The sequence below is a fragment of the Notamacropus eugenii genome, chromosome 1 (assembly GCF_028372415.1).
Source record: "Notamacropus eugenii isolate mMacEug1 chromosome 1, mMacEug1.pri_v2, whole genome shotgun sequence".
NCBI lineage: Eukaryota > Metazoa > Chordata > Mammalia > Diprotodontia > Macropodidae > Notamacropus > Notamacropus eugenii.
The window spans coordinates 754,977,955-755,050,043 of record NC_092872.1 but is presented as its reverse complement, the minus strand read 5'-3'; positions in this window follow the sequence as shown (position 1 = coordinate 755,050,043).

Sequence of the window (72,089 nt, the reverse complement as noted above, 5' to 3'; positions counted from 1 at the left end):
CCCCAGCTCCGGTGATCATGGGGGGCTGGGAGGGGCTAGGACGGCGCCCAGATCCAGCGATCGTTTGGGGGGGCTAGGACGGCGCCCAGATCCGGCGATCATTTAAGGGGGGCTGGGACGGCCCCCAGATCCGGCGATCTTTTGGGGGGGCTAGGACGGCCCCAGATCCGGCGATCATTTGGGGGGGCTAGGACGGCCCCCAGATCCGGTGATCATGGGGGGGGCGGCCGGAGGGAGGAGGGGGCCGGGGTGAATCGATCAATCACTGCGGGGCCAGGAGGGGCCTCCGTCCCGGGGCTTTCCTCGGTGCAAGGCGACCCCTGGCGGGGATGCGGGGGCTGCCGCCGCCGAAGGAGGGGCCAGGACCCGAATTGTTCCTTCTCTCCTTCCCCGCCCCCTCCCTGCCCTGCCCTCCTGGGCGGCCCCCGGTGCCCTCGCCGGGTCCTTCCCGCTGACCCGAGCGCCGGACGCAGCGCCGGGGGTCGCGGGGGAGGGGCCTTCTCTGGGTGCCCTGGTGCCAGGCTGCCCCACCCCCGGGCCTCTGTTTATTTACCCCAGGAGGCGGGAGGGGAGCTGACCCAGCTCGGGGCCTCCCCATTTATCTACCTCTATTTTTTCAAAGAATGAGTAATGGAGCCTTGCCCCGAGTGGGCCACCGCGCCCCTCCTTTCCTCGCCCTTCTCCCCCCCCACCCACGTGGGACCACTTCATCTAACACTAGCATTCATCGGGGTGGCCCTGTTGACCCACGGGTGGGGAAGGCGGTCACCCGAGGCTGCAGACCTTGCGAGGGGCGGGGAGGTCGGTAGCAGGGGAGCCCTCTGGGGGCATCAAGCCCACTGAGGCAGCCTGGGGCCTCTGACTCCGAAGGCGTGGTTTCCAAACTTCTGATGGGGCGAGGAGGGGAGTGAATAAACCTCAGTTTACCCCCCAGTCAAAGGGGAATCTTACTGCTTGTAGCACTGGCTTAACCCGGGCTATTAGGAGGAACCTTTCCTAATCTAATTCCCCTGGAGATCAGCTTGGAAGAGCCACCTTGGGTCGGCCCAGGGTCACCTAGATTTAAAGAGAAGAACCGAGGACGAATCCGGGCCCTCCACCCGGGATGTGTCCCGCAGTAGATGAGAGAGATAGTTCGGGATCCGCCTATTCCGGTGGCTGGGTTCACCTGGGTTCTCAATTGCCTTCCTCGAACCTTTAAGGGCGGGCTGCTGTCTGCCCCATCCTCGAGACAGAAGGGCCCAGGTAGGCCCCCTCCCAGTCACCCTCCTTCCCCGAAGTGTTTGGGAGCCATTCTGGCCCGAGAGCTGCCCAGAGAAGTGGATCAGCCCCCGGGGAAGATTTGGGGCCCGACTTCCCTCATTCTAGGCCCCTATTGTATCTCCCGACCCCAGCTTTTTTGTCATTGTTAATCCGCACGAATTACTTGCTTTACGGTACACCGGGATACTAAGGCCCCTGCCCTCAGGGATCTTCCATTCTAATGCTATGACTTCTCAGGGATGCACTTTACCTGGGGCTCCAAAGAGGAAACTGTAGTCTTGCTCCCCCCTCCTGAAAGGCCCCCAAAGTTTTGAAAGGCTTAAACGGGACAGCAAAGGGCCTAAGAAGCCCCCGGAGTTCTTGCTGCGGGTCTCTACTTTGTCTGGAAATGGAGAATTTTACAGGAGGCTTTCATGAAAGCCCCAGAAAAACCCTCCTTCCCAGAGATGGAGGCTGGTTTCTGGGGAGTCCTGCTCCATTCCCTTCCACTGTCACCAGGCACGCATCAGTCTGGAGAAATGCCACCCTCCAGCACCTGCCTTCCAAGGAATGGAAAGTCCTATGTTCCAAAGTCCCTGATAGCTCTCCTAACTGTACACCCTGGGCTCTACGCTCCAAGGTACTGCCCAGCTCCCATCTTCTGTGCTACTTTAGTGTCTCCCAGTCATGGGCTTCTGGGATGTGCTTAAGCCGCTCCCAGCTTTGACATTCCATGTTTTCCATCCTACTCCTATGTTCTCTGACTCAATGACAAGAGTGGGGCACAGAACACTGTGCTTGGAGTTGGGAAGGCCTGAGTGCAGATGCTGCCTGAGACAAAACTAATGGGCTATTCAACCCCTGGACAAGTCACATACCCCTTAACTGGTTCCATTTCCTGCCCTATAAAATGGGGGGAGAGGGAGCCGTAATAGCAGCTCCCTCCCAGCCTGGAGTGAGACTACGGTATTTTAAGGTTTGAAAAGCACTTTACACGAGTTCCACACCATTTCAAAAGAGAGAACAATTGTAAAGTGGTCTAGGAGAGTCTCCACTGCCTCCAGGCCAGCCAGGCCAAGACTCCTCACCTTCAGCCTCCCAGGAGCAGCCGGGCCCAGCAGGGCGGCCAGGCCTTATACACAGTGGCTCATTCCAGAATAAAACATGGAGAGTTCAATAAGCATCTTTGTCAATGGGACGATTTAAAATTCTCCAGGGGGAGCAGGCTGGGGGAAGGAAGCCTTTTGTGAAGCAAAGGTCCCTTTTGTGAAGCAAATCCTTACCCTGCCTTGACTTCTGGGTTGATGTGGCTTTCTCCATATTGGATTTTCCTAGTAAATCTGGGGATGGGGGGTAGCCATTACCGAGACCAGGGGCAGGGGAAGACCAGGGGGGATGGGAGGAAGCAGACCCTGGCTTGGGGAGGAAGGGGACCAAGAAGTGTCCCAGGATCTGGCAGAAACAGACCAGAGAGTGAGCCAAAGGATGAAAGCCAGGGCAAGTCAGGGGATGGTTAGGCTCGGGAGGAAAGACTGATCACTTCTTAACTTTCTCTCCCTGGCCCAGGCCCTAACCTGTGCCAAGCCTGCCCCACCCAGAAACCCCTGAACTGGCCTAGGTGCAATCTGTGAGGAGGTGGATGGGGGTACGGTGAGGGATGGAATAAAACGATCTCCCTCTTCCTCTGACCTTAGCGCTAACTTATCTGCCCTGTGCTCCCCATTGAAGCTCTAAGACCTCTCCTTTTTCTGCCCCCGTGGTATAGCTGGGAGTGTTAGATTAGGAGCTGAGACACCCTGATTCAAGCCTGTGGGATTGATGGCCGTAGCCAAGTGCCTTCATTTCCCCAAGCCTCAGTCCCTTCTTTGCTCAAATGGGGATGACAGCACCCCGGTCCTCAGGCTGTAAGCTTTATGGCTGTATAAATAGGCTGCCCTCCCTCCCAGCTCTGGAACTTACACTAGGTGCTTGAAGGTTCTAGGCCTTCCACCCTGTGTGACCTTCTGCAGGTCCCTACCCCCTTTGGGGATGCCTCAGTTTCCATTTCTGTCAAAGGGGGGCCTGACCTCAGGGACCTCAGTTGTCCATAACTGGTGAGTCTGACAAGTTTCCTTGTTTTCCTCAGGACCAAATGGTCCTCCCCTCCCACCTCTAGAGAGGGCCTGCCCTGGACACTTCCTGCCCTCTGGGATTTTTCAATGGCCCAGATAATGATCCCACCTTACATTTGTAAATCAAAGATTATGGAGCTCTTCACCTTTAGCTCTCCTGCTGACTGGATCTTGGCTGCCCAGTCGGGGGAGGCCTGACAGGCACCAGACCCCTCCTGGGCTCCCCCTGGATTTTAGAATCACTGAAGGGCCTCTAGGAGAGGGGGAAATAGGCCCCAAGCATCCCAGCACCTTACCCTAGCCTAGCTTCCACTCCCTGGCCCAGGCTGGGCCACACACACCCCAGACCTTTTTTTCAGTTTTGAAGCATTGTAGTCATTTTGGGGGTTTGCTGTATCCCTGTGGGTCTGGGACCCTGGCTCACTGGTCCCTCTGCACTTTTAAGGGCATTTTGAACAGTCAACAAGTAAACTTTAATTGAGTCAAGGTCTCCTTCCTCTCAGGCCAAGGGAAAACTTTTCTGGCAAAACCTTTCTGCCTCACTTCATGGGCACAGCCACCACATTCAATTCCACACCAGAAGTGCCCATCAGGTAGGGACGGGCTGAACAAACTGTGACAGAGGAATGACAAAAGGGTGACTGCAGAGAATGGGGGGGAAGATAAACCCAGACAAACCAAGATAATGGCCACAAGGACAATGCGGGTAAACCACTTTTTAAAAGCTTATGTTTCATGAGTTTTCTTAAAAGTACTGTGCTGTCAGTTATAGATGAACAAACTGGGGTCCAAAAACTTGCCCCAGGTCACAGCTGGTCTGAGAACCCAGAAAGGAAAATCCCTCTGAAAGACTCCAGACTCTTGAGCAGGACAGTGATGGCCATGGCCCTCTCCAGAGGCCAATTGGGAAGCCTGAGGGGCAGGAGGGATTCCAGGTGCCAAGCAGCAGGGTTTCTTTTTTTCTCGACTGCGGCAGGGTTCTTCTTTTCTTTCAGCTCTGAACTGGAGAAAAAGGGGTAGGATTGGTAGATGGTGACAGTGATGCCACCACAAACACATCTTCCCAGAAGGAAGGACCAACAGAAAGCTGGGGATCTCTGCAAGGAATGGGGAGAATTTCAGACCTTTTTTTTTTAAAGCAAGCAGTATGAAATGGAAATTCAGCTTCACTTGTGATCTGTTATGTTTAGAAATGTTCTTTTTTTGGCTTTCAAGTTACAGAATAAGAATTTTTTTTATGTTCCAGATACTCTATATGTGCTTGCACATACACACACACACATACACACACACACACACACACACACAGAGGTGAGTCTAAACAGTCTCCCACATGCATCTACACAAAGATATCCATCTCACTGCTATGTTTTTACCCAAGCTGTGCCCCCTGCCAGAGAGCCTTCCCTCTTCCCTCTCACAAAATCACAGAATTTGAAAGTGGGGAGAGACTCAGGGGGCATGTAGTCCATCCCATACCCAGAAGGAAATCCCTCTATGCTGCATCCCACAAGTGGTCATGGGGGCTCTGAGACCACGCCAATCCTTAGGACATTTTTACATTGCTGCCACATCAAGCTTGATCTTGCCTTTTGGCCACCACCAACCCCACGGGCTCTGCTTTCTGGGGTCACCCTTGACCACAGCTCTCACATCTCCCCTACCAGTTCTTCCAAGTGATCACGGTCTCTGTGACCTTGGACAAGTCTCTAGCAAATGAGAAAATGGACAAGGTGACCTCTAAGGCCCCTTCCTCTAACTTTCCCCAACTGATCTGATCAAGTGACTCTGTGCTTAGGACCCCTCCTTGCCCTGTTGCCCGCAGAGGGGCAGCTCCACCCTGGGATGCCCAGGCTTGGTGTCAAGCCTGGCAAACAGTAGGATTTATGGTTTTTTCTTTTATTTTTTCCTCCCCCCCTCTGGCAATCAGGGTTAAATGACTTGCCCAGGGTAATACAGACCCTGTCTTTTTGTCAAAGCGTCTGAGGATGGATTTGAACTCAGGCCTTCCTGACTCCAGGGCCGGTGCTCTATCCACTAGCTGCCCCAACAGTAGGAATTTAATAAATGCTTACAAATGCTGGCTCTTCACCCTCCAAAGGTGCTGCCTGGCACTCCCATTGCCTGAAAGGGGCCTCTCACACATACCCCCCCAATGCCGCCTCCCTGACAGCCCCTCCCCCAAGACACCACAAAGCATTCTGATATATTCACTGGTAACATTTTTTCTTTTATGACTCTGTGGGTGTTTTTTAGATAGCCTGAATTTCCCTGCTGTCCTTTCCCCTCCCCCAACCCCAGCAGCCACATCTCTTTATAACAAAGACTTTTCTCATGAGCAAAATGATGTTTTAATCACTGAATCTGAAGTCAGAGGGGTTGAGTTCAAATCCCAACTGCAGCACTCACTGTGACCTTGGGCAAGTCACTCTTCCCTTTCCTGGGCTATAAAAGGAGGAGGTTGGAGTAAATGACCTCTAAGGGTCCTGGAAGGCCAAAAATCTGCAATTCTAGATCTTTATCCGAGGTTGTGGCAATTAGGAATCATCCCCAAGACCATGGCTTTAGCACAGGGCTCCGGCTTAGAAGAAATGTTCATTTCCCCAAACTAGGAGCCCAGCAGTCCACAACACTGAGGACACTTATGTGAGTGAGAGAATGAAAGGATGTTAGAATTGGAAAAGGCCTCGGAGGGCATTTTACAGAAGTGGAAAGAACCTGCCCAAAGTTAAACAGAGCAGAGCAGAGCAGAAAGGGGAGGTCCCCAGTGGAGTGCCCCAAGGCTCAGAGCTGGGGCCTGGCTATTCCACATGTTTATCAATGACTTGCATTTGAAAAGTAGAAGGGGTAAATGAATACCTGGTAGGGAGTCTCAGTCCCTTCCTCTGGCCTTGACTGTTGAGCCCAGATACCTGGTTCTGCGGGATCAGTCGTAGGGGATCTGCTGTTACCCTGAGGGTAGAGAGCAAGGAAAAGAAGGGGTCAGAAGAACAAATAATCCTCTGCTTATAATCAATTCAATTCAATCCAATAAACCTGTATTGCTCGTTGCATACTGTGCCAAGCATTGGGAATACCCTCTCCCTCAAAGAGCATACGGGATCATACAGACTATTCTGGTACATAATCAGGTCTCAAAGGCAAAAACCAGGGGGAGGTGGGGATCCTTCCTAATTCTTTCTAAAAGGCAAATGGAGTCTTGGTATGATTCTGAGGCTTCCCAGCCTCTCCTGTGCAGTCAGGAAGACCTGAGTTCAAGTCTGACCCCAGACACATCTGCCCAGGTTACTTACACTCTCCCCACCCCTCTGATAACACTTGTCTGGACTCTACCACCATCCTCCCTGACCCATGGTTAGCCGGGAGAAGAACATTAGGAGAAACATTACAGTCACATGAAGAAGGATTAGATTTACTTTATTCAACTGCACAGGACAGAAAGAGGGCAAGTGATGGAAGTTAAAGGAAACAACTTTTGACTCAAAATAAAAAATTTCCAAACCACTCAAAAACTCAGAACTAATAATGCATGAGCTGGGAAGTTGGGGTTGGATGATTTCCAAAGACCTTCCCAACTCTGGAGTGCTCTGATTCTGTGGAACCCACAACCTTGAAAGGATAAGGCAGAAAAAGAAAACGAGGGATCAGTATTATTAGTGACTCGTTCAACACTGGCAAGATCTGTGGTATGGTGCTGAGGCAATGTGGAATTTAACTGCTCTCTAACTTGGCCTGAAGTGTGGAGGGTCACCAAAGCTGTCCTGGCCTTGGGGCAATCTGATTAGGAGATCATCCAGGAGTACCGAGGTGTATGTTAGAAATAAAATAGGAGAAAAAGGACCACAGTAATTTTAAATTAATTGTTCATGATGATCAAGTAGAAGTTACAGCAAGGAAGGGACATGATTAGGAAAACAATGAGTATGATTATATCAGTATAGAATATAGTATCTGATGAATATAGCAACTGATACCAAGAAAAAAATGTCACAAAATAGTCCCCTTTCAAGCTGGGCAGGAGGAACACTGAAATGTTGAGAATGAAAGGTTTATTTTTGTCTTGGTTTTCCTTCAGGCGTAGGGGATAGAGATAGCTGCTCTGAGGAGGGACCTGGGTTCAGGTTCTGCCTTTGACACATTCTGGCTGTGTGACCCTAGACAAGGTACCTCATTCTATCGCTAAGGTACAGTGCTGAACCTATTGTAAGGGATGCTGTTTAGTCATTTTTGAGTTCTGACCAACTCTCCATGATCCTATTTGGGGTTTTCTTGGCAAAGACACTGCCGCGGTTTGCCATTTCCTTCTACAGTCTGTTTAACAGTTGAGGAAACTAAGGTAAACAGGGTTAAGTAACTTTTCAAGGGTCACACAGCTGGTAAGTATGTGAGGCCGGTCTGAGGAGTCGTCTTGACTCTAGGTCCGGCATTTTATGCGCTATGGCACCTATCAGCCCTGTTTTGAGTGTGGTTTTCCTCAAAAGCAACATCGTGTAGTCAGTGGGGTCTCTTCTGTGAGATGTACAAGCTGGACCAATCCTGGGAAACTCTCTAACAAAGCATTCTTAACCTAGGTCATTCATCTTATTTTTCTTTAATATTCTGATAACATAATTGAGCATAATTGACTTCCCTTGTAGTGCTATGCATTTTATCTTAAGCGTTTAAAAGCATTATTTGGATGTCAGAGGGCCCTGTCTACCTTATTGAGGCTCTCCAGCATCTCCAAGTAGGGGATAGCCAATAGGGATTCTCTGCACATGCCGCAAGGCCCCTTACTCAGAGGAGAGGTCCATGGGCTTCACCAGTCAGCCAAAGAGGCCTGTGACACAAACAACATGAAGAACCCCTGCAGACTCTACCAATAAGATACTTCAAGATTACATAAAGGGATAATGAAATTATATGGACAGAGAGAAAATGGAAAAAATACCAAATAGAATTCTGACAGAGTGAAGAAGGGGGCTGGCACTGTCAGATCTTGGATTAGACTGTAAATTAATAATTATAAAAATTAGTGCTGGATTTTTTTTAAAGAAAAAAGATTAATGGAACAGAATGTATGATCTCAAACTGAAAGTGAAGGCATGCAATAGGCTGTTTGATAAATCCCAATAATTTTTTTTAAAAAACTAGAAAAAAATGTATAGAGAAAATCAGATTACCTTCATGACTCTCATTATATACCCCACACTAAATTTAAACTGGATTAATATTTCAAATCACAGACCCCCAGAACTAGAAGGGACCTTAGCAGTCATTAAGTCTAGCCTATGACCAAGATTTTCCTCTAAAATAGACTCAACCATATTTTTAAAGGGCACAATAACATCAATAAAAAATTGGATCATAGTATGTAGCTATCACAGTTGTGGAAAAGGAAACATTCTTGGCTATTCCACAAACAGAAGAAATTACAAAAGGCAAAATAATGGCTTTAAACTTTTAGTGTTGTAAGGACCCTTGGAGGTCCATCTGAGGTCATCCCTTATTTCAGAGATGCAGAAAGGGAGGATGGAGAGGGTTGTGGCTTTTTTACCTGGTGATCTCATCAACGCCCCTGGATTTGATGACCATCTCTGTGCTGATGATTCTTTAATCCGTCTTGCCTGCCCCAAACTCTCTGCTGCCCTCCAATCTGGCATCTATGAAAACCTGGATGTTCAGTAAACACCTTAACCATAGTGTCCAAATGGAACTCCTTATCTCTTCTCCAAACCCTTCCCTATGACAGTCTGGGAAACCACCCCAGTGCCTCAGGCTGCCAAGCCAGGAGTCATCCTGAACTCATCATCCACACTGTTGCCAAGACTTGTCAATTTGTCTCTTTGTCTGTCTTGTCTGTCTCTTGTCCATTTCCCCTCTGCAACATCTCTTGTCCATTTCACCTCTGCAACATCTCTTGTCCATTTCACTTCTGCAACATCTCTTGTCTATTTTACCTCTCCAGCATCTCTAAGTAATGTCACCTTTTCAGCATCTTTGGATAGATGTCACCTTCTCAGTGTCTCTCCACTTTGCCCCGTTATTTTCTCTGGCCCTGCCCCCACCCTGATACAGAGCCTCATCACCTTATGCCTGGACTATTGTAGTAACTGCTAGTGGTAGGCCTGCCTTCAGTCTCTCCTTGCTCCAGTCCATCCTCCATTTAACTCTCTGCTGATTATTTTCTATGTAACCTGTCTGTTGGTACATAATTGTTGGCATGTTGTTATCCTTGTTTGATGTGAGCTCCTCCAGGGCAGGTACTGTTTTCTGCCTTTCTTTGTATCCCCAGCACTTTGCTCAGTGCCTCAGGGCACACAGTAGGTGCTTAAGAATTGCTTATTGACCAACTGATATTAAGTGATAGAGGTAGTGATCATAAAATGATTGGGCAAAGAACTTGATCAGCCCTCAGAGGCAATCTAGTCTAATCCCCTTATTTTGGAGATTAAGCATTAATTGGGCCTTTGCTGTGTGCCAAGCTCTATGCAAAGTACTTCAGATATAATGAAAGATAAAAGCAGGGCTCCTCACTTGAAGAAGTCCCCAGACTAACTGAGGAGATGAAATACCAACAACCATGCCCATGCACAAACATAAAACACACAGTGGCCAAAGGCCTGTGGTCCTTCACCATGACCCTCAGGCCCTTCCCCATCCTGGTTGACTTTATGTTTCTAAATACTTTCCAGCCTATCAGTGCCCTTCCAAGACCCCGGTGCCCAGAACAAAACCCTGCCCTTCAGAAGAGGGCACCTTGTACAATGGGATTTTTCCCTCCTTTATTCTTAGGAATTTTAGATCCAATCAGCCTTTTTGGCTTCCAGTCACTCAGCTGACTCACATTGAGCTTGTGGTCCACTAACTTCTCTACATCTTTTTCCCCCCAGACAAACCGTTGACTTTTTTTTGTACGTAAGCATATGAATCCTTTTTGTTTTTCATCCTTTTAGATTCAGACCAATGTGCTAGCCTGTCAAGAGCCTTTTGGATGCTGAATCTGTCTGTCTTAGCTCTCCCTCTCAGTTTTATCCGGTCTGCAGATTCAATGAGCCTGTTGCCAACTAGGCATTTATCCAAATCAATCACCAAAATAACCAAGAGCACAACACCAAACTCAGCTCCCTGGGGTGCTCTCCTGAGAGCCCTGTCAGTGACTGACGTTGAACCATCAGCAGTTACTCTGAGTCCATCCAACCAATTCTAAACGTACCTAATTCTATTTGAGGGTGTGTGTGTGGTTGTGTTGTGTATTTGTGTGTGGTGTTGGGTTGAGTGGATGCTGTTCAAGTTGATCCACATGGTCTTAGATGTGGCTCAAAGGGACTCATGAATAGATAGATCCCTAAAATTTCCTTTGCCCATCCACCTCTAAGGAAAACTTGATTCTTGACAGGAGGGGTGCAGGAATTTGGGAACATGGAGCTAGCCACTCGGCTTTCCTCACTGAGAGGGTGCCAGGCTAGAATTCTAATTATCCACTCCTTAAATACTGTTAGACTAGAGGAAGTAACTTCCAGGTTTAAACTGTGTTCCAGAATGCTAACCTTTAACAAGGAAGGTGTGCCCTAAGCTAGACACTCAAGGCTGATGGTACCCAGAGATTCACTGTGAATGAGATGCATAGGGATTTGAGGTCTTCCACCAGGAGTGAGATATCTCAACTCAAATTCCCCGAAGCTTCCATTCAGTAACCTAGGGATAGAGGTATGACTGAGGATCGTGTCTGCTGGCCACTCTTCCTTCCTAGATACGTCTCCTCTCAGGGCTTTGATAGTACAGTTCTATCTCACTTCTCCTCTATGTATCAGCTTCTCAGTCATTCTCTCCCTAGAGGAACATGGACCTGAAAGGAATTTGGACCCTGGTATCTTCTCTCTGGAAGCTGGAAGCCACAAGACCAAGGATCTTTCCTCTCTCATGCTCTCACACATTCATGCAGGCAAAGAACACTGAGAAATCAGTCTCCAACAATGAGGAAAGTCCTAAGAACATGGGCTTGGAGCCCAGGTTACATACAGTATTATCATCTGGTCCATATCTCTCTTATCTTCACCATGGGAGTTTGAGATAACAAAAAGTGAAGCTTACTCTCATCACATTTGGCTTAAGGAGGGAATAACATGCACACTCAATTTGGAAGGAAAATCTATCTTACGCTACAGGAAAGTAGGGGAGAAGTGGGGGGGGGAGGATAGAAGGGAGGGCAAATGGGATGAGGGGATAATTAGAAGTAATCACTTCTGGGGAGGGACAAGGTCAAAAGAGAGAATAGAATAAATGGGGGGCAGGATAGGAGGGAGGGAAATATAGTTAGCCTTACACAACATGACTATTATGGAAATCTTTTGCATAACTACACATGTATAACCTCTGTTGAATTGCTTGCCTTCTCAGTGGGGATGGGTGGGGAGGGAGGAAGGAAAAGAAGTTGGAACTCAAAAATTTTAAAAACTAATGTTAAAAATTGTTTTTACATGCAACAGGGAAATAAGAAATACAGGTAATAGGGTCTATCTTGACCTATAAGAAAAGAGAGGAGATGGGGATAAGGTAAGGGAGGGGTGTGACAGAAGGGAGCGCAGATTTGGGGAAGAAGTAATCAGAATGCATGATGTCTTGGGGTGGGGGAGGGGAGAGATGGGGAGAAAATTTGGAACTCAAAATCTTGTGGAGATGAATGTTGAAAACTAAAAATAATTTTTTTTTAAATGAGGAAAACAATTCAGAAATGACTGGCTTTTCCAGGGCCATACACAGAGTATGTCACCAAGTCAGGGTTTGAACCTGATTCTGACTCCAAAGCGCTTTTTTTTCTACTGCCTCTCTCTGGTTTTCTCCACTAACAATTAGGGGCAGCTAGGTGGTGCAGTAGATGGAGCACCAGTGCAGCAGTCAGGAGAACCTGAGTTCAAATCTCCCCTCAGACACTTGACACTCACTAGCTGTGTGGCCTTGGGCAAGTCACTTAACCCCAATTGCCTCATCCTGGGTCATCTCCAGTCATCCTGATGAATATCTGGTCCCTGGATTCAGATGGCTCTGGAGGAAAAGAGAGGCTGGTGACCTGCATAGCCCTCCCTCACTCAAAACAAAGTCAAGTGCCAGTCATGTCATCATTTCTCTAATGGCATGGTCTTCTTTGACAACGAAGGACAAACACACTAACATTTAGCAGTGCACACAGGGGCAGAGAAGGCTGAAGATGAAGGTTTTAAAAAGGGATGACCAGAGGAAAAACAGAAGCCACAGCACTAGTCTAGAGAACGTCATGGAGGTGAAGTGGTTAATGACATAGGCAAGTGTTTGGCTATGAATGCTGGGGCATATGTGTACATATCTGTAAAATAAAAAAAAAAAGGAACCCAACAATATTACTATTCATAGCAAAAAACAACCACCAAACTGGTGGATGTCTTCAGTAATTGATCATGGACGGGCTGAACAGATTATGGCTATGAAAAGCAGGAAGACAATTATCTCATAAGAAATAACAAATCTAAAAGAATTCAGAGAACCGTGGGGAGACCTATGAAATAAGCCTAGCCGAGGGAAGGGCACACCCCCGACTTACACCATGGCATCCATGCCAGAGGAATGCTGGAGAAGGAGAAGAGATGGAAAGTAGAATTCAGGAGCAACCAGGGCAAACCCATGACTGCCTTGTCCAAGCTGATATATGGTCTAAAGAGATCTCCAAATAAACGGTAAGCAAGAAGTTTGTGGTTTCATGGACAAGCTTTTGGTCATCATCGTCATCATTATTCTTTGGGTGTTTTTGTTCATAGTTGGTAAATAGGATTACATTATTATAAAAGCTATCTTAGGGAGGCTAAAAAGAGGAGGGGAAGGGTGGGCTATAGGCTACTTCCTTGTCTCCCGTTTATAGATGAAACGGCAGCTTCATCTCTTCCATCTCAGAAGAAGCCAGTGGGTTCGGTGTCCACTGGAGAGCGATGCCCTCCCTTTACAGCTGAGAATACTGAGGCACAGAGACTCGTCTGAGGTCCCAGATTCCAGCCACGTCCTCTGATTCCAAAGCCAGGGCTCTTTCCAATTCTCCTACACACCGCCCCCCTACCCTGGCAACATGAGTTTTATTCTGTTTTATCCTCAGCCCCCTGCATGGGGCCTGGCACATAGTAGGGGCTTAATACTGTGGTTTGGTCTGGTTTCCCCGCCCCCGCAGTGAGGGCTTTCATTACTTCTGCCTGAACTGTGGCAACAGTATCCGTTTAGTCTCCCAGCCGTCCTACACAAAACTAACAAAGTAACCTTGCTGAAGCACATCATCTCCGCCCGGTGCTCCCCTGCTCAGGAAACTCGCATGGCTCCCTATTACCTCCCGGATCAAGCCCAGACTTCTCTGCTCGTCCTTTAAAGCCTTTCCCTGCCTTCCTGAAGTCTGCCCACCGGCCAGGGCCATTCCGAGATCCGGGCTGCCCGCCTTGGGCCACCTCGACATCCCCTGCGGTCTCCTGTACCCAGGCTTCCCCTCCTTACTGCGGCCCCTCCCTGCAGGCAGAGGGGCTGGGCTTAGGGCCACGACATCCAGGGCCGGGACTTGTTTTTCGAGATTCTACATATTTTTAGCAAGTTTTGTTTACGTTTCTATCCAGGGCGGGGAGGGGGCCGAGGTGGGGAGAAAAGGTGAGGGGAGAAAAAGAGACTTTTCATTGATTGAAAAAACCCTTAATTTTAAAAGAATCCTCGTGTAACCCTAAGCAAGTGACATAATTTCTCGGGGTCTCCATTTCCTAGTCTCCCAAAAGGAGCGGCTAACAGCCCACCCACCCCCACTGTTAAGAGGCTCCAACAATCGTCATTGTGAAGAAGGTGGTCTGGCCACCGATGGCCACGTGGGTGCAGAGAGATAAAAAGTTGACACTGGGGGGGCTCCCTCACCTCACCGCCCCTCCCACCCACCCCCCAGCACAGAGAGACACGCCCTGCTGCAGGTTAGAGGCTTGCAGCCCTAGCTGAGATGCTACCAGACTGGCCTCAGGCGGGCCGCGGGACTTCTCCGGCCTCAGTTTCCTCATCTGTAAAGTGTCAGATTAAAATATCCAGCCCTAGAACCGAGATGCTACGATGGGAAACTGCTTTTCCCGGTGTGAGCTAGGGCATACACCATGCACCTTCGCCAGCCCCAGCCTGTCCAAGGGCGCTTCTTTGTAGAAGGGAGGCCTTTGGTGGCAAGGACACTCACTCTTGGGAAAGGACAACAACGTGGAAAAGCGTTCTTTAATTTGGTTTTTCAGTTGATTACAGAGGTGTAAGGAAAATGTGCGGGAAGGCGGCAGCATCCTCACTGTGTCAGACTCTATCAGTAGAGGGGAGAGGTGGGCTGTGGGCAGGGGGCCCTGAACCCAGGCATCTCTGCAAAGCCTCATCATCCTGTTCCGTCCAGCCTTCACCCCTGACGAAAGGAGTAGACAGACTTCAGACAGATGAAGCTGGCGTTCAGAGTAGACCCCAAGATCTGGAGCACACTTTATGGTCCAAAGCAAAGCCCAGAGAGGGGAAGATGCTTGGCCATTCCCACACAGACAGCACTGATTGGGGGGCAGGGGACCTTGCTTAAAGTCCCCTGTAAAATGACCAGGGGCCAAGACTCCAAATCCAGAGTCATCCTGCTGCCACAACTCCCTTCTACCTCCACCATTCCAGGGCTCCCCAGGGACGGGCAGAGGGCAGGGAGCATGGACTAGCTACCCTAGCCTACTCCTCTACAGAAGCAAGGGCCATACAGATGGAGTAAGCCTGGGTCTGGGCATAGATGCCCACTGTCCCAGCTCTGCCTACTTACGGGCTATGTGGTAGAAGGCAGGGCCCAGCCCTGCTCTGAAACTCCTGTCAAAACCCAGGGATTGGATGGGCCATTTTTAAAGTCCTTCTGGTCTTAAACTTCTGACCTGGGGAAAGACCCCAGGAAATGAGAAAGAAGCCTCAAGGTTGGGGGTAGTTTTCTTAAAAGGAATTTCTATAATCAGATACAAGTCAGGGAGTGACTGGTGCCAGGGTAGGTGTTGTCCAAATAGAAGGCTGGTTTTCTAGAACATGCCATTGCTTCCTCGTTAGGCTGGTTGGGTAGCCCAGTCAGCCTGGGGTCTGAGGCCTAGGGGTAACAAGCATCTGTTATCTGCTGGAGGCCAAACCCTTCTTGTCCCCTTGGGCCCAGATGCATTGTTTGGTGGGTTCTCATGACCCTCTGCCATCTCCTGGGGCAGTGGACAGAGCAAGGAAGGCCCTGAGATCAGATGCTGCCTCTGACGCTGGCCATGAGTCCTCAGTGCCCTTGCCAATCCCAGCAGAGCCTACCTCCTGGGCTTCCTAGGAGACCCAACAGGGTCATGGAAGGATAGTGAGAGCCTTGAAATGTAAGGTAAACTGAGTCACAGGTAGTGTGCTAGTGGAGGCTGGTCCTGTAAAGGCTTTGGCTCATCAGAATGTCAGCCACTGACAGAGGAATCTGGACATCCCAGGGACCCAAATATTTCCCAGGAAATGACACAGAATCAAGGATCTTAGATTTAGGCCATGTAGGCCATCTCCATCATGTTACAGATGAGGAAACTGAGGCCCAGAGCAGTCGTATGACTTGCCTTTAATGGTACTGACAGGATGTGTGAGCCTCAAGCCATGGGCACTGCCCACAATGCAGGTTCTCTATCCTGCCAGTGCCAACATTTGAGTGTCTAGAGGGTCACCGGAGCACAGGGTGTCAGGGATGATGGGATAACCCTTTGGGTGCCAGTGGGTCATCACTCATTATGGGAAGCTCCTTTCTGACTCAGGGTAGTGATGACCTTCCCCTTAGACCCTTTAGGGTCTTCATCTGTCTGCTGTGTTGACCAGATGACATCCTGTGGCAAGTTTTAGCTCTGGAGTGTGCCCTAGGAGGGAACAAGGGGCATTTGGCTAGGACAAGACTCAGAAGAAGCCTGGGTTCAAGGCCCTCCCACTGATTCCTGGATGGTACTGGACAGATAATTCTATGTCTACTAGCCCCATCCTTCACCAGATGACCAATGGGAGTCTTTCCAGCACTGAGCATATGATCCCATTAAGTTCCTTAGCCTTGTGGGGTCTCAGTGCCTTTATGTGTAAAATGGGGTTAATCATCCCAGGAGGGTCTTGGGAGAGGCTACTAGAAATGAGGACTGCCATGCCTCCATATGCCTGACTGGGAGAGCCCTTCAACCAGGGGTGGATTCCTCCCTGTGGGACTCTTTGGCCTCCCCAGCTTCTCCCCATGCTTTGGCCACCTTCAGCTGTGAGCAGACAGGCTGTCTTTGAGGACAGTTCCCTCTGTCAAGAGCTAGCTCTCACTAGCAGGGCAGAATCCAGGCCTCCATAGAAGAGTCTCTGCCCTAGTGTTTGGACTTGACTCCAGACCTGAGGGTAGGTCATTTCATAGAAGGGGATACTGAGGCTGGAAGAAGGAAATGACTTGCATAAGATGACCCTGAGTCAAACCTGAGCCTCCAGGCTGTGCTAAAGCAGAGTCTGTTCTAGCAGATGCTCAATGAATATCAATGAATGTTTCCCTTTTTTCCCCAAATAGTCACGAGACCTAGGGAAACACCCCCCACCTCCACTATCTGGACCTGGGCTTCCTATAAGCCTCGAAGCCTTTGTCCTGCAGTTGGAGCATGACAGAGGGCCACGAACCTGCCTCAGGCCCCTTGAATTCAGCAAGACTTGAAACATGGATTGGCCAGGCCCCAGTTCTGATGGAAGGTCTGGCCCCTGGGCAGTGGGAGGGGGAGGGAAAGATGACCCTCATCTCCCATTAATGATATTAGCAGGGACCTCCCCGTCTGGCCAGTGGCCACTGGCATGCCGCTTCCTGTGCAGCATTTCCAATTAATTAATCACACCTTTATAATAAAAGTCATTAGTTGAACTAAAATTACTTGGGAAGAAAGCCCATGCCGCCAGACTCAGGGTCACCACGCACAGGTCTCAGGGCTTCATTCAGAAGCCATTGGGTGTCACATTGAACAAGCAGAGGAGCCATCGGCACATCTGATAGGCTTAATGGTCTTGATCTCCCATAATCCAGAAGGAGACTGAGGGAGTCTTACTGCTTGGCAAAAGGGATTCTTGGACAGAGGAAGGGGAGGGGAGACTAGGAGCTAGGAGCCTGGCTTCTTGTGGAGACTCTGCCACTAGAGAACTCAGGGAGTTTGTGCTTCAGTTTCCTCATTTGTAAAATTAAAGATGATGCAGAAGGTCCCTCCTGCCCTGACATTCCCTGCTTGATCTGTACAGCTGCCCAAAAAAGGAAGGAAGCCCATTTATTTACATTTGGACATTTTAAAATAAGCGCCCTCTCCCAGAAAGGCTTGTTTCCAAAGGGAACCCAAAATCAGGCACTGTGGCCCAACCCACACCTTCCCATCTGTTCCCAAGGAAGCCTGCTCCTTTGCCTTGGAGCCAGAGGAGGCCTGGGAGAGCTGAGAGAGCAACTTGGGCAGGGAAGCGGCCTTCATGATCCAGTTCATAGATGGGCCTCATTTCACAGGACTGGGGTTTTCAGATCATGACTCATTTCTAGGGATGAGATAAAATTCTAACCTTAGAAGGAGAATCCGCAGGATCCCAAGCTTGAAAAGCAGTAATCCAAGAGAGAACTCAGGTCGGCTCTTCTGCTGGGCCTCCCTGGCACGTGGTCTTCCACCCAGCCTTTGCTTGCATAGCCCCAGCAGCGAGCAGCTCAGTCCCTAATGAGAAAATCGCTCCATTTCCTATTTCTAGACCGTCTTTACTGTTTCAAAGTGCACTGACAGGTCTCCTAGTCTATTTCTAGATGCTTTGTTGGGCAGGTTGTCTTTATATTGAGCTAAAATCTGTCTCTGCCCATTTGTTCACCTTAGAGAAGCAGAACAAGTGAAATTCCTCTTCCCAATTCAAACAAACATCTATTAAACCCCTACTGTACGCCAGGTCCCCTGCTGAGCACTGAGGATACAGTCTTAAAATCTAACAGGGAGAGAACATTTATACAAGCTACAGACAAGGTAAGTAGGGTTAATGAACAGAGGGGAGGCCCTGACACTGAGGGGGATCAGGAAGGACTTCCTGCAGAAGGTGGACAACCCTACTCTGGCCTCTCATCTCCAGACCACTACATGGGCCAATCTCTGCCAGCCTTCATCTTCCCAGACCCCCAGTCCACATTTCAGTCCTCTGGCCTCCTCCTGGTCCTTTTCTTCCTCTTCCACCTCCTCTGCCCTCCCCCCAGCAGTCTCCCCAGTTTCTGGCTACCTGGTCCTCCCCTTGACCCTCCCCAGCTGCATCCTGTCTCTTTGGAGGTGTGAGGACCATAACTCCTCTGTTTCCAGGATCCCGCAGCTTGTTAAAGTCCAGGGGAATCTTTTTGGTGTGACTGCCAGCTCTGCAGAGCTAGACTCCGTTGGGGAGGTTCTGGAAGGTGCTTGTGGTTTTCTTAAGTAATAATGTTTTAAAGGAATCGGTTCTTCCCTAAGAGCTATGCCTGCCCCAGACACAGGTCACTGAGGGCAGCTGGAGTGTGATTATCAGTCCTCATTGGGATAAGAAGGAGGAGGCAAGACCCAAGGATTTGGGGCCCAGGAGCCCTTAGCTGCCCTCTGGCACAATCCCCTCATTTCACAGTGAAGGAAACTGAACCCCGGAGTCAGAAAGGTCAGCCAGGCATTATGGGCCTCTCCTTCAATCCCTAAGGCCTGACACATAGTAGGGGCTTCATCAATGATGTTTGGCTGACTGGCTGCAAATCCCTTCCTCCTGCGGGGGGGGGGGGGGGGGGGGGGGGTGTTTGCAGAGCCTGAGAGTGGAGGCTGGGCTGGATTGGAAGGGGCTTGGAGGGCTCATTCCTAAGCATTCTGGTTCTAGCTGATTCTGGTTCCTCCCCCTCATCCTTTCCCGGCCACGTCCTGGCCCCTGCACCTGACCCTCTCCTTCCAACTCCAGCTCTGGCCATAGGATCAAACCCCGGCCCCATTCTTGGTCTGGAGATGGCCCTCTGCAGCCCCCTTTCCTCTCCAAAGCACTTCTCCTTAGCCTCCTTCCCCAACTGGGAGGTGAGCTCCCTGAGGGCAGGGAGTGGCTGTTGGGGGTTTTGTATTTGAATCCCCAGGGCTTGGTTAGCAAGGCAGAGACTGGCCCGGGGGAGGGCTCAGTAAGGGCTCATTCATTCATTCTAATCGGACGCCTCGAGCTTTCCTTGTCCATCTGCATTTGGAGCTGAACAAAATAAATTCTTCTAGGCTGGGAAGGTGAGATTTTCTGGCATGAAGATGTACACATTCATAAAATGCCCCTTCATTAGATGGATTTCTGTACACCTCCTGGGAAGTCCTTTCTGGGTGACGTTGAGGGAGCTGTCCTGTCTAGGGGGCAGAACCTTCCAAGCTGGGCTGGGTACACCTGGTCAAGTATCACGTGCTCCACCCTAGGCAGTGGAAACTCCCTGAGGGCAGGCACGATCTGGGGCTTCCTCCAGGGTCCCTCCCCCCAGCCCTCAATTAAAGTTTCTGTTTCTTTCCTATTTGCTTCCTTTCCTTTCCTTCTTTCTTTCCTTTTCTTTCTTTCTTCCATCCTTTTTTCTCTCTTATACTTACTTTCCTTTTCTTTCCTCTCCTAACATCTCTTCTCCCTCCCTCCCTTCCTTCTCTCCTCCCTTCCTTCTCTCCTCCCTCCCTCCTTCCTTCCTTCCTTCCTTCCTTCCTTCCTCCTTCATCTTGGGATTTGGTGAAATCACTGATACTTGAACTCTAATTTCTTGCATTAATGAAAGGTATTTCCAAGTATCCCTCCTCCCCAGTGGCTGCCTACCTTGCTGACCTCCTGTGGCTGCTGTGGCAGAGACCACAGCCATAGTCCACAGGACCTGTGCAGATTCGTGGTCACTTTGGGGTCTGGGTGCCCTGCACTAATTCTGAGCTTCCCAAATGCGCCCTCCCAGCCCTGCCTCTGCCTCTCATGCTCCCGCCTCAGCAGCTTTCTCATCCCACAGCTTCCTCCAAGGCCTGGGGGCCTTGCCCCACCCTCTCCCGCACCTCCCTGGGCTCCTGCTGGCCTTCTTTTCCCATGGGTGAGTTCCTTCGGGGATCATTTTGGGGAGAGGCCAAGCCAGGCAAATGTCTTCATTCCCTTTCTTTCACTGCCCTCCCTGCTGGGCTAGGAGACTGCAGTTTACCTCAGTTTACCCCTCACACACACACTCAGCTCGCCTTTCCTGGGATCTGGCTTTCATTTTGATCACTTACCCATCTCTGCCAATGCCATGGCCATACAGTGGAATCTCCCGTTCCTTCCATTGGCCTTTTCTTTGATTATTAGCAGGTGGAAGGCTCTTTCACGTGCCTCTAGATCATTTGTTTCTTCATCCCAGAACTGCCTGCTTAGACCCTTTCAGAATTTAACTTAGTGAGTGAATCTTTTGCAAATTTATGTCCATTTCTTGACTCAGATTTTTATCAGAAATACTTTTCAGAAATTATTTCCCCAAACTTTCTTTCCCTTTTATTCTCCATCCCTTCCCTTGACTGCTCCAACTCACCATTCTGTTGCCCCCACTCAGCCTGCTCCGGCCCTCCCTTCCCTCTTTCTGTTGAGGGTTCCCACATTCCTCCAGTTCCCTGGATCACCTTCAATTCTCCCTCCTCTCTCCCTTCCCACTCCCAAAGGCCAAGAATTTGCCAGGCTTTGTTTGCCCTACCTCCCCAATTCTGTCCCTTTTTCTCTACCCACAGCATCCCCATTCAGACCCTGACCCGCTCTCACCTGGATGACTGAAATGGTATCATAGTTGGTTTCCTTGAGTCTATTTTCTGCTCTGCCAATCCACAGAGGTGCTGAAATGATTTCCCCAAGGGACCTCCCCTGCTCCAGGAGCACTGGGATTCCCTGTGGCCTCCATTATAAAGTACTCAACCTTCACCATTTAGCTCAATCTTTTCCTCCCAGACTTCTTTAATATTCCTAGGGTTCTGAGCAGTGGCCCTTAGGCTTGCCCTTTGTTCATTCTCTCTGGCTGTCTCCTAGAACCTGGGATGCCTTCCTGATGGAGCTCACATCCCTACCCTCTCTTGGCCTCCGCATTCTTTCCCTCCCTCTTAAATGATCTGTGCACCCGTTGTTCAGTCATTTGTCAGTTGTGTCTGAGTCTTCATGACCTCATTTGGGGTTTTCTTGGTAGAGATACTGGAGTGGCTGGCCATTTCTTTCTCCAACTCATTTTCCAGATGAGGCAAACAAGGTGAAGTCACTTGTCCAGGGTCACCCAGTTCATCAACGTCTGGTCTTCCTTAGTTTCTCTAGGACCAGTGTTGTGTTCTCTATGGTACCACCTAGCTGTCCCCATTCTGTTGTTTGTCCTTTGTTGTCAAGGATGTCAGGGAGGGAAACCCACGCCTTGCTAGTGAACTGGAGTTAAGTGAGACAGGACTGTGCAAAATCACCAGCCTCACTTTCTTCTCCAGAGCCATCTGGGTCCAGCGGCCAGCTGTCCATCAAGATGACTGAAGATGGCCCCCTCTCATTTTGTACCCAGCAGGGGAAGGAAAGCTCCGTGGCAGGGTCCGATTATTGTCTGCCTGGGCCTGGTACTCAGTAGCTGCTTCATAAAAGCTCCTGTCTTTCCTTATGTACGATCAAACTCCGGGATTTTGTCCACTTGTCATTTCAGTTTGTTTCATAAAGTCATAGCTCTCCGTATTTATAATGGTTGTGATTGATCATTTTAATTTTTAAAATGTTCTGATTATTCATTTGTACTTTGTTGTGGTAAATGTTGTGGTCATTATACCTGATAATGTATTTTCATCAGGATTTTATAACCATTTACTAATATTTTTAATTGATTAGTAAACTGCTTCCTCATTGATTCCGTAGGATCAAAGATTTAGAGCCAAAAGGGAACTCTGATACCAACTAATTCAATCCCTTTATTTTACAGATCAGCAGAATTGGCCCACGAGGGTGAAGAGACTTGCCTAAGGCCACCCAGCCGGTGATTAGGGAAGGCTGAATTTGAACTCAGGTCCTTGGATTCTAAATCTAGCATTCTTTCTACTTTAAGACACTGCCACAAAATTTTGTGATCTTGAATTTCTCAAACACTGGTTAATTTCTATCTCTATCTGTTTATCTATCTGTCTATCTCTATCTATCTATCTATCTGTCTGTCTGTCTGTCTCTCTGTCTCTCTGTGTATCTGTCTATCTATATCTCTGCCTTTGTTTCTAAGTCTGGGTGATCTAACCTATCCCTTACATTGAATTTTGGATGAATGAATGAAGCATTTTTTAAGTACTTGCTGAGTTCTAAGCCCTGAAGAACCTATACTTGCTCTCTGGGAACCCACATTCTTTGGGGTAATGATTTGGGGACAGTTTGCAGCCTCCAGACAAGTGGAAAGTTCCCCTGGTCCTCATGGCAAAACAGCAGGGCAGATGGTCAGAACTTTCTTAACCATCGTTTCCACTGAAAATGTTATATCCATTTCTGAGTAGAACCACTGGATGGGCCAAGAGTTTTCTTTGGGTGCCAGAACTTTTCTTCCCTGACCTTCTATAGCTGTGGCTGCAGCCCCTTCTGAGGCTCTCCCCAGGCTACTTCACAAGAATATGCCTACAGGCATGGAGCTAGATAAGCATTGCTGTTCCCAAGGCTCTTGGTTTCAGGGTTCTGGGCTGTGCCCATCAAGATCTGAGGAGAGATGATGGTCAAGATGGTGGTGGTCTGCCTGGCCTGAGCCCTGCTGCCTCCCGCTTCTCCCTGTGGAGGTGGTGTGCTTCAGCTACGGTGGCTTGCCTGCTCTGGGTGCCATTTGGAGGGCATGGCCTGCCCTTTTCCCCCTGGCATTGTTTCCCTGGGTGATAGTTATGAGGGCTGGTCTGGAAGCACTGGTAGGGGCCAGCTGAGCCTGGCCCATGTTACCTCCCATCTTTCCCTCAAAGTGCCCTGCTGGTCCAGCCTGGCTGGTTTACCTAGTCTGTCGCCATCAGGGATCTCACCCACATCTGAGCTGCCTGAACTACTCATCGTGTCTTCTCTTTTTTACCCACTCTTGTAATTTGGAACTAATTTTGATGTCTGTTTAATAGGTTGGTGGTCTGATTTACATAGAAAGGTGTAGCAGCAAGGACCTCAGCACATGCAGGAGGGCTGCTGTACAGGTTTGTAGATCTGCTTTTCTGAAAGGAAACCAACTTTTGAGCGGTCATCACTTTAACCAAGCACATACATCATTCACTTAGTTCAGGGGAAAACGTCAGCACCCTGAACTTTAGAGAAATACAGAGGAAATAAAGAACAACAGACAAGGCTTCCAACAGTCTGACCATAAGCAATACATACAACACAGATCAACAGACAGATCCAACTGCCCGACCATTACATACATGCATAGTTACCAGAGAGAGAAGCACCCACCAACATCTGCTCCCAGAGTCCCATCTGACCAAACAAACACTTCCAATAAGTATGCCCCAGTGAGTACACCCCAGACTATATATACACTTTTCAGAGCCAGGGGGCATCACAGCTCTTGAGAACCAGTGCCTCATTAGAAATTAACAAAAGGTATGGGCCTTCCTACAAAACAAATCTCCCCTAATCAAGCTTCCCTTACTGGGTGGGCCCATCATGTGGTATCAAAGATCTTTAACTCTCATTGACATAGTTAACATTACAAAACATGATTCAGAAATGGCTCTTACTCTTTTCTGCTAAAATAGCATCAATTACCTTTTCAGGGCTGTTGTTTTCCTCCGCACCAAGTCTCAAACTTCTTCAAGAGGTTCTCTTCTCTTCTTAAAGAAATTGTTTATGGTCTGCAGGTATGAGACTTCTGTTTGGTTAGAGCCTCTGGCCTTTAGGATCAAAGAGCTGCTGGCCTGGAGCTAGATGGGACCTCCTGGCCAACTTAGGGCCCAACTCTACCCATTTATAGATGCAAAAACAGAGGCTCAGGGGTGTTCAGTTACTTGTCCAATTTGACACAACCTGGTCCCCACCTGCCCTGATGGCTTTACTTCCTTTAGTCACTCTAGGTACAGACTGGCCTCCTGGCTGCTCCTCACACAGGGCATTCTAGGGGCTGCTTCCATGGCTGGGAACACAATCCCTCCTCACCTCCTCTCTTTTCCAGGGTTTTTATCCATTGTCATCTCATGGTGATAATGAGCTTCACAGAGCTTTAGCATAGTGCCTGGCACAGAGTAGGCACTTAATTGATTGATTGATTGATTGATTGGTTTGAGATCTGGTTGTAAGAGAGACCTTTTCTGCCCTCATCATTTCCCTTGATGTCTTTGTCCCTTTGTTGTCTCTCAGAGCAGCATGGCCCAAGTTCAGAGGACTTAGGGAGTCTCCATCCCCTCAGATCTCCTTCCTCTGGCACTCACTCCTGGTTTCAGCTGGAAGTCTTAACTTGATCCCTTCAGGGGAAGAGTGGGCTTTGTTAAATTTCTCTTAGCTTTCAGCCCTTTCAGAGATGCAGGATCTTCATAGTCATTTCAGTCATGTCTGACTCTCTAAACCCTTGGGAGTTTTCTTGGAAGAGATGCTGTACTGGTCTGCTGTTTCCTTCTCCAGCTCATTTTACAGATGAGGAAACTGAGGCAAACAGGGTCACACGGGTAAATGGGATTTGAATTCAGGTCTTCCTGACTCCAGGTTAGTTCTCCATGTATTGTGCCTCATAGTCATTAGACTAATAGGAAAAAAAAAACTTGCATAATTTTGCCTCAGAGAAGAAAAATATGTCAGTTGCCTGAACTTTGGCAGTAGTGGTTGTTGGTGCAGTGGCCTGGAGTCAGGAAAATGCATATCTCTGAGTTCAAATCCAGCCTCAGACACTTAGTAGCTGTGTGACCCTGGGCAGGTCACATCTCCCTGTTGACCTCAATTTCCTCAGTTGTAAAATGAGTTGGAGAAGAATACAGCAAACCAGTCCAGTATCTCTGCCAAGAAAACTCCAAATGGCGTCACAGAGAATAAGACATGACTGAAACGTCTCAACAACAAGGCCATGTACTCAGCACAGTGGATCCAAAGGGAAGCGCAGAAGACAGTCCCTGCCCTCCTGGAGCGTAGTCTAAGGCGGGAGACAGTGCACCAGCAAGATAGAGGGTAGACAATCTCAGACTAAAGGGCCAAATCTCTCAGGGTTTCAGTTTCCTCTTCTGTAAAATGAGAAGGTTAAGCTAGGGCAGGGGTTCTTAACCACTTTTGTGTCATAGACCCCTGGAAAATCTAGTGACATTTATAGAATTTCTAAATAATGTCTTTAAATTTGCAAAACACATAAGATTATAAAGGAAAGCAAAGTTTAGTGAAAATAAAGATAGAATTCCTTTCCCCCATGTCAGTTCTTGGAGTCCCTGCCATCTTTACACAGACACCTTGAGAGCCCATCCATTGATAGGAATCCATCAGTGCCACATTAGGAACCTTCAATCTAGCTCAACCTCCACCCTTCAGACAGAAAGAAATTGAGTCACTGAGAAGAAGGGAAGTTACCAACACAAGGTCATACCATGGTGGTCAGAGGCAAAGCCAGTGTCCTTGTCTCTTAGATTCTTCGGCCACCCTTCTTGACTGCAAACCTGCCCTTCCTGATAGCATGAGGGGCTCAGAGGAAGCAAAAGTCTGGAATTAGGGCCTGAGTTCAAGGCCTGGCCCTCACATTTCCTGTCTGGGTGATCTTGAGCAGGCTACTCACTCAGGAGCTCAGTTTCCTCATTTGTAAAATGACAGGGTTGGAGTGAATGTCTCTGAGATCCCTTCTACCTTTAAACCTCCAAGACTAAGAGAGGAGCTTAAAGCCCTTTCCCAACTCTGCTAATGGATAACTAGGGTTAACTTTATGCTCTTGGTTGGTAGGTTTGGGGGCAGATCTAGGATTTCCTGGGTATATGGAACTCCAAGTGAGAAAACTCTCTCTCCGTGCTTTGTACCTCCAAGGTTTAGAGGCACAGAAAAGGCAAAGACTTGCCCAGGGTCATGCAGCCAGAATGTGTCTGAGGCAGGTCCACTCTAAGATCAGCTCTAAGGTTATTTCATAGAGCTTGAGGTATTTTCTAAAACCTGGTCCAAGGAGCAACTAAGAGATTGGATCTATAGAAGAGACTCATAGAGCATCTGCCCATTTCCCCCAACCCATCACCATCCCTGTCGCTTCTCACCATCTCTGTCCCTTCTCTCCTCCTAAAGAATCTTCACTGGCTCCCTATGGCCTCAAAGACCAAATTCAATCCCCTTTCCTGGCATCCAAAGCCCTCCAATGTGCAGCCCTAGCCTTCGACCCAGACAGGTCTCTCATTACCTTCCTTCACACATCCCCCTCACTCTGCACAGACATATCTCACACACTGAGCAAAACATTCTTTTCCCACCCTCTGCTCTGCTTTGTCCACAGTCACATCGAGACCAGGTTGTTGTGTTTGTCCTTCATTCTCAAAGAGGACCACAACATCAAGATGATGACATGACTTGCAGTTGACTTGGATTTGAGGACCAACCTCACTTTCTTCTCCTGACTCATCTGAGTCCAGTGACCAGATATTCATCAGGATGAGTCCTTAAGACCAGGATTCTTTCAATGAAAACAACCTGTGCAAGGGAACTATTCTTAGGGGTTTCTAAAAGATTACCTTCTTCCTTTTCAGATACACTTCCCATTATGGGCCTTTCCTTCTAAAAATGGTTAAACCTATCCAAGTGACTGCATCTGACAGTACACGCAACCATCTGCACCGCTACTCCCCCTCCTCTCTGCCAAAGGTGGAGGTGCTTCCTTTCCTCTTCTTTCCACAGTCAAGCTTGGTCATGACAATTACTTGGTGTTTGGGTAACTATAAATGCAGGTTTTTCTTACTAGTTTCTCAGAAAAAACAACATCCCTAGTGAGCTATCAGGTACCATTAATCTCTTATACATCAGATAGGCCCATTGAATCACAGGAGACTGAGATCTGAACAGTCTTGTCAAGCTCTCACAGAAGGAAGAGGCAAAGCTCAGTGTCCAAAGCCACCCCTCTGACTCCAAGGCACAGAATCACAGAATCTCAAAATTGAAAGGGGTTGGGAAGGACCTGGCAGGGTTTGGCTCTGCTGGTGAAGACACTGGGACTCTAGGGTGACTCACCTTCATTTTCACCTTGAGGCTGGAAACTGCTATGTAGATGTCAAACATTATGAAGTGATATTCATGCAGAAAAGATGGAGAGATGTGGGCTTTCAATACTCCTGTTAGATGGCATTAGTGGCTGAGCTCAGGAAGTAATCATCAACGGTTCCTTGACATCTTAGATGCCAGTCTTTAGTGGAGTGCCTCAGGGATCTGTCTGGCTCTATACTGATTAGCCATTTTCTCAATGACTTTGGTGAAGGCACAGATACCTTGTCAAACCTGTGGATGACACAAAACGCAGGGGAAGGGTGGCCAAGTCAGGAACCAAAAAGTATTGCAAGCTAGAACCCTGAACTGATTCAAAAAATAATGAAAGCTGATAGGGACAAATGTAAACTCTCATACTCAGGCTCAAGAAATAAGCCTGCTGATAGGGTCAGGTAGAAATTTGTCATAAAAAATCATTGGGCTTAAGTTATAAAGTTAGCCCTGGAATGGAGTGGTCCCAAAATTAAATTGATAAAACAAATGAGGTCTTGGGCTGCATTGAAAGTCATTGGCTTCCAGGAATAAGAGGTGGTGACATCCTGTTATCTGCCCAAGCCAGACTATATGTGAGACATCGAGTTATGCTCTAGACGTACAGGGATGAACTAGAAACCATGGAGAAGAAGGCAGCTAGACCATGGAGGCTCCAATCAGTGGCACTCAGACACTGAGCTGGAGGAAGAGAAGGCCAGAGGAGGACATGGAGGGCATCATCACAGACTTGAAAACTGCAACGTAGATGGAACACACTTGTCCTGTCTGGGACAAGAGAGCATAGTGAGGACAAATGGGTCAAGATTGCAGAGAGGCAAACTTCCCATCAAGGGGAGATGAGAGCTGGCTGGAGTGGAAGCTGCTGCCTTGGGAGGGAGGGGAGGCCTATGTTCTCCCTTCATTGGAAGTCCCACTCAATGGGAAGCTCCTTGGGGCCAGGGCTTGTCTTTTGCTTCTTTGTATCCCCAACAATTAACAAAATGCCTAGCACATAGTAGGTGCTTAATAAATGTTTATTGATTCAAAGTCTTCAGGTCACAAATGGATGACCATTTGTGAATGGTCATGAGTCATATCAATGGTCATGAATGAATGGATTGAGGAAAGGATTCACACTCAGGTTTAAATAGGACTCCATGGTCATTGAAGTTATGTCTGGCTTGAGAATGCTGAGATTATATCTCATGAAATGTGTACGGTGCCTCCAGTGTTTCCATTGAACAAGATTCAGATCCAGAGGCTCCAAGGCTGTGGCCTCAGAAATCAGGCACATGTCCAGAGCCCAGAAGGGAAGGAGGGCCTGCTCCCAAGAGGAGACAACCCACACCTAAGTGTGTACAAACAAGATAGGTCCCTAAGAATGGGAGATAATTCACAGAGGGAAGCCTTCTTCTAGAAGGCAGGCCTTTGGGGGCTTCAGCAGAGCTGGGAGGAGACGAACAGGGAGAGCATCCCTGGCTGAGGGGTCACATACCCAAGGTCCCACCGCTGATAAGGGGCAGAGACAGAATTACATATCTGGTGTTCTGATCCCAAGTCCAACTCTGTCCCCTAGGCCATGCTGAGTTTGTACAGAGAATGATAAACTCTGAGAGTTTGGGGCAGGGGGACAGTGGCCTGCCCACTCTAACAGGAGGAGGGTTAGGATCTGATGACGTGTGTGTGTATGTGTGTGGGTGGGTGTGTGTGTGAATGAGTGCTGATGGAGGAGACAGTGGTACAATTCTAGAAGTATTATTTCTAAAATTCCTCATCAGGGACCTTGGAGTTTGGGTGATAAAGCAAGAGTGTTACCTAAAATTCATGCTGATGCATATATAAATCAGTCACTATTTATTTAGTGCCCACTATGTGCCAGCATTGTGCTAAGCAATGGATGATGGAAATGGGAACTTAAGTCCCTTAGGAAACAGAGAGGAAGTAGAAAATGACACGCAGGCGCTGGTCTCCTCCAGGTGGACCTGAGTTCATCCAGGACGAAGCTGATTCTTGGCAGAGACTGGACCCCACGATTCAACAGTTAAATTCAGTAAGCCTATTTCCAGGTCTGCTAGCCTGATCCAACCTAAGGGATACTGGGACAGAATGAAAAGCTCTCTTTCCTTGAGGAGTTTACATTTAATTTGCAGGTACTTAAAATAAAATATGTTGAATGAATATGGTTGCAAGCCTACTCTTACAGCTTGCTGCCGGCGTTTAGGGCTTAGCATTCAGGGCTAAGTCTGAGTGGAAATACGGGTGCCTCAATAGTGACCCTACCTGTCACAGCAGTGCCATCGTAGCCAGAAGTCCCTGATTGTGGGGGGGAGGCTCCCAAGGCAGAGCTCACCTGGGCTGTGGCCGCTGTATCTTCCTAGCTTAACTAATATGACCTGGTTAATTATAACTCTTTGTTGCCAAGTAGATCTGCTGTTTCTTCAGAAAGACTGCCAATTCTATTAGAATCCTCTAAGTGTGGCGCCCTCGTTCAAAGGCCTTGTCTCACACCCTAGTTACGCACCGCCTGTTCCAGCTAGGCCCAGGCCCCTCCAGATGCAGGGCTTCCTGGCAAAGTAAACCTCTAGTTGTTGAAAGGGGGAGGAGGAGAGGGGTAATTGCCAATCGGGGTTTTTCAAACTCTGAAGCTCGAGGCTGAATGCTGAGCTTTGATCTCCGTGAGGAGGAGGGAACCTGAGTGGGGTTCTGGGCTGACTGGGTCCCCGGGTCAGCTAGGCTGTCCCAGGCCCTGCACAACCCAGCGGTGGCAGCAGGTTGGGGGTATTTGCATTTCAAAGGCCCCCTCTGCTCCCCAGATGGGAAGAAGGAGTGTTAAGGAAAGATTACACGTAATTCTTAATGACTTGAAACAGGTCTTGTTAATTGTTAAATTGTTAACCACCCAGCTGAAGGCTGCTGCAGGGGTTTGAAATAAAGCACCGAGGGACAGTTAAAACTAATTCTAAGTTGCCGGAATTGTTTGGGGTGAGCCAGAAGGAAGCCTGAATCTGGGAGGGGGGGCTTCCTCTGCAGTACAAGCCTTCTGTGAGCCCTTAGAGCTGGGAGGGCCCAGGGAAGCAAGCAAACATTTATTAAGGGCCTACTGTGTGTCAGGCTGCTAAACTCAGAAGAGGCAGGAGATAGTCCCTGCCCTCAAGGTGCTTACCCCTAATGGGGAGACCGAATGCAAACACATACGTATAAACCAGGCTATACATGGGATGCCTAGGAAATCGTTAAGAGGGGGAAGGCCCTAGAATTGCCAGAGTTGGGGAAGGCTTCCTGCAGAGAGGGGGACTTTAGCTGGGACTTAAAGGAAGTCAGGAAGCTGAGGCAGAGACGAGGAAGGAAACTCCATGCCTAGGGGACACACGGAGAGGAGGCTGGGAGGCAGCCGGCCCTAGAGTGCCCCGAGTCCAGGGGCCTGGAGGGAAGACAGCATGGGGGAGGGAGGGGCAGGAAGACAGGAAAGGGGAACATAAGCCAGAGAAGGCCAGAGCAGCCAGGGAGCTTAGAACACAGAACAGAGCTGGGGGAAGTCTAGAGCACGGAGCCATGTCAGGTCAGACTTACAAATGACCTCTCTTCCAGAACAGACCTGAGCACACCAGGGGCACACGCTCTTCACTTGGGGGCCAGGAATTTGTTTGTTTGTTTGCCTTTTTGTTAGCTAGATTTGAGTATATTTTGTTTCCTTTGGAAAACTAAGAACTTTCTTGTGTTTCCTGAGAAGTCAGGCTTCACCAGACCGTGAGAGCTGAGAAGACCTTAGAACCCAGAACTTCAGCCCGAGATGACCTTAGAAGCCGGACCCCAGAACGTCAGACCCCGAGGGGTCTTCAGGCTGAGACTAGAATGTCTGGGCTGAGAGGTGGGGGCACCTCTGGCTCGGCCCTTCATTCGGAAGCTGAGACCCAGAGGGGAGGTCACAGGACAAGGCTGACCCAGTTCAGACTAAAGTGTGTGTGTCCGGACTCGGCTGGAGAAAAGACGGGTGGTTGTCGGGAAAGTGGGGAGTTTTGTGAGCCATGTGTAGAGGGTCTTGAGAGCTGCTCGGGCATCCATTGACTGGGTAGCCTGGTGAACCCCGCGGGGCCTGAGGGACAAAAAGAGATGGATTTTTTTTAAGAGAGGAAAAGGGAAAAAATTCAGCAAAACTTTTCAACATCTCAAAAAAACCAACGACAATTTGCTGGCCATGCAGTGCTCTGCCCCTGTGGCCCCCCACCCCTGAAGGGCGGCCTTGGGGAGGTGCCTTCTCCTCTCCTCTCCTCTTGGGTGCCAAGTGGTCATTCTGTTTATCTACCTGACAATTGGCCCAGGCCACTCAGCCTTTCTCATATTTCTCTGGACGTTCTGAGTTTCTCACATTGGGTGATGTATGTGTGTGCCCCCAGTAGCTCCAGTCCAGGAGCATCTGCTTTGTGTCCAGGTGCTTGAGGGCTGCTATCAGTGTTTCAGCCTAGATGGGATCCTTTCTGCCAGCAGCCTCCCTGGGGTTTGTGCTTAGCAGTGAGATGTCTGGGTAAAAAGGGTATGGCCGTGTCTGGAGGCTCTCCTCCCTACAGCTTCCAGGCCTTCCTTTAAAGCCTGGGACTGACCTCAACACTCACCTCCTCAAGAATCTCCCTGGCTCCCTCTTGTCTCTAGCATAGATAAAAGCCTTTAGCCAGTCTCCTTCCAGCCTGTCTCTGCAGGGTTAATTCTTAGGGCTCCCTTTGGCTCACCTACAGGCAGACCGACCTGCCAGCTGGTCCCCAGACACAGAACTCCAATGTGACCCAATGGAGACAGTGATGAATGTGGGGTCAGGATGGTGAGGATTTCAACCCTCTCCAGATTCTTACTGGCTCAGTGACCCTGACTTTGAACCACAAGTTGCTGATCTTCTCCCAGACTCAGTTTCCTCATCTGTAAAATGACCTCTAAGGTCCCTTCCATCTCTGGGCCAGCACACTGGGCATCCCTCAGGCCTGGCATTCCTCTCTGTTTACTTATCTGAAGAGCCTTGGGGCCCAGGGCTTCCTTCTTTGTCTTCTTTGTCAAATACTCCTCTATATTTAGTGCATTTGTTGGATTTGAAAAAAATCCAGTGTTTTTTAATTAAATCATTGAATCACATCTTTTGGACAGGTCCTGACAGCAGCTGGTCAAAGCATCTGGGGACCTAACTGGAAGGGCTTTGGGTCTATCATGTCACACAGGAGGAAACTGAGACCCTGAAGAGAACACACCAGGGACAAAGCTGAGTCTAGAACCCAGGGCCCCTGACTCCCCAGCGTCAGTCTTCTTCACTAGCAGGTTTCCCATTCACTTGGAAAGATATAAACATGGTCGGGAGGGAGGGAGGGAGAGGAGCTGCACTGTGGAGGATGGGTAGGATTTGGAGAGGAGGAGGTGAGACAGAGGAAAAGTGGGCATTTCAGGAGGGCGGCAAGGCATGGGCAAAGGAGCAGAGGGCAACTGGGGAGGAGAGGAGAGTTTGTTTTGGAAGGAGAAGAGCATGGAGTCATTCTTGCAGAACTCCTTAGGCAGCCAGTGTCTGAGTGGGTTGCCCAGAGAGAATGACAGATGGTCCACTTGACACCCAGAAGGAAGGTCCCTCCTCAGGGCTGCTCTTGGCCCATAGAGGTCTCACAGAGATAGAGACACGCCAGCAGTAGAGATGCCCCCACCAGATACCCTGGCAGTAGAGATGCCCACACCAGACACCCAGGGAGTAGAGATGCCCCCTGCCAGATACCCCAGCAGTAGAGACACCCCCCACCAGACACCCAGGCAGTAGAGACGCCCTTCACTACACTCTCCAGGGGATGAGGGTAAATCTCAGAGAGAGGCATGGGCAGGTGTCCATTTTTAAAAACAGGTGTCTTCGCTTCCACTCTGGGGCTCTCCTGGGGTGCCTCTAAATATGGGTCTAACTAAGACAGTCCAGATGGGGCTTTGTCTCAGGACACCCAAATCGAGAGGTTTGAGGGTAGTACTTAATGCCCCTTCAGCAGAGGGGAAACAACTTTGGGAAAAATAATTTGTTAAAATTGCAAGTTCTGACCCATTAGTGGTCATACTCCAGGCTGGCCCCGCTGCTCCCTCTTTCCTGAATCTTGCACAACCTCCCCAGGCATTGCCTTGGAGTGTCCCAGAGCCCATCAAACCAAATTGGTCATTTACTTTCTTCAACTCCAATTTTCTCATCTGTAAAACAGGAATGGGAATGTAGCATTTACCTCACAGGGCTGGTGTGAGGATCAACTGTGATACCTGTGTAGTATTTTGTAAACCTGGAAGTGCTTTAGAGACATCAGCTACCACCCCCTCCACCACCACCACCTTCCCCATCACCACCACCACCACCACCACCTTCACCACAACCTCTACCACCACTACCACCACCTTCCCCAGCACGACCTTCACCATCACCACCACCACCACCACCACCACCATTACCACCACTACCACCACCATCACCACCATCACCACCACCTCCACCACCTCTACCACCACCACCACCACCACCTTCCCCATCACCACCATCACCGCCTTCACCATCACCACCACCACCATCACCACCTTCACCACCACCACCACCTTCACCACCACCACCACCTTCACCACCACCACCACCACCTTCACCACCACCACCACCTTCACCACCACCACCACCACCACCTTCACCACCACCACCACCACCACCATCACCACCACCACCATCACCACCTTCACCACCACCACCACCACCTTCACCACCACCACCTCCACCACCACCATTGTTATTATTATTAAAATGTGGATGAGAGAACTTAGTTCTTGCTCTTTTCAGGCTTTTTTAGAAGTTGTCTTGAAGGGGTGGAGTGAGATAGGAGGGAGCAAAGCTGCTGCTCCTAGCTCTGCATTTCATTGTGAGCTGAGTAGAACCCATCTCAGGCCTTTCCTCCTCCCAGTGTGCCCTGCTCTGTTCTCAACCCATTGGTTGTTAAAGTTTTGTTACCAGTGACCTATATTTCAGGGCTCAGTCTGACAGCTAGACACAGGTTGATAAGTGACCAGGCCGGGCCTAGGGGCTCAAAACTGCCCAGGGCCCAGCCCTGGTTTCAGCAAGGATTCCCCATAGACACAGCTTCTCTGTCTGGGCATCCCGTGCTCAGGCACTCGACCAAACAGAGTGAGACAAAATCTGTCCTGATGGATATCCTCGAGCAGGCTATGAGCCTGGTCTGGGTGGGCATTGTGGGCAGCTCTCTCAGGCAAGATAGGAGGTTCACATCTTGGCCCCAGGATGACATTCCAATCCCATGCAGAGACAAAGCTCCCCTTATCTCGGTCATGAACTATGAGGACTGCTTCTCCAGGGGCAGCTGAGAATTTCATTCACTTTAGTGAGCGTAGCCTTGTGGAAAGGTGGAAAGAAATCTGCATTTGGGGTCTAAAGAACAGTGGTGGGGGGCATCACAGCCTGACTATGAATAGTGGGGCAATCCTGGACAAATCATTTGGTCTTTTTTTGAGTATCAGTTTACTTTTCTGACAAAGGGAAGAATTGGTCTCAGAGCTATAACTGGGATTGGGTGAATGGGGCTTTGTTCCAAGATGTTGCCATTCAGGGGGCATACTTCCTTCCCAGGGGCTACACAAGTCCTCCTCTAGGCCATGCTCTCAAACCCTGTATCTTCTCTCCGTGGTGCTTCTGGGATGAATTCTCTCTCCCCATCTCAAAGACACCAGGCATTACCCTATCCTTGGCTCAAGTGGCCCACCGCCATTTGACTGTCTGGCACAGCAGCCACTCTCTCCCTCCCCCTCCCCTCAGCTGTTTTTGACCCAAGCAAAGTAATTTCTAGCAAGAGCTCTAAGTCGTCCAGATGGTCTCCCCAGCCCCTCTCAGGGCTGAGTCTTAGGATCTCAGGTTGGTGTGGAGAGTTTTGCTGGTGCGTAGCTCCACAACTGGTGAGGGACAGTGGAAAAAGCCTCAGCCAGGCACCTGGGATTTACTAAGGCATGATGTGCTAGGCACTGGAAAGAGAAGGAGAGAAACAAAAGGACTTGCCTTCAGGAAGCTTCCATTCTCCTGTGCCCTAATAGCGTGAGGGAGACGACAAGAAATTCAGACAGAAATGAGGGGAAATTAAAAGGATGGAGACGTCTCCAGGCAGCCAGGACTGCTCCTCTGTTGGGGCCTGACGCCTTCCTCCTCCAAGCTCCTTCTGTCTCTTTCTCTGGATCTAAGCACCAGCTCGGTCACTCACTAATCGTATTAACTTGAGTTAAATCATCCCCTTTGAGGGATCCTCAGTTTCCTCAATGACAAAATGGGTACACTCTCCCCTGCCCTATCTGTCCTGCAGAGCTGGACTTCCCTCAGAGTCATCCTTCAGGGCCAAGGTGACTTTGCACAGCCCTCCCTCACCTAGATCCAGTTCACTCCCAAGTCATGACATCTTCCTGATGCTGCCATCCTCTTCCGGAATGAAGGGTGATCAACAGTGCCATTCCTTCTCTTTCCCCCTTTCAGACCCTCAGAGCAGAACCCACGTACCCTAAGAACCTCTGTCTGTCTGTCAGTCTTCACTCCCTCCATGGCCTTTGGGAATGTCAGGATTCTAACGGGAGCCTTTTTCCTCGTCTCCTTGGTGGAAGGTTAGCCCAGCACTAGTATACAGCTTCTCTGACAGCAAAACCTGTTTGTCTTTCAAGGTTTCTCTGGATTCTTGTGTTTGTATTTGAAAGTTCCTCCTCAGCTCAGGTCCTTTCATCAGAAGTCCACAATCACTTAGTTGTTGAGTACCTACTCTGCTAAGGGTTGGGGGTACAGAGACAGGTAAAACCCCTACCCCACAGGAGCTCACCTGGAAGAGGGAGGCCCCATTCAAGCCACTGTATGCATATAAGATGGGAAGGGGTCTTAGAGGGAGGCTCTGGCACTGAAGGGGAAGGGTGAACTTGAAGGAAGCCAGGTGAGTCAGTAGAGCATTCCTGGTGTGGGGGCCCAGGGCATTGTCCTTTCATTCCAGTATCTATCAAGAGTCATTCAGGACTAAGTCATAGCATCTTGACAGAGCCACAGCTCATCCATGTGTTCAACAGAAGCCTGGTCCACATCTGGTTGGAGCCCTGCACACATCTGCAACCACATAGTACAGCGAGCAAGAGCTCCAGGAGCCCAGGGAGTTGAGGTGATTGGTAGAGGGGCAGGGGACATGTGAGCAGAACCCCACCCCCTCCAAAGGGGATGGTTAGCTGAGGCTAGGAGTGGGGCAGGATTCCCAACCCATTAGCACACTCAGGTGTGGGAGCAGACCTGATTCAGTCAGCTTTTTCTGGGACAAGACATTTCTGTGCATGAGAAAGTATCTTTTTCTGTTGATTAATGAAAGAAGAATTCTTTTAGGGGAGGAAGGAAAAGCATCTGTTGGCAAATAAAAGAGAGATGACCTCACAGTCATGGAGGGAAATACGGAGGAGGTAACTTTTCCTTTTTTTGTTTAGATCTATGATTTGGTCTGAGTCAGTGAGACAGTGTGGTGCAGTAGGACAAGGATAAAGCCTTGGAGTCAGGAAGACATGAGTTTGAATCCTGCCTCAGATGCTTTAACAGTGTTTAATAGTGGAAGTTTATCTCAGGTCTGGGCCTCTCAGTAAAATGAGCCAGCTGGGCTCACTGACTTCTAAGGTCCCTCCTGTCTACACCTATGGTCCTCTGATCTAAACCTATGGTCCTCTGATTTCCTTAGATGCTGACTGGATTCATTTCTACCACTTAGATGAAGCTACTGGCCCAGGATCACCCAGCAGGATGTGTGGGGGTGGGAGTCTCATCCACATCTGCCTCACTCCAGAACCTTCTCTGTGTTTGCCAGGCCAGGAAGCCTCTCAGGGTGACCAGCTTTGGAAATGAGAGCAGGCCTAGGAGAGAAGGAAAGAGAGGAGCCAGTGATAGCCTCAAAACAAGGTAGGCCAATCCTGTCTCCCTCCCTCCTTGAGTAATTAGTGGAGTGCAAGGAGCCTGCATAGATAGGGAGTGCCAAGATGAGGGTTCTTGGCCACTCTTCCATGCCTGTGGTGCCAGTGTTTGGGAGGCTCCAAAGAAAGGTTTGGGAGAGAAGAGGTATTAGACTAACTACCAAACTGAAAGTCTACAGAGCCATTGTACTGACCTCATTGTTATGTGCTTGCAAAGAAGGGAAAGTCTACCAGCGCCATGCCAGGAAACTGAATCACTTCCATTTGAACTGTCTTAGGAAGATTCTGAAGATCACCTGGCAGGATAAGGTACCAGACACTGAAGTCCTTGCTCAAGCTGAACTGCCAAGTATTCAAGCTATGCTTCAGAGAGTGCAGCTCTGATGGGCTGGGCACGTTGTTCGAATGCAAAATTTATGCTAGCCAAAAAGACTATTTTATGGAGAACTCACATGGGGCAGGCAATCACATGGTGGTCAGAAGAAACGATACAAGGACACTCTCAAGGTCTCTCTCAAGAACTTTGGATTTGACTGTAACATGGGAGACACTGGTGCAGGACCGCTCAGCATTGTGTGACCACGTAAGAAAAGGTGCTGTGCTCTATGAACAAAGCAGAATTGAGACAGCACAAAATAAACGCAGGATGCGCAAATTTGGAGTATCCACCCCAAATATTCACATGGACTATCTCTGCCCAACCTGTGGTAGAGCATTCTGAGCTCATGTTGGTCTGATCAGCCACAGTCAGACACACTGAAATTTCGCTTTATCATGGTGATGTCACTTTGGTCCTCTGCAAAGACGAAGGACAATAACCAACCAGCCATGTTGGGGGCCTCCACTTCCCCATCTGCCTGCATGATCTTGAAGGTCACAGTCAACTCAGAGGTTCCATCACTGCGCTGCTCATAGCAATCCTCCAAATTCTGATGGCCCCAGGAGAGCTGCTGTTGGTGCCTGGCTAGCCAAAGACCAGAGTAGAATGTGGGATGTCTGGGGGGCCGTAGTCTAGATGTTCAGAAACCTGTCGTTTTTGGGCTCCTGAAAGGAGAACCTGGTCTCTTGACTGCCAGGAATACAGAATATTTGTGGCCGAGGGTGTTTTTCCCTGCAGAATGGGCAGGTAGATACTCACTTCCTACCACTCCATGTGACTTAAGAAATCCCCGGGTCCCTTTGAGGATTCATCCACCCTCTAGAGGAGGCACCAAAGCCCTGGATCCAAGATTCAAACTTGTCTCTTCAGATTTCCATGGGCTCTAAGAAGGGACCTTACTCATTACCTAGTCCCTGGCCCTCTTTTTACAGAGGGGAAACTGAGGCCTGCCCCAGGGTCTCACAGGGAGAGTCAGAATTTGAACCCAAGTACTTTGCCCCCAAATCCATTCCACTACCCACACCACAGAGTCTGATGAACCCTGTTAAAGCAGGAATGAAAATCCTGCTTTCAGACAAAACAAGAATAAAAATTCCTAACATTAATGAGCATGGAAGCTACATTGTGCTAAAAGGAACCATAGACAACAAGCCGTTATTAACATTAAACATATTCACCCAGTGGCATTCATCTAAATTCATAAAGGAAGTTAACTGAATTATAAGAAGTACCATAGCCTTGAGGAGTCATAGGCTCTCAGACTGAGACCAGCTAGGGCCTTCGAGGCTTTTCCAGCTCAGCCCTCACCTTGTACAGGGCAGGGACACTGAAGCACAGGATGCTCAGTGATGTGTCCAAGCTCCCAGAGCCAGATGCTGGCTGGATCTGTGAGCCCAAGACATCTAGCTTCACACCCAGAGCTCCTTCCCCTGTACTTTTGGAACTGCTCAATCAGCCCCAGTGGTCCTGTGCTGTTTCTAAGATGAGGGACACCCCCCCCTCTACCCCGGTGTAGCTGTTAAAACCTCTGACCTCCTGGCTCCAACCCTCCTTTCTAGCCTCACTGTCCGGCCAGCTTGTCTAACTCCCTCTTCTTTTACAGATGGAGAAACTGAGGCTCGGAGAGGAGAGATGACCTTCCCAAGGTCACATGTAGGACAACACATCCTTCTTTAATGGGAGAGGGGACTGAGGCTCAGAGAGGAGAGATAGCTTGGCCAAACTGATGCAGATAGGAAGTGGACGAGCCAAGATGGGTTTTCAAATCTGAGACTCTCCACTGCACCACTTTTGATGAGGGAGGTGGCAGGTGGCGTGTGGACTCTGGGTGGGCCTCGTCCAGCCTGGCCATAGAAAACAAAACTCTGTGGGACTCTGGGGTGTGTATTGACCCCGAGTCACTGAACCAGATTAGACCTCATCCCCCTCGGGGCTTGGGATCTTCCTGGGCGTCCTCCAATCTGGATATCCTCCCATCTGATCCTTGGGCAAACATCGTGTGAAGGCTCTGGACAGCTGGGGCTGAGAGGGAGCCATGGACTCGCTGTCAGCTGGTCACACCTGGCCCAGTCCTTGGCAGGCCTACAGCCTGACCTAACTCACAGCTGTCTTGGCAAGTCTAGTCTCACTCTGGGGGCTCGGCTCCCAGGGCTCTCTGGACAGCAATTATCCAGAAGAGTAAATGCAGAAGGGGAAAAGGCCAGAAGCTTCCAGGGCCCCAAGCCTGACTTCCTCAGTACCCTTGGGGACTGCCCCAGAGTCATTCTGTCTTATACAGAGATGACTTCCTCAGGTTCTGAAGGGAGACAGCCACTCTCCAATTGCATCCCTACCCCAAAGGGCCTCAGTGAATTAGAGGAGATCCAGGCAAGGGCTGACCCTGTGCCCAGGCTGTCTCCCAAGCTGCCCCAGGGGAGGTGGGGTAGGCATTGTAGGCAGCCTGTATGATGAGAATAGTACTTAATAAACCCAACAATACTTAATAAATTTTCCTGACTCCAAGGCTGCCCTGCAGTCTCTCCAATGTCTCCATAGCTACAAGGGGATTTCACCATCAGCCAATCGATTAACCAGGAGTCTTTGTTAAAGCTCTCAACTCCCATGCTCCAAGGAATTCCCACCCAGAACTTATAAACAAGACCCACCCAAAGAAAATTCATCAGGTGCACAGCCTTGGGGACTGTCCACTACAAAGGGCTTTTCCTCATACCTAAACTATGAGATGAGAACTGACCCAGATAGCTCTCTCCTCATTTCCAAAAGAGGGAAGGGTGGTTCTGAGGGGTCCTGTGACTTTTCTGGAGAGTAAATAGTAAAACCTGGCTTCTAGCTCAGGTTAGAAAGTGTGGAGCTGTGTGACCCTGTTTGCCTCAGTTTCCTCATCTATAAAATGGGCTGGAAAAGGAAATGGCAAGTAACTGCAGCATCTTTGCCAAGAGAATCCCAAATGGGGTCATAAAGAGTCGGACATGGCTAAAACGACTGCGTAACAATAAACACAATTCACCCGCAGCTCCCCTGGAAAGGTCAGTGTGGTATCTTCAGACAGGAGTCAGGGGACTTGGGTTCTAGTGGGATTTTGGACCAGCCATTTCCCATGTTGCCGGGACTCAGTTTCCCCATCTGTAAGATGGGAAAAACAACATTTAGGTGAGTCACTTGCCCTCTCCAGATCTCTATAAAATTAGAGGGTTGAACCAGAGGCATCTAATGAATCCAAGGTCCTTTAGATTTAGCACCCCCTGATTTATGAACCCTAAAACTTTCAAGCAAATTCATTGCTCAGGATCCATTTGTACAGATGGATCAGATCCTAGTAAATTTGGTGACTCCTGAGAATCTCTAATCTGGTGAAGAGCCTGCGGGACAAAGTAGACCTTTATTCAGGTCTTCCATCCCATTATCACATTCTAGAATGTTGGGAGAGAAAGGAATGTTGGAAGGCCCCTCCCAGCAGGCTAGGTGTTTTTTGATTAGGGCTCTATCTCCCCACTGCGACTATTTGTTTTACTTTGGGGATTTCAGGACCTCTATCCCTAGCAGTACAGGGAGACTCTCCAGGAGTCTCAGAGGAGTGCCTAGTGGCCCCGGGTCAGATCTGGCCCACAGTGGCCCTCTTGAGGTTAAGGACACTCCCCCTGCCAATGGTGATGAGGAATGGGGAGAATGTCAGGTTTTTCAGGGCTGATTGGACATTGTCCACTATGGCCTGGAAGGGTTGGAGTGGGGTGTGGGCTGGGGGTTCCTTGTGGGATGGAGTAGGGGCCACAAAGATATGAGGTGAGGAGGGGAGGGCAGCTGCTAGCCAGCCCCTTCCTCCATGAGAGAGCTCTGTGGTGCAGGATTCTCATGGACCCACTTTCTCTTGTGATGATGGTCCTGGAGGCCAGAGACCTGAATTCTAGTCCTGCCTGCCCCTAGGTCAGGGCCTGACCTTGGAAAAGTCATTTCCCTTTTCTAAGCATTGATCTCCTCCTTCACCTGTTAAGTGAAGATGGATTATTCTAACCCTTCTTAGACAGAAATACTTGGAAAAGGTAAGTAGCCATTACCCCCAGGCAACATAGGGCTTCTTCCAATGTCCCAAGGTCAGATAATAGGAGACTAAATGCAAAGTCTCTGTGAGAATCCCATTCTCTGTTCCCCTGGCAGGCATCCTGGCCCTGCCCTAGTGGGCACAGGCAGACTCCCATGGAGACAAGTACAGCCTCTGCACACCTCCACTCACCCATTCTGGTTAGGTTACTCAGCAGTTTAGTTCACCTGACTGCCTGCTGTAGGCCCAAGCTAGGCCAGAGACAAAACCACACCATTCCATTTGCCAGAGGTTTTAATAAAACATTTGTCTTTAAAATGGTTTGTCTGTGTTCTCCCCGTACAGTGAAAGCTCCCTGAGGGCAGGGCCCGTCTCACTTCTGTCCATGTGTCTGGCAGACACTGTGTGAAGGATCCAGAATCCCCTCCCGGCTGCCTCCCCAAGCCTGCTATGTCAGAGAATGTCTTTGTCCCTGCTTTGACCATGTACCCAGACACCTCTGTTTTTCACCCCGCCCCCAGCGACACCTGTCCTGGCTTCCCTGGACACACTGGCCAGCTTGGTTCATTCTCCCCCCAAACCTCACCCCTCCAAGACTGGTCATGCTTTTCAGCCTCTGCCTTTGCTTACACCTCTCCTTAGACCTTAGAGCCTGGAGGACCAGACTTCAAACCCTGCCTCAGACACAGCAGCTGTGTGACCCTAAGTGAGAAATCACGCTGTGCCTCATTTTCCCCATCTGTCAAATGAGGGGATTGGCCCAGATGACCTCTAAGTTTCCTTTTAACTCTAAATCTGTGATTCTATGATTCTGTGAGTAAGGGGTAGTAGGGATGGGGGCTGTCTGATTGGCAGCAGGACACACAAGAGAAATCAAGACCAGACACTTTGAAAAGACCTGATTAAAGATGCAAAGGATCTGTGTTCAAATCCTTGCTCAACTATGTCTACTCCTTATAGGACCTTTCTTTGCCTCACTTTACTCTTCTGTCCAAATATGGGGGATGGTCTAGGTGATTTCTTGGGTCCTCTTATCTCTGAGTGCCATTATCCAACCTGGACCACAGCCCTGGGAGGGGGCAAGGCAGAGATTTTGAGCTTCATGCTTCAATCAACAAACATTGAAAAAACAAATTTTTGTGGGTAACCTTTGCTCTTACATGACCCATATTTCCTGAGATAAGCTCCCTCTTCCCCACCTCCAGCTCATCCTTTAGAACCAAGTATATAAAAGAGGGGGAAATAGCTCAGCAAACCTAACCAACCTAGGGGAAAGATTTGACATGGTCAGTGTCCCATACTTCTAACTCCCCACCTTTGCAAAGAAGCAGAGGAAGGTCACTTCTCATTTCTTTTCTCTGGAACCAAGATTGACAAGCATATGTTAAGCACCTACTACGTGGCCCACAGTCCTAAGCGCTGGACCATGAAACCGTCTTTGCCCCTCAAAGAGGAAACCACTTTCCCAAGGTCAGTCAGGGAACATTTACAAAGGTCTCAGGCTATCAAGAGCTGGGGCACAGGCCCTGCTCCCAAGGACCTTGCTATGTAAGGGGGGCAGGGGAGAAGGTCAAGCATCACAGAACTGGAAAGAACATTGGGACCATTTGGTCCCATCTATCCCTGAAAAGGAATTCCCTCTACTACTCACCCAAGAAATGGTCACACAGCCTTTGAAGACCTCTAGTGACAGGGAGCTCACTACTTCTCAGGTGGTCCATCCCACTCTTGCTCTCAGGAAGGTCACCCTGACATCCACCCCAGGTCCACCTTTCTGACATTTCCATACATCTGCTCCTAGGATGGACAGCTGGAGCCAAGTGGAACAGTCTTCCAAAGGCTTGACTACAGCTAGCCTGGCCACCAAGCACAGACTGAACATCCCCTTCCTTCACTGGTCTTCAGATCATAGGCACTTGAGGCCTTCCTCATCCTCTGAGACAGCCTTCTCAGGATGCTTTCCAGACATTAGATGCCTGTCTTGAATCATGACATCAGAAATGACTACATTACCCCAGAAGAGGCCTGACAGGTGACTGAGAACATTGAGCCTCTACACCCATGCACACTCAAGACTTGGCTTCCAGGATGAGTGAGTGCCAAGAAGAAGGGCCAGAGGAGGCCTCTGGGCAGGGAGAGCCCATAGCAGGCAAAGGACTAGACCCCAGTGCCCAGGGTATTGCCCCACTCCACTGTTGGCCACCTGTATGGGGTAGTCTGCCCCACTCAGAGAGCCCCCTTGGACTCCAGTTCCCAAGCAGGATCCAACAGGAGGGAGGAAGTCTTTTACAAGGCACTTTGTGAAGCCCCTGGGAGGTCTCTGGAAGGATCGGGAATCCTGGTTCTCCCTTCTGCCCATAATGAGCTGATGTCTGGGGTCTTTCCTACCTTGTTGATCCAGCTCTCACCACCCCCCCTCCCCCACTCCCCTAGGAGAGAGAAGGCAAAAGGCAGACATTCACTCCTTAGCGGTGCTTGTGTTCACAACTCACTGTACAGACAGAAAACACTTCCCCAGGGATAGAAACATCAATTTTAAAAAAAGGAAGAGAGAAGGCAGGTGAGGTCTCGTCAGATGACTTCCCCCACCTGTCCAGTGCTTGCATTCCTTTGTGGGGATGGGTGGGGCTCCACGGATGTGGAACATTGCACATAATTCCAGAGTTTTTTCATCATATTTATTGGTTTTTTCAAATCTCTCTGTCTCTCTCTACCTCTGTCTCTCTCTGTCTCTCTCTGCCTCTGTCTCTCTCTGTCTCTCTCTGCCTCTGTCTCTCTCTGTCTCTCTCTGCCTCTGTTTCTCTCTTGTCCCTGTCTTTGTCCCTGACCTATTTGAGTATTCGTCCTTCTGCCAGCTCTTTCCATGGCACATTGAATAAATTGATGGATTTAGACCAAAAGGACTAATCAGAGGTATCCCAAAGCACCTGCCTGTAGAGGTGGTGTCTCTCTTAGGAGAATGTTCCAAAGTCTCCTGTTTCTCTAGATTTACTCTGTGATCCATCCTTCTTCCTTCTCAGAGCCGCACTGCAACATCAGCTCAGCAGTCCTCTTGTCTCAGAAAGACACTTGGCTTCCCTTTCTCTCCCCTGGGCATTCTCTCTTTCTACTGGAGACAAGGGCATCTTCAGAGCCTCACTCTGAGGCATGTTGAGCCATCACAATCTTGGACCAGATTTTTCCCACTGCTGCCCCCTCTCTCCCCCACCCACCCCAACCTGATCTATTTAACCTTTCTCCTTGGCTTCCTCCTCCCAGCACAGACAGACAGGAACTTTGTGAGCCCCTCTCAGGACTTCCTGCACTCCCAGGAGCACCAGAGATAACACTCATCTCCCTTGGTCCAGGGACTAAGGCACCAGCCCAGAGGAAGACACCTATGACCATATGAATGGACGAAGTTTTGGGGACTCAGTCCTTTGGAGAGTCTTCTCATGATACCACCCCTCTGAAAGAATTGTCCATCCGAACAGAAAAGATGCTAAAAATGCTAGTGTTCAACAATTCTCTGACACTAGTGGGGGGAACCTGAGCAAGGATGGTGAGTGGCACCGATGTGGCTCCCACGAGCTGGGTTTGTGCTCACGTCTCTCACGCATTCCTAGGGACAGCTAGGTGGTTCAGTGCTGCTCCCAGAGTCAGGAAGACTCCTCTTCCTGAATTCAAATCTGGCCTCAGATACTTACGAACTGTGTGGCATTGGGCAAGTCACTTTACCTGATTTGCCTCAGTTTCTGTATCTGTAAAATGAGCTGGAGAAGGAAATGGCAAACCACTCCAGTATCATTGCCAAGAAAAGCCCAAATGGGATCACGAAGAATCAGACATGACCAAAAACAACTGAACTACAAGTCTCAGATGTATCCGCTGCCAAGTTGTACTTATTGTGAGATAACATTTGTGGAGTGTTTAGTACAGGGCCTGGCACATCGCAGGCACTTTAGAAAGGTTAATTGTCATCATTATCCCATGAAATAACCATGAGCCTCTGGCAAGTTCACTTGCTCATAACTGGGTCAGCTGCCCAATGGTCAGCTATGGTGGTAATCTAAATTAAATGCTGGTTACGTTATTTGATTTAATTAATTAATTAAATCGTTTGACTTGCCTGTTTATAGCTATGAACAAAACCAGTAAGCAGTCTTAGTCAATTCACTGAGCCAAACTACCCTCTGAGAGTAGAATCCTATGGTAAAACTATAATCTCAGAGGAAGGGTGCCTGGGGACACTCTAGTCCAGCCTCCAAGCAGATGCACAGATACCTCCATCTCAGATAAGGGGCCACCCAGCTTCAATCTCTGGACATTTCCAAAAGAGAACTTATTACCTTTTACCCTGAACCTCCCGTCTTTCAAACTTCCCCACTCCTGTTAAGGGTGTCATTGTTGTTCCAGTCTCTCTGGACATTAAGCTCAGCCCCTCACTCTTCCTTACCCTACATTTGTAATCAGTTGACAAATCCTGCTGTTTTTACCTGCACAACCTCTCTAGTATACATCCACTTCTCTCTCCTCCCACAACTATAACCCAAGTGCTAGCGCTCATCACTCTAACCTAGAGCCTTGCTGTAGCATCCTCATTGGTCTTCTGGCCTCAAATCTCTCCCCACCCCAAAGCACCCTACTCACAATTGCCAAGGTGATTTCCTTAAGTGCATACTACCCCATGTTCCTGTTTTACACCATCAGTGACTTCCAGCTACCTCTAAGATCAAATATCAACTCCTCTGTTTAACTCTTAAAGCATCTCACAATTCATTTGCAAATTATCTGCCCAGCCTCCAGTGGACATCACTCTCCCTCCCTCGAGTTTCCCTCCAGCCCAACCTGAGTGTGGTTTCACAGTCCCCAGCCTGCCATCTCTGTGCCTTTAGGTTCTCATTCATACCTGGCAATCCCCACCCCCCCATCTCCACCACCCAATATCCATCTGTCTTCCTTCCAGATGCAACTACTCCCTTCCACATGAAGCCTTCCCCCACATCCTCTGTTGTCCTAGTTGTCTTTCCATTTAGAGCACGAGTTCCTTTGCTTGAAGACTAAGTGGAGGTGATCTCATTCATCATATTAGTGTCCGCAGAGCACATAGTGGGCGCTTAGAATATGCTTGTTGATTCATGGAAGACTTATTTGTTACAAAGTTCTTTCTTATATTTCATTTACCTCTGTCTCCCTGTTACTACGTCCTGGGGTGTATGGGGTGTTCCGGAAGACTAGCCACTTCTGGGGTGAGGCTGCAAGTTTTTATAAGGGCTACTCATCCACCTTTGGTGTCCACTTGTGGCTCCAAGAAGCTGTAGCATGTTCAGTGGCCACATCCTGGTAAAATCATCATAGCAGAGGAGATAAACCACGTGGAGGGTAACCAGTGGGGCTCAAACCTGTGGGGGAGTTAGGGGGATGTGAAGACTTTCCCAAGAGGCTTGGGCAGATGAGAACAATTGGTTCCAACAGCCAAGAAGGTGGCTGAAGCAGGGGCTGTGGAGCGCTTAGAGTTCGGTTGGACGCGGAAGACACCAAGGTCATCCACTGTATGTGGAGTCATCACCAGTGGTCTCGACTTGTCCCCTGCCACTGGACTTTGATGACTTTGGGAGAGAAAGTGAGGCTGACGACTTTGTGCAACTCTGTCTCACAGAAATCCAATTTGTGCCCAAGTCAAGACATCACCCATGATTTTCTTTGAATATGAAGGGTGAACAACAACTGCCCCCTCTCCCTTCATTGCCCCTCCTCCTGCTCTCTAAGACCCTACCCAAAACTATTCTAAGGCATCTTCCACATGACAGCCTTTAAATACTTGAGAATAGTTTCATAATCCCCCTCTCCCCAAACTTTCTCCTTTCCAGCTTCGTTGTTGGTTCAGTCATTTCAATCATGTCCAACTCTTTGTTGACCACATTTGGAATTTTCTTGGCAGAGACGCTGGAGGGGTTTGCCATTTCCTTCTCCAGCTCATTTTATAAATAAGGACACTGAAGCAAATAGCGTGAAGTGATTTGCTCAAGGTCACACAGCTAGGAAGTCTCTGAGGTCAAATCTGAATTCAGGTCTTCCTGACTCTACACTCAGCTCTCTGCCCACTGCACCACCTGGCTGCCCACCTTTTTTTTTTTTAATTTACTTTTTTATTTCAACTGAAACTGAATAGATTCTGTTCCAGCCCTTTATTTCAAATCTATGTCTGTCTTTCTGTTTCAGGTCTGTTTCTTGTAAGCAAGATACTGTTGAATACTATGTTTACTACAGTGAACAAGACAGGGACACTTCCTGGAATCAATTAAAGATGTTTCCACTTGGTACCACAGAAAGTCTTTTCTGATATGGCGATGCACCGATTACGTCCTGTGGGGTGTGCACAGAGCCAGAACCAGAGAGCCACACACTTGTCTGTTGGCAGGGAGAAGAAGGAACTTCCTTGGAGAAGGAAATGCTTGGAAAAGAGAAGGAAAAGAGTGCTAGCCTTGGTCTCCTTGCCCAGCACTTTGGCCAGAGGAGGAACCTGGGAGCTTTGAAGATGTCAGGCCCACAGCAATAAGTAGTGCCAGTCTCTGGAACCAAGGAAGGACCAGACACAGATTTTGGGCTAGAATGTGAGACCAACTGAAAAGGGAATGTCTTAAGGACCCCAGCCAAAGGAATCTTAGGAATAATGGGCTACCCTATCCCATTGTCCAATGAGGTCATGGAGCCTAAGCCCACTTTCTGTACTTGATGTGTATTGGTGAAAGAATGTGCTGCAGACTTTTTGGCTGGGTAGGAGGGGATGAAGGGGAGATGTTTGGTATTGAATGTTCTTGATATATCCCCTTAATAAAACACTTCTTCCTAAAAGTGAAATATGACTGTGTAAGTGATATCCAATGTTAATTGTGGCTGATGGGAGCTTTCCAGCTGTAGTATTAGAAAGATACTCCGTCCCCCACAACCACTAGGCACTAACTTTAGCTCCAAATCCTACATGCCTTGTGAGCTAAATCTTATGGTCTTAGAATCAGTTCCCAATTATATAACTTTAGGGTGCTAAGTTGCATTCTGGGCACCAATTTGTCAGTACAGATGAAAGCTTGGGTAAGGACCCCCAGTGTCAGTATGAGCTACACTGGAATTCCAGAATTTGAGAGTTAGAAGGAACCTGGGGTCATCTGTACACCCAGGGAGGCCCCACTGGGAAATAGCTACCAAGAATCCTAGCTCCTTGTTTTAAATGGTCAGTGATGAAGAGGAAGTGGAAGGTTGTTTACCACACCTTTGAACTCTCTTGGAAGAACAGCCACTTCTTGGGGGAAGGAAGGAGAACCCCATCAATATCATCTATCGTGGCAGTCGCCCCCAAGAACACCGCTCATGAACCCCATTCCCCAAGGCTCTGTCAGCCTACGCCTGCACAGACAACACACCCGCCTTTATTGTAGGAGATGGGAAGAAAATGGATTCAACGTTTTTAAAATAGAAAAACTCAGCTGATTCAAGGGAGAACGAGTTTCTCCTCTTTCTTCCTAAACATCTCCATGTACTTGAAGACTTCTCCCTCAACTCATGCAGGTTTGCCATCACCCCTGTGTCCCTGGAAGTCTGCAGCTTTGTCTGATGTATTGTCAAGGTTAATGCCTACAGATGCTGAATCACTTAGGGTCGGAGACCAGGGCTGCATTTATATATTTGGGAATTGATTGTAAGACCATAGGATTTAGCTGACAAGGCATATGGGATCTGGAGCTGGAAGAAAGAGTCGATTACATTTAATTCAATTAATATTCATTAAGAATATAGTGATGTCAGTGCTCAGTGCTGAGGCTAACGCAAAGGGCCAGGGAAGGCAAGGGAAAAGACCTTAAGCTGGTGAAAAGGGATGGCCAGCAGAGCCAGATATTTCAGAGGGATCCACAAGGTTGAGAATTCAGAAGGGGTCTTGGGGGGTTCCCTCCCAGTTTTAGAACTCTGCTCCCCGGATCCTGCATCCCAAGGATTTGGCAGCCCAGGGACCCCTGGTCCATTTGTAAGGAGCAACGTTCAGAGTTTTGAGACTGGTAGCCAGTGGGCACAGTGGAAGGTGAGGGAAAGGCTGGAGGGTCTGAAAAGGGGTTGAGCACAAAGGTAGGGGGACAGCTCGCAGTGGGGTAGGAGCTTTTGCTTCCGAGAATTCTGAAAGACAGAGATAAGGAAAGGAGGGGGGATCCTGCATGTCATTGAATAAGGGCAGTACCAGATGGTCAAGTCATCTCCTAATGAGAGCAGATAATAAGAGGCTCAGTGGTCATCGTGACTGGGACAGTCCCCTGGCAAAGAAAGTCACAGGTCCTGGTTGGACAGAGAAGGAGCAGCTTCTCCATTCTCTGGTCCTTCATCCCAGGTCTAGAGGGGGCTGATGCTGGGAAGGTGGACTCTAGCACCAACCTTCTCCACCAAAATCCCAATGAAAGGTCACCAAGGCCAGGGTAAAAGCATTGCCTTTTGCCTCACAGCCCAGAGGGAGCAGTGATAGAGTATGGGGGGCTCCAAGAGCAATGGGGAGCAGAAAGCCCAGGCCTCAGTGAAGATGGTCATTTTATAGAGAGGAGACAGAAGTCAGGAGAATCACAACTGACACAAGTTACAGGTCACAAGCTACTAAATAGCAGAGCCAAAATTTGAACCCAGGCCTTCTGAGTCCATATTCAGAATATTTTTCTATTGGGATCCTAGGTTTGGGGGTTTACAGTGCCTTAGAGATCACCTTGCCCAACCCTCTCGAGCCTCAGGAGAGAAGACTTAGCTGCAGAAACGGTCACTGGCTTCAGGGTTTTGGAAGGATATTAACATAGGAGGGGCCTTGGGCTTTTTTGGTTTAGTCCAAAAGTCTGAACAAAGACCAGAGGCAGGAATTACCTAACTGAAGGAAAAGTCCCCTAATCATTCAAGCTTTCCCAAGGGCAAATGTATGCCGTTTGTTGGGAATGTTCTAGGGAGCAAGGGTTAGACCACAGAGTATCCCAGCCCCCTCCCACTCTATGAGGTCCAGAGAAGAAGGGGGAGTTGCCTCATGGCACACAGCTAGGAAGGAGCAGAGGTGGAATCTGAATCCTGGGTCTCTTCCTCCAAGATGAATGCTTTATTCCTGTCTTTTTCTTCATTACAACATTGAGAAAGTAAGCTGGATGGATGGAGTTAAGAGAGTTGAGATGAGCAGGTAGACCTAGAGACACTCCCAGGCCTGAGGCAGATCAAAGACTTGTCTCCCCATCCCCATCACTGCCCCCCAGTGGATTGACTTTCTGAGCACCCAGTGCTGGGCATGGGGAGAGCCCCACTTTCAGAGGGCTGCCTCGAGGAGGAGAGGCCTCAGGAGCACGCAGCACAGTCTCAGATTGGGAGGAACATGTTGGAGCAAGAGAGGAGGTTGTCTTTGATCCTTCCCAGGCTCATCCAACAGGTTTCCTTTTGTGAAAGAAGCAAGAGCCACCCTTGTAAATACTCTTGAACAAAGAAAGGCCAGGTAACCATGATGGAGAGGAAAGAGAGAGAGAGAGAGAGAGAGAGAGAGAGAGAGAGAGAGAGAGAGAGAGAGAGAGAGAGAGAGAGAACTGGTCTCAGAGTCAGCATGAGTGCCATGTGTGGCCCTGACTAGCCTGGTGACCCTGGGCAAGTCCCTTACTTTGTGGACCTCAGTTTTCCCCTAGAGTTTTGTTTTCTTTCTCATGAGTTTTGAGGAACCATAGAAAAGGAGAGAGAAGGAAAACCACATGTGACATTTGTCTATATGGGAGGGAATGCAGGGAAACGGAAAGTGTCCTGTGCCCTTTGATGGACTGGGGCAACTGAGGAACAGGAAAAGAGAAGCAGCCCCATGGCCATCATCTGTAACCAATCCATCATGTGCCCTGACACTGGGATAGCAGCATGCCCCTTCTGCATCATCATGTGTGCCTGCCCCATCGGTGTGCACCTGCACCCCAAGACTCTGTCCTGCCCCCTTTGGGGGCCTCCTCAGCTGCCCTGGATTCGGTGGTCACTTTGGTGCAGAAGTCGACAGCTAGCCTGGTCACTCCTGAGCTATTGGGCATTTCCAACCAACCCAACATGTACAAAGCAAAACTCTTTCTTTTCCCCCTTTTCCTCACTTCCTTGTTTCTGTCATGGTCACCTTCATCATTTGAGGCACCCAGATTCATCACCTTGGAGTCTCTCCCAGGGCTCCCTTCTCCTATACTCCCACATCTTGATGCTACACCTCCATAGCCTTCTTAGATCCTCCCTCTTCTCTCCTCCCACAGCCCCTCATCAGCCCTTACTCAGACCACCAGAGCAGCCTCCCTCCCCAGTCTATTCTCCAACAGCCTTCAACCTGGGATTTCTAAAGGATGGGTCTGACCATCTGGTTGGACCAAAAATCCTTCCCCCAAATCTTCAGTGACTCCCTCTTGTCTTTGGGAAAAAATGCAAACAGTTCTGCTTGTCATTGAAAGCCCCTCACTGCCCTATCTCGCCTATCTTTCAGACAGATGACATATTACTTACTCCCCATAGGGGACTCTATGTTGTTGGTGTTTCTGTTGATAATGATGATGATATGGATGAAGAGCTAGAATTTACATAACACTTTAAATTTTGCAAAGTGATTCACATAAGCTGTCTCATCTGACCTTCACACCAACTCTGGGAAGTAGACACTGTATTAATACTCTCATTTTATAGATGAGGAAACAATCTGAGACTCTCTCCAGTCTTGTAAGTAGCTGAAGCTGGATTTGAACTCAGGTCTCCCTGGTTCCGAAGCCCTCACTCTGTCTACTGCACTGCTCAGCTGCCCAGCCAAACTTCCAATTAGTGATCAGTAACATTTTTCACAGGGTTGTTGACAGTTCACATTTCTTCTATCTAAAAGCATTTGTTCATGTCCTTTGACCACCTATCTATCTACGGGAAATTCCTTTGTCATGAAATTGGCTCTGACTTTTTCTTCTCCACAAAGCCTTTTCTTCTCCACTTTTCTAGCAGCATAGTTCCAAAAACCTTCCTGTTTTCACAGAAATCTCACAAAACCTTAAAGATGAAAAGCATGGGCAAACTCATTACAATAGAAAAACTCATCTGCATGGCTGGCAATTCCCCGAAACATTCCACTCCCCAGTTTATAGCCTCATTCAATGTGAGGGGGAGAATAGAAGAGTAAAAGGAAGACAGGAAGCCTTTATTGAGGGCTGACGATGTGCCATGCATTTTACAAACATTACTTCATTTGATCTGCTGCAACTCTGAGAGAGAGCTGTCATTGTCCCCATTCTGTAGTTGAATAAACGGAGGCAGACGGAGGTTAGAGAACTTGTCCAGGGGTACACAGCTAGTATCTGAGGCAGAATCTGAACTCAGGTCTTCTGGACTCCAGGTTCAGAGCCTTATCCACCTAGCCCCTCTAGTCCCAGAGTTCTCAACCTGGGGCCATTAACTTGCTTTTTAACATTGTGATTACTGCATTTCAACATCCCCAGTTTTATTTCATCTACTTGAAAACGTTATCCTGAGAAAGGGTCCATAGGCTCTGGAATCCAGGACACAAAAAATGTGGAAGATCACTAACTTAGAGAAATGGGACTTGGCTTGTGGTCTGGGCAAGTCCCCATGTACATGGGTCATTATTTCCCCTCCCTAGATCTCAGCTCCCTTTCAAGGCCTCTTGGAGCTCTACATCCCATGATCCTTGGCCCTGGTGGTCTCAAAGACCTCTGGGCTTGTCTAGCTTTGGTCCTGGTTACCTTCACCCCTTCCAGAGATGTCAGGCACTCCTTCGATTCTGAGCATCCCTCTTGAGACAAAGGATGGCTGCTTGGCTTCTGAATGATGGATTGAGAGCCTCGAGTGCCAGACCCTATGCTAATTACTGCTTGTCACATAGAGTCACTTTCCGTTAGTAATACACCAATTAACGGTTCCTCTAATTACCCCACTTACCAGGAACGAAGGAAGAGTCTGGCTGATGAGAACAGAGACAAGTATTTGTATGGTGGAGCAACAAAGAGGGTTGGTTTTATTTTTGTTAAAACAACCTTCAAGAAATCTGTTTCCTTTCTTGAGTTAGTTTTAGAAAAGAAATGATTGAAGGCTGGGGAGAACAAGCCTGTCCCTCCCCCAGCCCCCTTTCTGCAGTAATGCTGAGATGTGGCTCAGTACTCTCCTTCAGCAGCTACAACATAAGCAATAGCCAGCATTTCTTGAGCATTTTGTAGTTGGCCAAGTGTTTTACCTGTTATCTCCCTGAATCATCCCAAGAATCCTACACTTCATTCTCCCCATTTTACAGATGAGAAACTGAAGCTGCCCCAGGTGGAGTAAGAGCCAGTCAGCGAGTGAATGAGGCTGCCCTCACTCGTGCCCCATCTCTAGCCCCCTCTCGTGGGTGACCCCAGTCCTCTGCTAGACATCTATCTACCTCCCACTGTTTTGAAGGCAATGCTAGGTATAGTAACGGAGCTCTAGACTCAGTCCATCAGAGATCCAGGTTAACTTTGCCTCACATCGGCTGGGTAACCTTGGACAAGCTGCTTACTTTCTGACTCTGTTTCCACTCTCTAACTTGAGCATATAATTTCCATCCCTGTTTGCCTCACAAGAGGCAGTAACAAGTAAACAGCCAAGACAAGTGAAAAGAAAAAGAAACATTTATCAAGCCCCTACTAAGTGCCAGGCAGTGTGCCAGATGTGGAATGAGAAAATGTCAATGTGCTTTATAAAGTGACTCAGTGGCAAACATAGCTTAACCAGCAAGCATCCGTCAGCCCTGCTATTAAGCACTGGGCCCTGGCCATGTTGATCCGGAGAGAATCAATCTCTGCCTTTGAGGTAAGGCCATACATTCATAGATGAGTAAGTACCAATAGACAACTGTAACCTCAATTGCGAAGCTCATTGATCTGTCCCTGCCTTACGTGGGGGCTGGAGTGGAGTTGGTGAGAGTCAAGAGAACTCAAGCCTATACCAGTCCCCTTTATGGACCCCTTTGGGGACTCTCTGAACAGAATCATCTTCCAGTGTTGAGTAGTTTCAGGCTTTGAGAAGGTGGAAGAGGCCGATGCCCCTTCAGGTTAGTGAAGGAAAAGACTCTGGAAGAAGCTGACATGGGAGGAGCCAATGGTCTCCATCATGTCCCTGTTACCAGTTTGTTAGCCTAGCAACTTCAGTGCACATCCGCTTGGGTGAGATCCAGGAACTTTTCCCTTGGTTGAGTTGAGCTGTTTCACTGCCCTGTGGGGAGAGTTCCTTCACTCTCTGGTGTCTCTTCTCCTCTGCATGCCTTCTCTGATTTCTGTTGTATTTAGATTAATGGCTTTCTTTGCTATTCACCCTATGCTCATTATGGAACTGGTATTAGGTAGGGGAGGGGTCAAGCCTTGGATATAGAGATGGGCATTCCCAATTTCCCTTCTCCCAGATTGAAAAAGCAATCAGAAGTTAGACGGAACCCAATCATGTCCCCTGAACATGATCTTTAAGGGAGTAGACAGATCTACTTCTGGCCCAGTATCCCCTCTCTCTGGCCCCAATAATCTGCTTCCCCTCCTAGAAGGGACAAAAATCTTCCTTGGAGAAGGATCAAGGGAGAAAAAGACAAAGCTGTCTCTTCTGCCCCCCCCCCCCCCCCCCCGAGCCACACACCACGGACTTTGCCATATGTGAGTCTCTCTAAGCATGTGGAACCCTTGATAAAATAGATAAAATAAACACCGCATTATTTTAGAGTCTAGAGCAATAAGAATCTAGAAAAGGTCACATGAAGGAGGTGAAACAACCCAAGAATGGAAGGGAACCAGGGATTCTAGGGGGTCAAGATTGGGAAAGAGCACATGCTGATAGATCTGCTGTACAAAGGATCAGAAGTGGGAAATGAGATGTCATACATGGGAACAGCAAGTAGATCAGTCTGGCTGGAACAAAGTGATGGAGGTGGTTAATACACAATTTTCCTAGAAAGGTAAGATGGAATGGGTTTTCCAGTAGCTTTCAGTGCTAAATGGTATGTTTGCATTTTACCTGAGAGCCAAGAGGGAGCCCCTGTACCTTCTTCACCAGGGGAGTGACTGAATTCTAGTCAGGAACCGGAAGGGAGGATAGAAGTATATGGTGTCAGAGCTGAGAGGGGACAAGAACATGGAGCATAAAAGGTAAACATTAGGATAGGTATAGAATGTCTAGTTGGGCAGGACCTTAAAGCATGGAACATCAGAACTGGAGGTGGTCTTACAACACTGTCAGAACCAGAGGGACCTATGAATACAGACAATTCCCTTTTTAAACTTCATTTTAATTTTTTAAAAATAAAGTTATTTCTTTATAACATTCGTTTAAAAATGTTTTTGAGTTCTGAATTCTCTCTTTCCCCCAACCCTTGAGAAGGCAAACAATATATCAATTATACGTGTGATATCACGCAGAACACATTTCCATATTGGCCTTGTTGTAAAAAGAAAAGCAAGAGAAATAAAGAAAGTGAAAAATTAGGCTTCAATCTTCATTCAGCCTTCATGGTCCTTTCTCTGGAGGCAGACAGTGTTTTTCATCACGAGTCCCTTGGATTTGTCTTGGATCGTTGTCTCAATCAGAGTCTCTCACAGTCCACCGTGATTACAACGTTGCTGTTACTGTGTACCGTGTTCTGGTTCTGCTTACTTCGCTTTGCATCAGTTCATGTAAGTCTTTCCAGGTTTTCTGAAATCATCCTGCTTGTCATTTCTTGTAGCACGATCGTATTCCATTACATTCATACACCACAACTTGTTCAGTCATTCCCCAATGGATGGACATCCCCTTGATTTCCAGTTCTTGGCCACCACCAAAAGAGCTGTTGGAAATATGTGTGTAACACACACACACACACACATATACACACACACACATATTTACAAATAGGGCCTTTTCATTTTTCTTTGATTTCTTTGGGATACAGACCTAGCTGAGTCACGAGTCCTTTAGGCATGGTTCCAAATTGCTCTCCAGAATGGTTAGATCAGTTCACAACTTCACCAACAGTGCATCAGTGTCCCAATTTCCCCACATCCCCTCCAGCATTTGTCATTTTCCTTTTCTGTCATATTAGCCAATCTCATAGGTGTGAGGTGGTACCTCAAAGTTGTTTTCATTTGCATCTCTCTATTCAATAGTTATTTAGAGCATTTTTTCATATGACTATAGGTAGTTTCGATTTCTTCTTCTGAAAACCACCTGTAGAGCAGAGAATTCTGATCTGGGAGGAACTATAGAATATAGAATGTGGGATGACAGAGCTTGCATCTTCTAGATGATCTTATTCAACCCCCTCGTTTTATGGATGGAAAAACTGAGATGACAAGTAACTGGGCTATGCCTGAAGCTCTGGGGTTCTGAGCATCCAGTCCCAAGCAATGTGGCATGAACATACACTTGGAGAAGGATGAGGAGAATGAGAAAACTGGATGGCCTGGCGGCTTCCATTCAGATGCCTAGATAAGGTCTCCTAACCATCTGCGAGCCTGTGTGAGGGGCTTCTGCCCATCAAGTCAGATCCTTGACTTTTTGCTGGGAGATATGAACATTTCGGAGCTTGTGTGTCAGAGGAATGCTTTTCTAATTAATGTTGTTGGCATCATGAACGGAGGCTGCTTTGAAACAGGATGGAGTGTATGCCAGGTTGTCCTGGCCATCTGCCATGGCTGCGTTTTCTCTCCCTCCTGTTTCACTCAATTGAAAAATAACAACAGAAACTGTTTTTCTCAGAGAAAGGAGTGTGTTCTTTCTCTCTCCCAGCCCCTGTTCCCTCAGATCTGGGCAGTGGGAGCAGATTTTCCAGAGGAGCAGAGTTCAGAGGAGGAGGTGACCTCGGGGTCTCTCTAGCCCAACACACCTCTGCACAAATGTCCTCCACCTCTACTCCTGATGAGCGCTGATCTCACTGTTCCTAGAGACCTCTCCTGGCAGAAAGTTCATGGTTACAAGATGTTGCGTGAGACTCACACATGTGGACACTATCGATGCAGGAATTATTTATGTGTAGTGTTATTTTATTTTTATTTTTCAATTGCAAGGTAGGGATGGGAGAAGAAAAAACGTATTCTTATTAAACGAAAAAATTAATCTAAAAAAAAGAGAACTTCTAGTGAGGGAGAAACTACCACTTCTGATAAAGTCCATCCATTCCACCATGAGGCAGGTCTAATCTTAGTTTGACCATTTTAAATCTGATCTGTCGCTCTTGTTCCTAGGGCCATGCAGAACCATTTTTCTGAGGCGCCTTCCCCCTGCACCCCTGAAGACTGTTACCACAGCTCCCTAGCTCTTCTCCAGCTTGAGACCTTTCATCACCCACTTGGTTAACCTCCTTTGGATTGTTTATCCACGTCCTGCTTAACCTCTGGCCTCCAGAAGGGAATGAAGTATGCAAGATGAGGTCTGAACGGGTTGGAGGAGGGTGGCGCTATCACATTCCTAGATCTGGGCATTGGCTGTCAATGCAGCCCAAGATCTTGGCTGCCATACTGAGGCCATGGGGTGATGTTGGCTATCATGACATCCAACCAGTTTCAGATACTGACTCATATGGACTCACTCTGTGGCTCTGAGTAAATTACTTAACCTATCTGGGCCTCAGTTTCCTCATCTGTAAAATAGAAATCACACCTGCTCATAAGATTGTATGAGCCTCACAATGCAAATCTCTCTGTAGACTTTAAGGTGCTACGCTAATATCTGTGTTATTGCATCTCACAATGTTGAGCTTGCAGACTACTGAGGCCCTGGGGATCTCTTTCCAACAAACTCCTATCTAACTATGTTTCCCCAAGTTGTGTTTGTAAATTTGTTTTTTCCAACCCAAAGGTAAATCTTTTCATTTTTTCTCTACAGAATTTTAACATATTACATTCAACATCCCCTTCCCCCAGGGACAAGGTCTTTTGGGATCCTGAATCTGTTTCCCCCCCACTGTTTTTTCTCCCAGTTTGCCATTATCTCCAGACTGGAAAAAAAACCACTTCCCTTATCACCATAGCTACTGAGAAGATCAGGCTAAGTGTCTGTCATTTTTTTCTTAGTATTACTCCATTTTAGCTAGGTAGCATCTGGGTGCTGCAGTGAATAAAGCACTGTGCCTAGAGTCAGGGAGACCTGAGTTCAAATCTGGCATCACTTTAATCTCTGTTTGCCTCAGTTTTCTTGACTGTAAAATAGGAGTAATACTAGCCCCCACTTGCTAGGATGGTTGTGAGGATCAATAGGTGGCACAGTAGAGTGCTGGCCTCAGGCACTTTCTAGCTGTGTGACCCGGAAAAATCATGTAACCCTATTCACCTCAGTTTCCTCATCTGTAAAATGAGCTAGAGAAGGAAATGGTGAACCACTCCAATATCTTTGCCAAGGAAACCCCAAATGGGGTCACACAGAGTCAGACATGCCCGGAAACAATTGAAAAAAATGACAAAAATGATGATTATTTCTTAAAATGAATTTATATTCTTTCTGAACTGAACCATCATGGCCAAATAAAATGAGCATTTCCCAAGCCAAAGTAGATGCTTGTCCATGACCCTATGGAGCTTGCTCATCGTTCTAGAAATAGCCAGTCATAATAATGCATTTGTATAGTCCTTTAAGGTTTTCAAAATACTTTACAAATATTCTCTTGTTTTATTACTTTATAAGCCCAGAGTATAACAAACTTAACCTGCAGCTTTGCAGGCTGCCCTGCTTATCTGTGGTTCTTTCGTCCTCTAAAAAAGGCTTGAACACGCTTCTGTAATTTTCATTTCCCCCCGTTGCTCTATGCTGATTCCCCCTTTCTCTCCCACTTCCACCTGGGAAAAGAAAGAAAAAAAAGTTGGGTTCGACGTGATGTTTCCCCAGGAATATCACAGACTGCGTCCTTTTGCCCATCTCAGGGCTCCCCTCAGTACTATGGCAAGACCTGCACACTGGGATGCAGAGGGGCAGAGTGGTTTGCTCACAGACCCTGGAGAGCAGGTGCAGAGCCAGGATCCTGACTAGGTTTCTGGGCAGTGGTGACCACAAGCTGCTGGGGCTGGACTTAGCCTTGGTGGCTGTACCTGACTGGAGCCTCCACCTGGGCCCTCACTGCAAGGAGCTTTATGGAAAGTGCTTTCTGAACCATTTAAACACATCCTATTTTAATCCAAAAGGATTTAAATGCTCTCCCTGACAACCAGGAAACATGCACAGAGAGGTTGCCATAGTAACGCTGTCTTGCTTTCCCAGGCTGTGCTCCAGACTTCAGGGGCCAAGGTTTTTTTGGTCAGACACCCAGTGTGTTGTTCCCCCACCCCAGGGAGACTGAGGCAGTTCCCACTGGGAAGTGGAAAGGAAACCAGGTGAAGGCTTCCTCTGGGTCTGAGAAGAGAGGCAACTCACTCACCTCACTACAGCGTCTGGGGATTTCCTAGCCAGGCTACTGGAGTCATTGTACAAAGTCCATATGGGAGGGAGCTTAGAACATCCCAACTGGGAGGGAGCTTAGAACATGGAACAGTGTCAGAACCGGGAAGGACATTGGCACACAGGGCTGGAAGAGAACCCAGATGCCTTAACTCCAACCCCATCATTTTACAGCATAGGAAACTGAGGCACAGAGGAAGAAAGAGACTAGCCCAAGTCACACAGAGCCGGTTCTGGGATCTTGCCACTAAAATTTGGAGCAGTATCTGCATCTTAACAGCAGTCTTTGGAGCCTTAATCCAAGGTATTGGGCCATGGAGGACGACCTTTCCCCCATACAAAGATAGGTTGACTAAAGCCATGCAGGGGTGCAGAATTGTTGGGATGGGGAGAGGATGTGGAGGAGTTAAGAACTAAAGAACAGGTCAGGGACGTGATTGTCATCCTCAGGGTTCAGCCTGAGGTAAGTTGTCCTTGTGTCAGACAGTTGAGTGAAGGTGTGGAGGGGCAAGCGGAGGCTCCCAGGCAGGGGCATGACCTCAGCTGTGTAGAGGCTCTTGGAGCTGGTAGGTTGGATGTCCAGGGGTGGGGAAGGCAGAGACCATGTGCTTACCCTTCTTTGCTCCCCCCCACCCCAAGTGCCTAGCATAGTGCCCAGCAAGTGAAGAATGCTTAATAATTGTTGGCTATGGTCCTTTTCACTCTGAGATTCTGTGAGTCTCCATGCTGAATTCTACAGTTCCACTACGGTTCCTGGACACAGCCTCTCTGAGTTCTAGGAAGATCATCCAGGAACTCTGGCCACTGGCCACATCAAGCCAGTTGGCCTCCATTTGCCATATGGCCTATGGGTCATGCTTTGTTTGGGGAAACTGCAGGACCTCAATTAATGACCCTTTGGATGCCAGTGACGTCAGGCTGATTTAATTTCAGCATCCACGCTCCCAGGCCATGTTCAGGAAATGAAGGCCCCAGTCAAGGGAGACACATGGTGACTGTGTGTGCTGGGCCTCCTAATCAGGTTTCCAGAGGCCCCAGAACACAAGCACTCTCCCTCTCCCTCCCCTCTCCCTTATTATTCATGTTGCCAGAGGTCAGGGTAATAGAACATCACCATCCACAGGCGCTTCAGAGCACCCCCCCCAATGAAATCGTGCTCTTGATGAACATTCTTGAGGCCTGAAGTCATCATAAGAAGGGAGCTGCTGACCCTACCATTGAACCAGACAGACTGAGGTTTCCCAAAGATGAGATGTTGGGGGATTTGCCTCATGAAGTCGCTTGGAAAAAAGGGGGTCCATGAATACTGTGCCCCTGATGAAGGGAGAGATGACAGCTTCCTTCCAGCGTCGGAGGGGTTTTCATCTGGACAATGGCTTAGGCCTATTCGATTTGGGCCCAGAGCCTGGCAGAACCAGAAGGGAAAAGGCAGAAAAGTACATTTTGTCTTCATATAAGGAAGACCTTCCAAACGCTCCGAGGTGAGCAGAGGGAGAATGGCCATCCCAGAAGTTTAAGATGACCCGTTGTCCATCCTGCTCTAGAAGAGATAGATCCCTGAAGTCTTTTCCAATATGGAGAGCATTCCTTACTGCTCTATCAAAATAGCCATAACTAGGATGCAAGACTGGGCTAGGCCACAGGGCCCCAAAGCCTTGAAACACCTGAGCTGAACTCTGGAAGAGAATTATTAAAGTGGGAAACTAGGAAGTGGCACCGTTCTCTCTGCCCGCCCCCACCCCCAGTCCTCCAGGTTAGCTCCCCCGGCCTGAAACCTCCGGAGAAGTGGTCTCTCAGATATGTCAGTCCTTCTGTATTCTATGTGGCAGAGCTCCTCCTGGCTCTGGCAGCCTGGGATTCTATTTTTTTCTGTAATTTAATAGAATATAATTTTTTGTAATTGCACAGTCATTTCCAGATTTCGCCAGTGAGCCTCCTGCCTGTGAAACAAAAGACAAATAGTTAGACAAAATCACCTGTCCCAGTAACTGCATCTGATGGTGTGTGTAATGTTCTATACCCATAGGCCCCCACCTCTCTAACAAAAGGAGGCTAACAGTGGATTCTAAGTGGGAAGAAAATGACACGAGCCCCCGCTGCTCCCCCCATCCAGGGTCCCACGGCCACCATCTCTGCACCCATCATCTGCCCTGGCACTGCCGCTGCTGCACCATCTGGTGAAGCAGACCACTCGAGACCAGGACCAGCAGGAGCTCAGGCCTCAGCTCCAAGCCCCACCTTGGACCTTGCATCTTGAGTTCCATCACCTTTCACCCTGCTACCAGTGAACCCCATTTCAGCTCCCTTTCACCTCCTGCTTGGAGAACTGTAATTCAGTGAATCTTACAGGGTCCTCTGAAAAGGATGGACACACTATAGCTCACTCCCTCCTCCTGGGGCTCTCCATACCCAGACCCCCTTCCCTGGCCACCAGTGTAGGTTCCGTAAGGGTAGGCATGCTTCATTTTTGTCTCCCCAAGCTTGGTATCTTGTATGGCCACAGGAAGCACTTAATAAATGCTTTTAAATGAACTCATTTATTCACTAGAAAATGCCATGGTGCTAAGCTTATGGTGTTGAAAGAAAATAATCCCCCACCTGCTTTCCCATCCCTTTCTCCAGATTAGATAAGAGGGAGAAGTCCATAGCAGTAGCACCTCCATGGTCTTGGAGCTTGGGGGTAGGTCTGAACTGCTGTCACTATTGCCCTCCCCAGGACTAGGTTTGGGAAGGTCTGAAAAGTCCTATTTAGCCACAGCACCCAATAGAATGAACAAACCTTCACTGCCTCTGCCCAGGAGGTCTAGTTGGGATGGAGACTCCAAAGAGCTCCCAGGCAGTGATGGCATATGTGGTACCTTCCTTAATGGATTCTGGTTGAATCAAAATGTTTGTGGACTGAAGCCTGCATCTCCAAGAGAGGGTACTGAGTCCTGAAGAGGCAGATGGGGCACAGTGGAAAGAATGCTGGGTTTGGGATAGAGCTGGGTTCAAATCCAGTTACCACCTGCATGACCTTGGGCCAATCATTTCTACTTGCTGAGTCACAATAGGAAAGTAAGCAGAGCTTCCTTGTCAACTCTGTGACCCTAGGCAGGTCCCTCAATCCACTCTGCACCTCAGTTTCCTCATCCATAAAATAGAGATAGTGCACCATCTACCTCCCAGGGTTATTGCAGGGATCAAACTAGATAATATATGACCAGATCTTTGCAGACCTTAGAGTGCTCTGTAAGTCCTAGTTATTATTATATTATCACTATAGAGCAAACCTTCTTACAGGAGTGGCCTGAAGACCCCCACAAGCCCAAATCCATGAGTTCTGGCCTCTTTTTACTGCATCATCTGGTTATTGTGCATAGGCCTGGGGACAGCTTCCCCCTCCCCCTTGATTCCTGGACTCCTGGCTCCCCTCCAGATATCAGGGTTCCCTGGACATCCACTTGTTGGCTACATGCAGCATTCCTTGGGCATGAAGAGTGGTGCCTCAGATTCTCTGCCTGGCCAGCTGACACTTGCAAATGACCTTGACCCTGGCCAAGTCACTGGGCCTCAGTTTCTCCTTCTGTAACACAAAGGGGTTGGAATAGATCATCTCCAAGTTTTTCTAACCTGCATGTGGTCTTGTGATCGATTATACTTTTCCTGTAGGCTTTTCATGTTTATATAAAAATTTCTCTCCATTTTTTCCCCTGAGTGTCAATTTTTATAATCAGCTCATCTAGAAACATCCCCCCAAATAGGATAATTTCCATGTACACAGCTCAACCTTCCATTCAGGGCATTGTTAAGGGTTTGCTCCCATTCGTTATCTGAATGGTATAATCAGCTCTCTGAATAAACATCATGGGAAAAATACCAAATCAGAAACGTACTTCAAAGATACAGTAGACTTTGCTTAATTGAATATGTAATTCTAATTATTGGCACACAAAGGACCTCATTTAGTTTTTCTTACTCAAGGCTCCCTTTGCAAGAGAGGGTCTCTGGCTTCCCATCCTCACCCTTCCCTGCTCCGTGATTCTGTCTACAAGACCAGCACAGCCCGCCCTTTGCTTGTTGGTGTATTGCCAAGTAATGCGATTGCAAGTGGCAGACTTGATGCATCATGAAGGGACCAAAGTCAGAGATGCTACCAACTGCATTCAGCACTATTAAGGATGGAGTGAAGAGAGCTGGGCTGGGGGGATGGAAGGTAGGATTAGTGCTGACTCAGCCTTCTCTCAAGCTTCAGCAGGTAGGCTGATCTGTGAGGCCAGATTGGGGGGTTCTCTCTCTCTGTTTCTCTCTCTCTGTCTCTTTCCCTCCTTCCCTGTCTCTCTCTGTCTCTGTCTCTCTCTACCTCCCTCTCTGTCTCTCTCTTTGTCTCTCTCTCTTTCTCTCTCCCTTTCTGTCTCTCTGTCTCTCTCTCTGTCTCTCTCCCTCTCTGTCTCTCTCTGTCTCTCTCTGTGTGTCTCTCTGTCTCTCTCCCTCCCTCCCTGTCTCTGTCTCTGTCTCTCTCTCTGCATGATGACCTTAGTTCTTTCACTAGGGAGTTTTGTGATCTTTGACCATTGCTTCTGTCTTTCTATGCCTCAGTTTCCTCCTAATAAAAACAAGACTTCACACTGGGAAGCTGTGGGACTCATGGAGCACTAGAATGACCCTTGAGTGGGATGAGGTGTGAGGTGTTGTGATGATTTTTTATTGTTGCTGTCACTAAAAAGTCATTCTTTCCATCTGATGGAGTGCAGATGGAAAAGGCCTTGGGAGAAGCCACTGTCCTGCCATGATTTTCATGTACTTAACATTCAGTTCACTTCCACCCAGGTGGAGAAAAAAACTGCTCTTTGGCTGAATAAACATACCGATTTGTGAGTCTGTCTTGTGTGGACTCACTGGCAACATCCTCAGTGAGGGGACAGCAGACTTGGTGATGGAGGTGACAGAGGTGACGTGAGTCCCATCTCCTCCCCAATGCCTCAGCCTTGGAGCTGTCAAAACCAAACACAGCTTGGTGTGTGTGGGGGACTTTTGGATAGGGTGACATCTCCCCAAAACCCTGTTCTCCAGTCTTTCTGGATCAGGAGGTGAGGGCCATGGGGGGTGGGGAGGGGGAAGCTGTCCAGAGGTCTACAGGTGACACAGTAAAAAGAGGCCAGAACCCATGGATTAAGGCTTGTGGTTGGGTTGCTGTGCATCAATTACTTTTTAATTGTCTACCACATACATGTCTCTGTGCTCAGTTCTGGGGTTACAAAAGCAGAAACACAACAGTCAGTAACCCCCACACACACTTCCTGCCCCTTACTTGCATGTATGAACAGTATGGTCTGGGGGGTCTGCATGGTCTAAAGGCAGGAGCCATTGGACAGCCAAATGCCTGTTTCCAGATCCAGGGGCCACACTGGGTAAGCTGAGGGGCATCCAGAGGAGAGGGACAAGGCCGGGTCCAGAGTTGGAAGGAACTCAGATGCTCTTCCACATGAGGAATATGCAGGATAAGACCAAGGGGACAGATACCTGAACTGGGATTTGAACTAAGATACCTTTGGGGCCATACTTAATACCTTGTTTCCATGAAAGAATCCCCTGACAAAGCCTAGGCTATTCATCGAGGAGAAATAGTTCTGTCTTCAAGTGCTTGGCTCTGCTACCACAGTCATGAACTGTGGGAGAAGAGGCAGAGATGCAGAGGGTCGTGATCCAAGACAACACATGATTAGGGTCTGCGAGGTGCTTTGGGGTTGTGGAGGAGCAGGGAAGGCTTCCTGGTTGGCTGGGCTCTTAGCAGGGGCTTGAAGGATAGGTAGAATGCCAAGAGACAGAGGCAGGGTGGTTTTGGGAATGACTCAGTTTTACAGTCTACACAACCCAATGAGTCAATCAGTCATTGAACCGTCATCCTTCATGGGCTGGGAGCTTTCTGAGCCCCCCGATCCTGCCCAAGTGGAAAGAAGCATCTGACCTACAGAGGCTGACTGGTCCAGATAGAAGCTGAGGCTAACATGGAATCACTGAGTCTCTTTCTACAGCACAAATTTAGGGTCAGAAATGCATTCAGAATTGAGAAACATTTTCCTTCCAACAACCTTGAGTCTGTGGCTCAGGCCTGGGTAGTGATGGCCCAGGCCCACCCTGGGAGCAAACAGAGGCCAGGATAAAACTCCACTGGTCCCTCCTTCCCCCTTCCACACTCTGCTTGGAGAAGGAGTCTGGCTTCCAGGAATATTCAAGACATTACACAGAGCCTGCACATAGTAGGTGCTTAAACAATGTTCATTGATGCAGAAAATGCAGCATGGAGTTCTTACCCCAGTGACTTTAGGCAAGTCACTAACCTCCTTTAAGACTCAGTGTCCTCATTGTAAAATGATCATGAAGGCCCCATAGCACTCACCTCACCAGGTGCTTGGGAGACTCTGTTGGGATAATGTCTCTAAAGTCTTAGAGATACTTGCATGCCTACACGTTCTTCTGGTTGCTTTGCAGTCCATAAAACAACCCCTACTCTCAAGGATTCAGATGTTCTATCAAAGACAGCCATTTCTATTCCCCATTGAGAACTGGAAGGGGCCTTAAGCCCATCTAAGCCAACCACCTTATTTACAGGTGGGGAAACAGAGGCCTAGAGAGGGGAAAGCACCAGTCCGTACACTGAGAGGTAGATCCAGAGGTAGATCCCCATATCCGTGGCTCTTTCTGCTGTACTACTGAGGCTTTTAGGGAGAACCAGTTCTCAGCTTCTGCCAGGTCCTGAGCAGATGGTCTCCCAGCAGGCTGATCACACCGGGTCTTTAATCACATCTGCCCCTCAGCTAAGAACCTTAGGAGGGCCCTTTTACAGGCCCAGGGTTGGTTTTCATCACGGGGACAGCATCACCCCTGCACCTCCAAAAGGAAGTGGTTGGCCCAGCTGGGGCTGGCAGGAGCTGGCTACCTGCTGGTTTTAACAGTCACATTCTCATAAAAACCTCTCTGCAGAAAGGGGAGTTCAAGTTACGGATGGAGCGGGGCCTGGAAAGCCCCCAGTTAGCCTGGGGTCTCACTGACTCTCAGGCTGCCATGATCCCAGATCCAAGATCATTTACCAACAGGGCATCCTCAAGTCACCGTCACATCCCCTCCAAGCACAGTGCGCCACGCCGCTCACAAAATACTTTGAATCACCTTGGGCCGGGACTTCCCCAGTGGGCCTCAATTTCTCATTCTGTAAAAGGCAGGGTTCGGAATAATAATGCAAACTGGTGTTACAAAGTGCTTTTCATATTGTCATCCTCATTTTACCGTCCAGGGAGAACCCAGGTGCCCTGGCTCCCAGCCCAGGGCTCTTCCAGGACAATGTCACCACACTGGTCCTAAGCCCCAGATCAGCTCATCACGGTACCATTTGCTCGACCAGACGGACTCAAGTCAGCGGTATACTGAGAAAAAACGAAAGCACTTTATGATGGTTTTGTTTGAGAATCAAAATGACCCTGGGAAGCAGAGACTATTATCCTCATTTTACAGATGGAGAAACTGAGGCAAGCAGTGGCTAAGTGACTTGCCCAAGGTCACACAGCTTGTAAGGACCAGGGGCAGGGTTTGAGCTTCCTGACTCCAAGTTCAGAGCTCTCACTGCTGCACCACCCAGCTGCTTCTCTGAGATGCCTCTCTCCAGGCAGGACTCCAATTTTCCTTTACAGTCTTTCCAACTGGCTCCTTGTGAAGGATGGGCTACAACTAGATCCCAGGAGTGGAAATGAGGGCTCCCTTAAAGTGAGGGAGCAGCCCCTCTGGGCCGGAACCTATGACCGTATTTTACATATAACGTTGAAGCATAGGAACTCTAATAATGTGATTCATTATTTGTACCTAGCTGTATAGAAATGGGAGCTATTGTTATGAACATATTATTTTTACCACAAGACTTCCTTTCCCCCCGCTGCTTCCCTCCCTCTTTTCTCCCTTCCTCCTTCTCTCCCTTCTTCCACACTCTTATTTGGTTCCCACTACATGAGAGGCACTTTCCTCCCAAAGTACTGCCTCTGAAGAGGCAGACAGTGCAAGTTCAATAATACCCATTTAGCAGACAGGATAGCTGAGGCTGGGAAAGGTGCTATGACTTGTACCTGGTTCCTGAGCTGGAGCAGGCTTCAGGCTCAGCTTGTCTGTCTTTCAGCCCAGTTTTCTATCCCAGGCCTCACAGGGCCTTTTGTCAAGGTCCGCCTCCACTCTCAGGTACCCATGGCAAGGAGAGATTTCCCTTTATTTTCCCATCCTCCACGGCACTTCTGCAGCTACTCCTGAATGCTAGTGAAAAGGAATCTGGGCATCCTTGGCAAAGGGTGGCAGCTGCGACCTTGCCAGGTGACCTTGAACAGGTTACCTTCTTCCTCAGACCCTGTCCAATGCTGACATTCCTAGTGTAGCTGGTGGTGGAGGAAGTCATTCTCTGACCCTCTCCCCTGCCAAGGAGCCGATTACTCAGGCAGTTCTCAGCTGGGGCTTTGGCTGGAGACCTCCATGAGTCTACCCTGTGCCTCCCTCCAGCAGCATGCTGCCTTGGCACAGAGGGCTGGATCTGCTGCGGTGATCTTGGCGATCTTGGGAGAACCTCAGGGGAGCCTTGACAAGAGCAGGCTGGGCTCCAGCTTCCCGCTCAGCCTCTCTAGCTGACATCTTGCAGTGCTTCTGTGTGACTCATCATGATAGAGAGAACTGTGTTGACTTCTGTAGTGGGTCCAGAACATTCCTTGGATTTTTATTCTGTCTTAGACCAGAGGAGAAGGGAGGGCTCAGGAGGATTGCAGGCAACTTTGGGCAGGGGAGGCCTGCTCTGTTTGGCCTCCAAGGGCAGCCGGGAGGAGGAAAAAAGGTGAAAACTGAGGAAGACCTTCCCAGCAATGAGAGTGGGCTGCCTTGAACAGGATTCCCCTCTGCTTGTGGTTAGACTAGAAAACTGCAGGTCCTTTCCCACTGCAACACTGGGATTTTGATCTGGCCTGATTCATAAGTTCGAGATTCAGAGTCTTAGAACTATAGAGGACAATCAGAAAATGTTAGACCCTAGCAGGGACCTTAGAACCTAGAAGAGAGAATGTCACAATGAGTGAGAGCCTTAGAACCTACAACCAAGGATGTCAAGATGAGAGCGGACCTCAAGACCTAGAACAGAGAATGTCAGAATGAATATAGATTGTAGAACCTAGAACAAGCTTTTCAGAATTAGAGGAGACTTTAGAACCTAGAGCACAGCTATCAGAACAGGAAGAAATCTCAGAACACTCCATGCCAGAAATGAGAGGTACCTTAGAAAATGGGACCTTAGAGAATAGAAAGTCTGAACTGGAAAGGATCCTAGAACATAGACTGAGAGCTGGGAGGGCCCTTAGAACCTTGAACATCAGAGCCAGGAGGGCCCCTAGAACACAGAACAGGCTGTAAGAGCTGGGAGGGCCCCTGGAGCACTAGAGTGTCTGAACTCAGAGGGCTCTTAGGGTCTTGAGGGTCAGAGGGTCAGAGCCGAGGGGGCTCAGGCCCATTTTACAAATGATGATGATGCCACAGCCTGGAGAGAGGTAGATGCTCATGCCCTAGGCCCCAGACCCCAGGCTCCCTTCCTTTAACCCCTGGAACAGGCTGCTCCCTGCCCCCCAGCCTTTCTGTGTGCTGCCATGCCTCTGTCATCAACTGGTCAGGAGACACTGGATCTCTTGGCTGAGTGACCCTGGGCAGGTCACCTCCTCAGTATTCTAAGGTGGCAGAGCAGTTGGTCCTCTATTCCAAGGAGATCCAAGGCCTATCCTCCCAATCCCACTTGGGAGAGGGAGCTGAGAGTCCACATGGCTTGAGGTCAGGTGTTTGGATGACCACAAAGAAGTTTGGTGATTGGACCCCAGACCCTGAGCTGGGGACCTGGCTGGCTTCCTGGTTCTTCTGCTGGACCCGGGGAGATCATTTCCTTGGTGGAGGACCTAGGGCTGTTTGGAGGAGAGCCCCTGGTGGACTTTAAACAGGAAGAGAAATGGGATTGGTCAGTATTATCAACAAACCCAGGTCAGGAGCAAGAGAATGGATCAGCCTGTCAGTGAGGCAATAAGCCTTTATTATGCACCAGGCATTCTGCTAAGTGCTGGGGAAGCAAAGAAAGGTGGAAGAGATAGTTCCTGGCCCCAGGGAGCTCAGTCCAAGGAGGGCACCACAGGCCAGCATCTACAGACAAACAAGATACAGAGGCATGATGGGAGAGAATGACCAGAGGGAAGGCCCCATTCACTTCACAGAAACCGATGACCTCCTGCCTCCAGGGGGCTCCTCTGGGGCCTGAGCATTGAACAGGGACACATGGGCTCCTGCACATCTGACTCTGCAATGGTTGATTTGGCTTTAGGAACATCAAGGGGCATCTGGATTAATGCACAGTAAATGTGGCAGTGAAAGGAAAAAGGGAAGAAAAAGAAGGAAAGAAGATATAGAAAGAAACAGATGAAGAAAAAGAAAGGATAGGAGGGAAGGGGGAGGAAGCCGGGACTCCCACTGGGCGTGCAGGTGTGGGCCCTCCACTGGCTGACAGAGAGACATCTCAGGATTTAGTAAAGGTTCTCCCTGAGTCATCCCCAGCAGACTTCCTCTCCCTTCAAGGCTCCTGTCAGCGCCACCTCCTGCAGGAAGCCTTTTGGAATCTCTCCAGTTGTTAACAACGTGACTTCTCCTTCTTCATGTACGCCTCATCTCCCCCAGTAGCAGGCAAGCCTGCCCCAAAGCCAGGCTCAGCAGCTGTCACACTAGGAGCTTTCTGGGGGCTTCTTCCATCTGATATTTGGGATTTCCTGAGAACTTTCCTCACTGTATCTCTGAGAGAGGCTGTGAAGGTCCCTTCTCCCATTGGCAGATGAGTAAACTGAGGTGCCCAGAGAGTAAGGGGCTTTGTGCAAGAGAGTCCTCCCACTTTGGTGGTGCCCAAATGGCCCTCCCGACTCCCTTTGGGAAGGTTAGTCGTGCCTTCAGCTCCTCAGAAGGAAACAGATAGCCGTGAACCAGTCACTAATTATCCACAACTGGTCCATTAGGTGTCCCCGGCAGCACTGAAATTATCGGGGAAATGAAGCCTACCCTGATTCACCTTATGAAACAAATGAGACCATAAAGTCAAGTTTTATATAATATGGCAAATTTAACATAATTAGGGCAATTAAGAGAGAGTGTTAATCATTTTGTTTACCTAGCACTGGAATTGGACCCTGGCTCTCTCTGGGAGATCTGAAGGGGCCTGCCTGGGGTGCCGCACTTACAGAAGCGTTTGTGTGCAGGGTCTGGTGGCTGGCCAGTGTGGAAGGGAGGCAGGGACAGGAGCAAAAGAAGCAGAGCTGGGAGGGGCCTCAGAGCCTCCCCTTTTACAGCTAGGGAAACTGAGGCCTACAGGGGTGTGGGGATGTGCCTTGGGTCCCCTGAGTCATAGCAGAGTGAGTTTTCAAACCCATGTTGGGAATGGTGGGTATTTCAATTGTTTGGTTCTGGAGGAGTTTGTGGTGAAGACCATTGGTCATCAGGCAGCAAGGCGATGGAGCTCTGTGGTTTTGTCCAAGTTCCTTCACTTCCTTGGGGCCTCTAAAACTGGGTGTCTCCTACACCTTTCCACACTCACCACATTTTTCTGGTTCAATTCAATTCGACAGACATTTGCCAAACCCTTCCCATGAACCAGACCCTGCTTCATTCCCAGAGTGAGGTGATTTACAGAGCATTCACTGCCACCAGTCACATTTCCCCAGACATCCTCCAGAGTGTCACTGGTCCTGGGTGTGAGGCCCAGAACTGGGTATGGTACTCTGGCCGTAGTGGGAGCACCTCAACATCTGGCCCCAAGGTCGCCACATTCTGC